Source organism: Mytilus edulis, chromosome 5 (assembly GCF_963676685.1).
Source record: "Mytilus edulis chromosome 5, xbMytEdul2.2, whole genome shotgun sequence".
NCBI lineage: Eukaryota > Metazoa > Mollusca > Bivalvia > Mytilida > Mytilidae > Mytilus > Mytilus edulis.
Genome location: NC_092348.1, coordinates 81462583 through 81523530, shown reverse-complemented (window position 1 = coordinate 81523530; position 60948 = coordinate 81462583). Strand labels below are relative to the sequence as shown.

Here is a 60948-nt window from a genome sequence, read left to right as displayed (position 1 = left end):
TTTTTGGTTTTTAAAACTATTTTTTTCAAATGAGCCACTTAAGGGGAGATAACTCTTTAAGTACAAAATTTATACTGGGCTTATAAGGAAATTTCTAATTTTTACTTGTGGCAAGAAAACAAGTTCGGTGACACCATCTTTTCGTTTTATTTTCTTAAAACATATTATAAAACCTTTCTTTTCACAATTTATTTCAAAATTCTATATCATAGAATTTGTTTTATGCACTCTTATGTGCTTTTTCATGAATAAACTAACCAAATTTAGGCAATTTTTAACGACTCATAGCTTGAAAAATAGCACGGCGACCAACACTTTTTATGATATTTTTTTTAAAAAGCATAGTAAATCTTCATTTTAGCAAAATATAAGAAAATTTTGTCTCAAAAAACATTTACTTATGATCTACCTTAAATCAAACTAGTTTAAATGATAGCACATCTTTTTAGCGGGAACAGCAACTGGACGTCAGAGATCAAACGTTGACGTCATTCGAATTATGACGTCACGCTAGGTATGCGATACGGGTTTTGCTATGCGATACAGGGTATGCGATATGTGTTTAGCTATGCGATACGGGGTATGTGATACAGTGTAGGTGATACAGACTTGAAAAATGAACCTTTATTAGATATACAAAATTATACTAAATATATGATAAATAAAAATAATAATATATCTTTTATATTTTACAGAGTGTGAAAATACTGGTATCCATGGTGATTATATTCGCAGTGGCATGGCTACCCATGGAAGTATTAACCCTGATCGGAGTAACTGACTATGCATTGCTAGACAACAAAGTTTCTTATTTGTTATGGACATTTAGTCAATGGTGGACTTTTATAAACTGTGTTTCCAGCCCCCTGTTGTATTTTTGTTTCATCAAACGTTATAGAAAAACCTTTAAAGAAATATTTGCAAAAGCTAGAGGGATACGACTGTTAGAACTTGTTTGCTGTGTGAGAAAGTCGTCAGTTCATTCAAAAGAGGTCGACATATTTCTATGAAAATAAAATAATGGTGAAAGCAAAGAATGGAAACTGAAGATATCTTTCCTAATTAACATATTTTAAAACCAATTCTATTTATTCTACAAAAGTTACATTAGCATGTATCCAATCTCACCAAAGAAAACATTTTCATAATTTTTGATTTAATTTGAATTTAATATATAATATTTTCTAATAGTTATTGAAAAAGTTATTTATGTGCATTTTTTCAATTGTTTAATGAATTCGACTTGTGACCTGTAAATAACCAGCCTTTAACGAGATATAATGCAAGTAGAGGTATATATATCGCATATTTATGTGTTATTATATACTTAGTAGTAAATACAGATACATTGTATGTGTAATACAATCAATGGCAAGCGTGCTGTATCAGCCACCCGTGTTGATATCGATATCAGCAAGGTTGCAAAAGCTTTATCACACCTTTAATCTGTATGACGTCACGTCATCGATTGCAGTCACTGTTGCAAAGGCTTTATCAAAACCCTGATATGTATGACGTTATGTCAAAACTATAATCTGTATGACGTCATTTCAAACCTTATCTGTATGACGCCATGTCACATAAAAAACATCTACTTGAGGTATATGTATATAATAAAGGGTATATGAGATGGCTTTTTCAATATCACACACCGTATCAACCCGAGACACCAATATAATCCCAAGAGCTCTGCTCGAGGGATTATATTGGTGTTTCGGGTTGATACGGATGCGATATTGAAAATTCCATATGATATTTTCTCTATATTATAGCTTGTCAAACTAAAAACAAACGGTGTCCAAACCCTGAAAAATTTACCACTTGATGCTTAGCAATGATCATTCAAACATTAACAGCCGACAAAACGGTAGAAACTAGTAAAATTATTGTTGGAATGACGAATGCAGTTTTGTTACTTTAAAGTATTAGTAACCTGGTTTCTTTGTATATTATAATATCAAGGGTTATTTAAAACGTTTCAATAACATATTTCTTTTTTCTCAATTCTTCAAGTAATACAATTCATAATATATATTAGTGGCAGAACAGATGAAAAAGTTAATTATTTTTATAGGTTTAAATCCTACTCAATACAAGGGACATAGCTTTCGTATAGGTGCAGCAACTAATGCTGCCAGCCTAGGCTATTCTGAGCAATTAATTCAAAAGTTGGGTCGCTGGAATTCAAATGCTTTGCAAAGATATATTAGAATTGAATCTATTCGCATGTAATGTGCTGATGTTCACTAGTCAAATATTAAGTCAGAAGGTGATGTTAGGATATGCCTAGTCGCCATTTTGATTATTTTCATGATCAGTTATTGTCTAAAGAAACCATTTAAGATAGTATATTGTTAAGAAATGGTATTGACTTTGAGGTCAGGATTTGCCTGCTCGAAATTCTACAAGTAGGTGTATTCATTTTAATGTATTAATAGACCTGTGAGTTATCAATATTTTAATCATGTTCATGTATTGTTATATTTTATTTCATTCATACATGTATGCATTTCGAATCAAACTCATTGAGTGTGTGCTGGCGGCTCGAAAGTGATACTATTAATGTTCAATTCCTCATGTGAACATACATCATGTACATTCAAGGTTTATTAAGCCTAACGTGCAATATAGTATTATATATACAGATATAAGATATATGTCATACAGACTGTTGAGGCCAGAATTTGCCTGCTCATAAAGACTTACAATGGTCAAAGTCATGTTAGTTTGATGTAACATTTCCTTTATTGTTATTTAATAGTTACAAAAACTTATATGTGTAGTATTTTTTATAGTTATTTGTGAAGTATATTGTTAAAGTTATATGTGAGTATATGTGTCAATTGGTTGTGGTCTGATTTCAAAAGTTAAAATAATATTTTAGAACTCAAGACACATCTTGGACGGCGTGGGCTCATTCATCTTTAAGGTAATGCTGAATTCGCTTTGGCCTTTTTTGTACGCCACTTTTTTTGTAGGCTGGCTTTTTATCAGTGGAGTTAAACCAGGGGCATTTAAATGTTTCCATTTGTAAGATTAACTCCCCTGTTGTTGTAAATAATTTTGATCGTCGTTTTTAATAAATGACATTTTGATTGGAATCTTTTTCTTTGTTACTATTGCCTCCAAAAAACCGAGCAAGGTGTGTCCTGATATTAGTGGCTGTCTGTAATTGGTATTCTCAGTTTTGATATACATTTATAACACTGGTCACATTAGACATAAAATCTAATTTATTTTATCAATTCATTTATGTCTATGTGGACAATTTCTATTTGAATTAAACAGTCAATTTGAACTAAGTGTATATTATAGAATTATCTAATTTTTATATTTAGCCAACCAATCAAATAACAGATATGTTATGACGTAAAAATTTATCTGCGACAAGAAAGTTCGCAAAAATTTCTCTGGACAATTTTTGATCCCACCACCTACCCCAATAACTTACCACCTTGTATAAACGAGGTGGGTTTTATAATTTGTTTTAAAATTTATTTTCTTTATTAATATGATATTTTACCACTTTGTTGATCGTGGTTATGTTTTTTTTTATACGCCACCTTTTGTTAGTGGCCTATTTTAATTTATTTGTCTTTTTTGTATGGCCTTTTTTGTACGCCACCTTTTTGTAGGCTGGCTTTTTATTTGTACACGGCCTTTTTTGTACGCCACCTTTTTTGTAGGCTGGCTTTTTATCAGGGGAGTTAAATCAGGGGCATTTAAATGTTACCATTTGTAAGATTAACTCCCCTGTTGTTGTAAATAATTTTGATCGTCGTTTTTAATAAATGACATTTTGATTGGAATCTTTTTCCTTGTTACTATTGCCTCCAAAAAACCGAGCAAGGTGTGTCCTGATATAAGTGGCTGTCTGTATTTGGTATTCTCAGATTTGATATACATTTATAACACTGGTCACATTAGACATAAATATATATTAGTGATACATTTTAACATTTAAATACATAGCATGCATGCAAAATAATAGACCACGAAGGAAGATGCATATCAATATAAGTTCAGCGAAAGAGAAGGATGTTAAATCTTCTCAAAATGTTTATTGCACAATGATATCTTTTAATTGTATCATTATATTTAATGAATAAAAGAATACAAAAATAACAAGATCCTAGTTCAAACAAAATCAAAACAAATAATAGAAGAATACACATACAATTGGCATCCAATTCTATTCAGCGCTGAGTTTCATAGTTGATAATTTTGCTACTTCCGTTTTCATTTCTACATTTGAAAATGCCTGTACCAAGTCAGGAACATGACAGTTGTTATCCATTCGTTTAGTGTCTTTGCTTTGATTTTGAGATTTGATAAGGACCTTTCCGTTTTGAATTTCCCTCGAAGTTCAGTATTTTTGTGATTTTACTTTTTTTCATATAATGCTTTATACAAATCCGGCCTGCCATTGCAATAGGGTATTTTATTGTCTCCGTCGCGGTGCGCTGTATTAAAAAAGATGTTTTTTTTTTTATTAAGAATTACACTATATAACAGGTATTGGAATCATCAAATTATATAGTTACGCGTGAATAGTAAACTTCAGAATAGATAACTATGCGTAAAATACAGGTTGATATAAATTAGCTACAAAAAAATGTAAAATGATCACTCACATTCTTTTTTCTTCGTATTCACATAGTTCAAACAGAAAACCATTGATTATTTGTGAAAAAATTGAGCTGCAATAAAAAAAGAGAAATTCAGAGAGAAAGAAATAGAGGGATAGAGTGGGAGAGACGAAGACTATGCATGTAACCTACTAGTGCGTATTTAAAGTACTGCTATTGTAATTTAAATATTATACTTTGATTAAACAATTGCCACAGACATTTAATCGATGTTGACTATTTTAATTATTTCAATTAACATGTTATCATTAAAATCCATTGGCGCTACATCAAATCTCTATTGTTAAAGAGCATTGTTTTATATTCTATATTATAACATAAAATAATCCTTAGACCATAACTACACTGTAAGGGGAGATGATCTGATGGTATGTTAATTTGTTTATTATTGTTTTCATTAACCTTTTTTCACGAAAAACATATATAGAAATAATAAGTGAATTGGCAATGGTTCATGGATCTTGACTGCACTCAATATATCTTTAAAATACAATTCTATATATATCTCAAACTGTTAAACTGTTAAACTATTGATACCGTCATTTATGTTATTAGATATTATTTTTACCTTCTTGGTTGAAAATATTTCAATTACATATATATACAGCAGTTATATTATGTTTTACTGTGAATAAATGACATAGACAATTATAGGGACCTCCTTTTACTATATGAATTAAACGAGATACGGTACACACCAATAGACAAGCAACCGCAAAAACCCAATTAAACTTATCAACATACGGCATTGTCAATCATGCCACGAATAAATTCAACATACAGTTCGTCCCACTGCAAATTACACCACATACTCATATTTTATACACACTGGAAATTGAAGATTGTCTTTACATTTACTTATTTAGCTTTCAGACTTAATTACTCATATTCAGATTCAAGTTGTATTCATTTCTACGAAGCAACATCACATATAAATAGATACCCCAGGTGACACTATTAAAGGGGCTTTAGACTCCTATCATGCTATCCGTAAAAGTTGGTCAATGCTTTCAAGGAACTATTGACTTATTCCTAACCACTATTGTATATTCTTTGTATTGGTGTAGATCTGTAGTTTTGAGGACTATTAATTTCGTTTGTCGTTGTGTCGTTTTACTTTTGTTGCAGGTGTTATTTAATCTTTTGCCGTCAACTTTATTCCATGCTCACTTTGTATCCTATAACCCTATATTATAAACCAATCAAATGTAAAAGCAACTGTTGTAAATATTGAAAAAAAGATTAATTGTGAATAGTAATTGGTTACGAAAAGAATGTCCTCTCCTTGGATAACTGGTATTTGGTTGAGAATTTGTTCATATGAGTGGTTAACCGAAGTGTAAAAAATTTCAAATGAAATGAATATGAAAGGAGATGCCGACCACCGAATTGAAATTTTATTTGGACAATTCATACATATAGTCTGTACAACACTTACTATACATATAAAAATAAGAGGATGGCGTATGATTGTCTAGAGACATTCATGGGAAATCAAAAATTATAATCTTACTTCTTAAAACTTTAAACCCATAGTTCCATGTAGACTGTGGTCACCACTAGCTTCTGTGTCCGTCCATCTGTCGTTTGTCTGTTTACATTACCGGCTCTTTTGGAACCACTGACTTGACTTAATTTATATAAAAAAACCATTCCTAATTTTCAAAGGGTCCTTCATGAAAACATTTTCATGAAGTTTCTTTATCAGCTGAAATGCATGACTGTCATAAGCAATCTTTGATTTCGCTTTATGAATGTGTTGAAATTGATGATAAGATATCCCTCTACACCAACTTCATCGGATGACCTGATGGCTCTGACGGCATGAAAAAGCAACAATAGGAATTTAATCTTTTGTAAATCTTTATGCCAATATTGATTGCTAGTATACATTAACAAGATCAAGAATTAATGTATGTACTATACACTGGTTCTAAATTGTTTTAAATATCCTTATATTAAAAAAAGTAAGACTGGCAGTGGCAAGCTTGTGTTCTTTTTCTTAAATATTAAAAATAATTAATAAAATATTATTAAATATTAAAAAGAAATATTGAAAATGTGTCACTACAAAATGGTTAACATGTCGAAAGTAATATATATAAATGTATTTATGTTCCAGCCACTTTCTTTGTTTTACTTAAGACTATGGCTTATGCCTTTTTCAGATAATATCTGCGCAAGTTACATATTAATCGTATTGAAGAAATCCATAGACTTCGTCAATATCATCAATATCATCTCTGATGATAACACTCTCATATTTACAAGGATTAACGCGCTCTATTCAATTTTGAATAAAATATTTTTGAAGCTCTTCTCGATGAGTGTAAATTATACAACAGAGAATGGCAAAATGGACATTCAAACTCATTCAACAAAAGTTGTAAATAAACTGACAACGCTATGACTAAAATAGAAAATGAATACCATACAAACAATAATACGCAAAGCACAAAATAGAAAACAAAGCTATAAACTGATCAACACGAACCCAATAAAAAATTCGGATGTAATATGGTGCTCCGGAAGGGTAATCAGATCCTTCTCCAACACTAAAACTATCTAGATTCTGGGGTATAAGTTAGAAGATTAAAAATAGTATTTGTGTTATTAAATGTACAAAATATCTTTACCGATGCAGCTGCTCGGTTGTCTCGATGGACATCTCGCAAATGAAATGAGTCTTTGCCGGAGCAACTGGTTTGTTTCAACGCCAATAAGAATACTCAATGCTTGACCAACTGATATGTTTCAGATGTAGTTGATTTTACGTATAGTATATTACAAACTAAGAACCTCTGGAATCTGGAAGTATGACGATCTTTCACAAAAATATATTAAATATGTAGGTTGCCATTCCCTTCATGCCTCAAAACTTTTAAGCGACAATGCAATACCTGAAATAAGATTACATAGACTATGGTAATTTTTTAATTTCTTGTATATACGTTGAAATATGATTAAAGTTTTTTTCTTTAATATACAGGGTCCTGACCAACACATTCATAAACACTGTATAATGTAGAACTAAACACTGTATCATGTAGAACTAAACACTGTATCATGTAGAACTACACACTGTATCATGTAGAACTAAACACTGTATCATGTAGAACTAAACACTGTATTTTAGGATGTTCGCTTATCTTTTTTCAAAGTTTTGCTAAATATTCAGCATCCTGGGGTTTAATCCATGCAATTCCAGTAATTTGAATTTCCTGCTTACCCCTATTTAAAAAAAAACAGATTTGAAAATATTATCAAATCCTTATTTTTTTATAATGTTTGAGAGAAAAAGAGTGTTTACGTTAAGTGTATGGATAATCTAGAGATATTTATTTCCTGCCAAATTTGCAATGACAAATTCCGAAGACACGCACACGGAGCCTTCATGTTGTTCTACTTTCTCTTTTTGTTCTTTTATTCATATACTATCAATTAATAAATAAAGGCAACAGTACCTGTTCAAAATGTCACCAAATGATTGAGAGAAAACAAATCAGGGTTACAAACTAAAACGGGGAACACATCCACTATGAGTGGAAACAGTCTTTTAAAAGCTTGTCACCTTACAACAGAGTAGCGAACGTTCTTAAACAAGCTTGTCACCTTACAACAGAGTAGCGAACGTCCTTAAAAATCTTGTCACCTTACAACAGAATAGCGAACGTTCTTAAAAGGATACCCCATATTCCACAAAGGATGAAAAGTTGTTGTCAAAGTTTGAAATAATAAAAAAGTACTTTTTTTTTTTTTTTTTTTCAGATGAAAACATGAAAAGCTGAGCTATCTTCCTTTTTAGAAAAAAGAAAAACTACAAAGATGGATTCGTTTACAAAGGGACTGAAATTTTTCATTGTTGCTTTAAATTTCATTTTACTGGTGAGTATTTCAATTTAGTATGAAACATAAAGAAAAACTACATTAATATTATTGATAATACGAAAACTATGGTACCAATTGTATTTGTACGATATATCCGTCAATAGTAAGGAAAAACATTTATAAAAGGTCACATATTGATAAAAAAAAGCCTTTTTTGTTTTCTCTCAATCGATTAATGACTTTTTAACAGATGTATACTACAGCTGTTTTCATTTCTGAGGAGAAAAATTGAACAAATAAAAACTGAAAAAAACTGAAAAAAAAGAACTTGATAACACGTTTTAAATTAAGTGTGCATTAGGTCGTAGAACTCATTCATAAATACTGTTTTTAATATTGACGATAACAGCATGGATATATGTATCTGGTTTTTTTGTAACTCACCATACTAAGAACGAATAGATGTTTGTGAATGATTGTACAAAATGATAAAACAAACACATTGACTTTTGAGAGATCCTTTCAAATTAAAGAAAACCAAACAAGTAGTCTGACAAAATGTCAAGACACTCAATTTGCATTTAAAGATGTGCGGAAAAGGGTTTGTCAAATTAAAGTGCAATAAGGTTACCTTTGGTTAGACATAACTGGAAGTTTCAGGAATCATATGATTCGATTATATGTTATTTAAGGAATAAGAGTTTTATCATATTTGTACTTATACTGATTTCGTTTATGATAACTTAAAACATGACTTAATATGCATAATTACTATACAACTACAAATTTTATTATTATCAGGATAGGTATTATGAATTTTGACATAATTCGTATAGACATTTATATTGACTGTTGACAAAGTGATAAAGGCCTTATGAGGAGAAAAAAACAACCCATACAGAAACAGAAAAAACAAACTTGAAAACGCTCTTTATATTGAGTGTGCATGAGGTCGTGGAACTCATTCATAAAAACCGGTCGAGATTGGTTTTTGCAAATTTACAACAGCATGTATCCTGCTTTTTTGTATAGACTTGTTAAAATCACCATCATTAAAAATATATGTTTGTGAATGATTGTTAAAAATGATTAAACAAACACATTGACCTTTAAGAGCTCTGTTCAACTTAAGAAAAACAAAAACAAGTAAAGTCTGACAAAATGTCTAGACACTCAATTTAAATTTAAAGATGTGCGGAAAAGGGTTTGTCACATTAAAGAGCAATAAGGTTTACCTTTAGTTGGAAATAACTAGAAGTTTCAGGATTTAAATGATTTGATATAATATTTTCTAAGGAGTAAGAGTTTTTCTCATATTGTACCAACGTTGATTTCGTTTTTGAAAAATTATAACATGACTTAAGGAGGCTCGAGAGTATAAAAATTTCAGAAAAAAATTAAACATTTGTTTTTCATTACAAATTTTATTTATTACATGTACCTTTAGTAGTTGTTATTTTATCATATGGTACAAAAATCATTCAAAAAATCAATTCGTGTTGGCCCCAGATAACTTTAAAATGTATGTATCATTGAAAAAGTTCCAAATTATCTCCCTTTGGTTAAAAAATGCCATTTTAACTCATCGGTGACCTATATTTTTTATTATAATTTCCAAATAAGCTGTACTTACACTAAACTATTGTAAAATTTGAGCGATTTCTGTAATAAATTTCTTTTTTTATTTCGATATTACCTTTATTTCTCCTATTAGTTTAACAGAAAAAAGCAACTTTAAAAAAATGTATGCTTCTTTCGAAGGCAGATTGTGAGCGCAAATGAACGGTGACCCCATTTTTTAAATTTTATTTTTCTATTAACTATAAGATAAAGTTCATTTATATAAAAATATAGAGAAATCCTATCTATAATACTAAAATTACGAGGTCCAATTTGTCAGCCGTCATCACGTAAAAACGACGAATCACAGAATTCAACTAATAATGTACAAAGGTGTAGATTAAAAATTACACCACTCCAGGCCCTTTTGTTTTCCACGTAATTAATATTGCCAATAATTAAGAAGTTCCGGGTCGAGTCCGCTACCGATACCAATAGTATATTCACCTGTTACCTATAACCTTATCTGTACGTTCCGCATCTGACAGGCGCACCACCAAACGTTGTATTCAGGATCAATATGCTATATAAACGGGGTTGACACTACTAAATTGTCAAATTGTTACCTATTGTTGTATTTTCTAAGATAACAATACGAATTCTAAAATAAGGCGTATAGGTACAGTTTTCAATTTGTTAGTGGGCATGACGTAAAACAGCGAAGCAAAGAATTCAACTTTATTTATAACTTATATAGACGTTACGCACTTTATTGCCTCAATACTGTGTATTCAACAAGTCCACACTACTAAACAGCTTTTCTATAAAATCATAACAGCTAAGATATATAAAACTTATATCCATAGACTAGACAGGTAAATACTATTTCGAAAAAAGTGCAAATTGTTTTATCATTCTTTACTATAGTCTAAAATAAGGACAACATATTGACAAAACGTCAAAAATATGCGTGTCAGACGTAACAGACTATACCAATAATAACTTTAGCAGGGGTGTTTGTGTTCTTCAAAGCAGTGTTATATCCACGAAAATTCGAATGAATGATATGCTTTATATTTAAAGTATTAAAGTATTACTGAATATGCGTTCCTGTAACGATCAACGCTATTTTTTGGTAAAATGAAATAGTGGTCATTATGGTCAGATTTTGGAAAATGTTAAGTTATCAAAATTTATAGGTTTTAAAATATCAGATTATATGCTATTTCGTTTGTGTAAATTATGCTCACAAAAGGACATACATAGACCATATCAGAATCGAATTTTTGCAGCACTCACACTTCATATAAAAATGCAACGGCTTCTGGCAAATGTCTTGCAAGATGTCCAATGTCGGATTTTGCCGCTTTTTACAAATAAATTGGCATTTGCGACGTTATTCATTGAAAAATTAGATTACTTGAATGCTACATAGTGCTTTCCGTAATTGTGCTTTAACTTTGCAAAACAGCTACATAGTTTTTAATAATTTGCGTAGTCAAAACGACTTCGTTTTCAAAGAAATGAAATGTCTTGCAAGTTTGTCTACTGGACGATTTTCATACGTTTTCAACGTTGTCTATTCGGGGTACGCTATTTATGGTGGATCATCTGTATATATTTCCTCAGACAGAATTTTCTTGATGGGCAAATACTATCAATAAGACCACAAAGTATTAAAAAAAATCCGATGACTGGGGTTGTTCGTTTAGATGAGGTTCTTAAGTTGTAAAAAGGTTAGTATCATGAGAGGATGAAAAAATCCTCTTTTTCAAATTTTCAAATTTTGGAAGCGTAAAACTTCGATTTTTTTTTATTTCTCTGCAATAAGATTCATATGTATAGAACTTAGTAAAAATGAAATTAGGCCTAAATTTGGCTATTTACACCTCTCCACATCATACAAAGCGAGATGAATTATAATTAACCTTTTAACGGGTGTGTTCTAGTATTAAATAAAAAATTGATTTAGACCCGCGAGCCACCATAATATGTATAATTACTGTACAATTATTAGTACTTGCTGGTATCTATCATTAAGACCTTTGATATTTCCACGCTTTACACTTCTATTCCCCATTCTCAATTGAAAGATCGACTTCACCATCTCATCAGACAGAGCTTTTTCTATAAAAATGGGGATACAAAAAAAAAAATTAAAAAATGCTGGACTGAGTTTGGAGGATTGACATTTCAATAGACAGTCGATATTCCCTCGGGTACTAATTATACACACTTGTGGCCAATTAGTTTTTGTACTCGTATGAAACAGAATTCATTCCGAACCTTCCATAGACAAAGACAAAAAGAAAAAGCAACTTGCAAAATTCTTGAATTTGATTTCAGACACTAGCATATATCAATCATGTCCTATCACTGCATAACCCATATCAAAGTCAGTACTTGCATCTCATATATCTCAGTGAACTTGAATTAAGGAAACTTCTGAAACAAGAAGGACTGCCTCATACCTTGATCTTTTTTGCAGTATTGACACAGATGGACGACCTTAATTCAACACTGTGACAAACGGGTTGATTTTTATTTCCAAATTATAAATTTCCAATTTCTTAGCAGTAACATACCCTCTGCTCCGTCGTTTGATGTTTGATGTTTTCACATCATGGGGATTTAACTTTGCGAAGTATCTTATTATAAAAGGACCACGATGATGGACGAAAATATCCGTTTTCCCTGCTATTTGAAAAAAAAACTGCATTTGTAACAACAAAATTAAAAATAGAAGGTATCAACTCTTCATACATAGTAACATTTAATCAACGCCGTTGTTTTTTTTGGTCATTTTACAAATACTTGGCCCTAATGACCAAATGTAATAGGACTGCTTTATTTGATTTCCCTTTATAACATTTGTTTTCTCACAGTTCGGAAGTATTGTTTTACTGGTATTTGGAATCCTGTTCCATACTGGAGCAAAGTTGGACTTTATCGAGGCATTAGAAACCAAGACAAAAGATAATATCCGTGATTTGATAACAACGACTGGCATTGGTGATGTGGACAACATTGATAGATTTAGTTTTACCCAGCTCCTTGGTGGATGGATTGCGCATTCGATGATAGGTGTGGCGCTTTGCATGTTCGTTCTGTCATTCAGTGGTTGTTGTGGGGCTTGGTACAAAATTAGAATTTTCTTGTTAATAGTGAGTATTCCGGTTTAACTCTTTACAATATTAAGATATGCATCGACGGTTAACAAAGCAAGAACCAAATCACTTATCTTATTTTATGAGAAAATATAAATTCGAAAGAAAAGAATCTTTCAAGTTTCAATTTCAATCATTTTTTGTTCTTCAAACTTATAAAATGTAAGTGCAAGATATTATCTGTAAATGCAAACCCGCTATTTGAATTTTTAATAAAAGTGATTTTTTGAATTTCTCACACCAAAAACATTTTTTTTCCAGCTAGATTTGTCGAAGACGGCAGGCAATACACGTCTTCTTCCGAAATCTCACACATTTTAAAATAATTTAGGATCTGCAACAGCATCTTACTAAACTTGTTGTATGTTGTCGTCATAATTTCTATATAATTGAAATAAAATAATTGCACTTTACCAAACTCAATACAATTCTGTTTTAAAGAATAATGTGTTATGAGTTCACGTTTATCGATTGATTCCGATCATCAATCTACCAAACAGCAACCTTCCGATAAAATTGAGAATGGAAATGGGGTATGTATCAAAGAGCAACCCGACCAAAGAGGGGAGAACAGCCAAAGGCCACCAATGGGGCTTAAATGTACGAAAAAGATAAGACTTTCATACATCAATATTAATGTTTTTAGATAATGTGTTATATATTTTTGAAAGATTTAAAATGTTTTGCATTTTAGTGCAAAACTAAAAACATCTTGTCAAGTAACCTGATCTTAAATGTTGCCACTGAAAATACTTGTTTAGGGTTATACTAAATTTATTGTTGTGAAGAACCTTACTGATTTTATCACAAACTATATTGGAGATGATATTAACAAAATGCTGGACTGTTTTTAATCGACAATATATATGTTGAGTTTGGTAGATTAATATTTCAATAGATAGTCGGAATTCCAACTGGTACCCCCTGTGGCCGATTCGTTTTACTCGTATGAATCAGAACTCTAAATCTGACAGATAAGGTATCAATATGTTCATTTTCAATAGAATTAAAAAAAAATAATGCTAAATTGATATTTTGTTATTGGCTTTTACCTTCTTTCCGTCAAAGTTGAAATATGAAATCTTATTTCCAATTTCAGTATATCATAGTGCAGAGTATTATAATGTTTGTGGAAGTTCTTATTCTAGTACTTATGTTTACAGTACCAATTACTGTGAGTATAAACAGTCACTCAGATATTTGAATGCTATATTGTCTGAAACATAGTTATTAAGTCATAATAGAGTAACTTCTGTCTTTGTAGTTTTTTTTCGTATATTGAGAGGTTAATAATTTACATGCTACGAATATGGATAATTTATCAGTCCCAGGCTAAACGTATCCTTCAACTCTCCCCTATTTAAAAATTGTTGCAGAATATAACTTATAAAAAATTAATAATTTGAATTCATGCTTTTCTTTGTATGTTCATTATCTGATACACATATGCAACTCATCAAGTATTAGACTAAGTGTACATGTACATCCTCCGGTTTGAGCAACAAATGACTGAATAATTATTGACATTCATAAATAAAATCTGCACAACCGATAACACCCAGTAAATAATTAAACTTAAACAACAATTATTGTCCTCAATTGATCAAAGGATACAAATGATTAGAATCACGTTGCCATACATTTGTTTTTAAAAATGTAATAAGTCAGGTCATTATGAATTACTATAGCGACCAAATAGCCACATGAGACCTTGCCGCGTGTGAGGACATTGCCATGCTATGGTTACGTTTATGAACCCTTGATTCTTGTTTGAGATTGCGATGACGTACGTATGGTGGCAAATGTGAAGTTTAACTGTCCCCCTGGTATCTTTCGACCCTCATTTATGTCTTGCCTTGGTCATAGAAACAACAGCGTCGTAGATATATAACACATGCATATAATTAACCCGCACTTATTGTGTCAAATTCCAGTCTCAATATCGTATTAGATATAGACATTGTCAAGCAGATAAATCATACCCATTTACTTTCTTATTTATTTTCTACAAATATGAACCTTTTCACCGTCTACCAAGTATCAAAAACAACTCATTATTTCCTCTATATTAACAAACATATGTCTACGACGTTATGGCTTTGAGATAATGAACATCAATAAAAATGACGTTCCTTTGGTTCGTTATATCAATAGAATTTCGATATATTGTGCCATTACCATATCCCATGTTGACGATAATGCTTCAGACAGACTTCTAACATTCACACGAGCACTAGCTGGGTTCCATTGTTTGTATACTTATTTGTAAGAAGCATATTTATTAAGGGGGTACTTATAAGGAAAATTAAATACCTTTTGGTATGCTTGTGGTTTTTTTCTGGTCTAGGTTTGAATTGTGGGTATCAAATATTCTTACTTATTTTATCACTAATACAAAGAATTTAATTTCGCTTGAAAGGCACATAATGACCACTTTTTCGGTATAAAACTATCTATTTTTTGTTTGTTTTCGTGTTGCTCAGTCTGAAGTTTTCTATGATATGTGTTGTACACTGTTGTCCTTTTGTCCTTTTTCTATTTTTAAACTATGACCTTGTCAACTCGTATTTAACCTTTGAATTTGAATTTCCCTTTTGTTTCTTTTGTCTGTCTTTTACAGAAGTTGTAGAAAAGGCGTTCTTTATATCGACGAAACGTCTTTTATAAATTGGCCCCTGGGTTATCTTAAACTTATAAAACTAAAACTTCAATTCACCAAATCATTCTTACTTTAATCTCAGATATTAAATACGTTATTCTAATATATTTCAAACAAGACCAGCCTTGTCCTTTTGATTTATTTCGCATGGCTTAATATCAATTTCACCAAAAGGTTAACACTAAATAAATGTTGTTATATACGTATGTGTTATTACTTTTAGACCTAAATAAAGGTTTCACCAGTACTACACTTTGAAATTCTAATATTAAGATGATATCCAAGGGGTCACTGTCATAGATACATCATGTGTAATACACTTAATATTAAATGTCATGCGTGTTATTATTTTAAAGATTCAAGGTCAAATTAAAAGAGAGATGGACTTTACAATAGCAGACTTCCAAGGATTAGCGGGAAACAATGACAGGACACTAGGGTGGATGTTTCTTATGGACTACGTTTGTATTTTTAGAAAATTAGAAATATCTTATGTTCAAATAAAGCAAGTTTATAAATTAAAAAAATACTTGATTTTGAAATTATAAGGGTAACAATAAATTTAAAAAAAGGGGCATCGTTGACCGGGTGTTATTAGTAGTCACTACTGTAATCACTATCTATTCAACACTGAGATTGTGAGTTCGTACCACGCTCATGCGGGTGCACTTGACTCCAATTTTAATTGATTGGGATTGCCAGTTTACCTTTCAGATGTCGGTGGTTTTCTTTGGACAATCCGGCTTCCTCCACCAATAAAAAATGGCCGTCACGAAAAAGCTCAATAGCGGTGCTTAGAAGTGGCAATTGTTTCCGTATTTAATATGAACATCATTTAGTTTTCACTTCGATATTGATCTCAACAATTGCCGAAGATGTAAAAAGTCTAATCGAATTGACTTTTCAAACATTAAATTTACATTATCATAGAAATAACTTATTTTGCGATACTTGTAAGTTTAATCAACCTAAACTCTAAAATCTTTCAATATCGCTATCAAACGTTATGATTAATTTACAGTATGAATGCTGCGGAACTGAGACATATAAAGATTTCCAGAACGAGGCAACTGTTTGGGATAGGACTCCAGGGTCTATTTCCACCATGATCGATGCTCCTTTAATATGCTGCAAGACTATACCCATAGGTGGAGCAGATAATGATGTTGGTTGTGCAAGAGAGGCTTCAAAAGATATCTATACGGAGGTTATCATTTTCCTAATAAATATTGAAAAAAAATATAATGATCAAGCTAACATATAATTCGTCTAAACATTGACTAATTGTACTAATCAACAAAAGAAACGATTCTAGGTGATGCATTTATAAGTAACAATGATACCCAGCTAAACAAATCCTCAATTGGTTAAATAATCTACAGAGTGTAGATTTCTAAATACAAATATTTAATTAAAGCAAATACGCAAAATTTTTTATTCGTCATTTTATGTTATCAAAACTGAATTGTTCACCCAAAAATTTAGAAACAAGTTTTAGAACTATAAACAAAGATAGAAACATAAATATGACCGAATCACAATTGCCCTTTGGTATATTTTTTTCATTTGATCAGACTTGTTTAAATTCAAACATGCGTATCGTGCATTAATTAAAAGTTAATTTCAATTTGCATTATAATTCGCAACTTAACCTAGTTGTGACTTAAATTGTAAAATACAGATAATTTTTCAATATTGTCGACGAGCAAGGAAAATTATACTCAAAATAAACGAACCCAGAAATGAATAATTTGGAACACTTGCTGGTCGAAACTTTTAGTTCGTAGTAATGATGCAGTTACGATTCAACAAATATATTATGTAACCGCCTTGGAAAAAAGTGAAAACACGATAAATAGAATAAAAAATAAAAATTGAGAACAAGTCTTGAATATGTGATAATAGATCGGGTTACACAAGCATAACGCGTAATCCTACAGCGGCGACTTTGAATTGTTTAAATTTAACGAATTAGTTAACGTATCGTAGCAAAGACGATTTAACCACTGGTTTGGAGTATCGTATTTTGGTGAAAAAAACTCATCAAAAAGAAAAAGGCATCAGTAGTATACCGCTACCACAAAGTCACAAATCGATTGAGATAAAACAAATCCGGATAACAAACTAAAACCGAGTAAACAAAACAGATTTAATGTTCTGAAAGACTTACACATATACCACTGTACTATTGTACTTACAGGGTTGTTTTGATGTTATCTGGAACAAAGTTTTAGAGAAGTCAATGTATACCTATGTCGTGATTGGCAATGTTTTCCTTCTTCAGGTGAGTGCTTTTAGATATCGGTATATCAAATTTTAACAGTATAAACGAAGTCTTTAAGTGTGCAACCAAGAAATATATATATGTATTGGCAAAAAATGTGTATCTTCTCATTGCACTTTCCAGTAACTTTTGATAGATGCATAAGTACTATATCCAGTATTTACATTGCACATTCAAGTGATTGATCTTATTTTAGTATCTTTGATTAGTTTCTTGTCTATACCGAAGGGTTCAAAGTGGTCTGATAACTTGCAATTATCATGATTGGCTTTGGATTGGCACTTTAAAATGTAAATATAAATGTGGAAAACAAGTGTTAAAGGGGATAAATCCTACATTAATCTGAAAAGGTGGTGTAAGAAGGTGAATGATACATCGACGAAAAATACTTATACAAGTAGGTATGGTAGTACGTTACCGCGTATTCATGGAAATTTACACAATAAATAATTGCAAACAGGATCTACTGAATGTTAAACCTGAGTAATTAAAAATAGATACACAAAAAGAAGACAAAATGTGAACGGTACGTTGAAAACTGAGTTTTAATTGTAGAAACGTATTACAAAACAATACCGAAATCAAAAGTCCAAAAACTTTACCAGATAAAACGTCAGACATTATTGCCTTTTTATCTTTTACAAGAAAAATTCGTTCAATGATGCTAGGATTTTAATATTCGTCTGGCAAACTGGTATTTGTGATGATTTATAAAATCCATCTTTTTTGGTGTTTATCCTAATCCCTCAGGTTGTGTTGTTTTTTTGCGACGTGACTTGTATCTTCTTAATTGATTTTATGACTTGAAATTTTGAAAGTGTTATTTTCTTTTACATATATAGTCAAATTAAATATGATATTTTAAAAAAAAAGTGACTTTTGGAACATTAAATAGCAGCACTTTATTGGTTTATTACTCCTGATTTTTATGTGAATTCGTGATTTTCAATATCCATTATAATCGAATAATGAGTAATTGCAATAAGCATGAAATAATCGTACGTATTCAAGTTATTACTAATTTAACTGATGGATAAAATCAGTCCAAATACGGATAATGTAGTATTTAAAATACTAATGACTCACCCTTGATGATTTTAAGAGGGAATTTGATAGTGTCAGGTGATGTCGTTTTATTCTGAAACAATTTCTAAAATTAAAGAATAAAAATTTACGAATTTGATGTCTGGGCCATTAATTGCCGCCTATTGATTCCTTCTTAAAATAGAAAAAAAAGTCATTGTTATCAGACACTTCATTTATAAAATCCAGAATTAATCTTTCATTACAGATTCTATTGCTTCTGTCTTCAATAAAGTTTTATAGAGATGCAAAAGAAAAAAGGAAAGTCAGACCATTGAAGCCTATACTAAAGAAAACAAAGGATAACAATGGATATTAATTCTGTTTTTGGTTGTTTCTTATTCTCACTAGAGCTGTGTGTTAAAACTTATGTCTGCTAAGTTTTCTATACTACAACGGAACAGATACATATATCCATTCTCAATTGTGTAAATGATTCTATTATGTAAAGACATTATGTTTATATCATTGTTATCATTGTTTACTTTTATACCTTGAATCCAGTGAAAAATGAGGTACATAAACTAGTAATAATTTGAATGTAGTTCAGTGTGTCGCATTATTTACCCCTGCCTTTTTGTACTTGTCAATGTTAATATAGCTTTACATGGCATTTTATGTAAACTTAGAAATGTTTTGATCCCTGTTATAGCCCAGTGATCAGAGGGATAAGAGAAAGGATTTTCTAATGCTTAAATAACAAAAAATGAGGATTGAGATCTCACAAAACATGTTAAACCCGCCGCATTTTTGCGCCCGTCCCAATGAGCATCTGGCCCTTGTTAGTCTTGTATGTTTTTTTAATTTTATTTCACTTATATGTTTTGGAGCTTAGTATAAGTTCATAATCACTGAACTTGTACGTATTTTACTAAGAAGCCAGCTAAGATCCTACTCCGGGTGCAGGATTTCTTCACTGCATTGGTGGTCTTCAGCTGCTCTTTGGTGGGGTTGTTCTCTCTTTAAAATATTCCCCATTTTCATTCTCAATGTTATTTAAACATTCCAACAGCGCCTGCATGCGGAGTTTATATCTTCCAATAGATACGATATTCCCGGGCTTGTATTTCATGTCAATGACAGAGGATTGCTGCTTACAAGGAAGCTTTTAAACCAAGAATTCCAAGTGTTGAACAAATCATCCCGTCATTAATTTACGAACGCCAACCATGTGGGTTGATCGTTTTACGAATGATAGCGGATATGTTCCTTATGTCGTAACTACCGAATTAGACTGATTACCGAGTTTGTACTAACATGAACAACACGACAGGTGACACAAATGCAGCAGGATCTGCCTATTCTTTTGGAGCACGTGAGGTAACCCTAAGTTTTGATGGGGTTCGTGTTGCTCAGTATTTCTTTATCTATGTTGTGTTGTGTGAACTATTGTTAGTCTGTTTTTTGTTCATTTTTAATCATGGCGTTGTCAGTTTATGTTTGAATTTTCCTCTGGTATCTTTCGTCTCTCTTTTAAAGAGATTTAGGAAAAATTTACACCGCCTTTTACCTTATTAGAAAATAATGAAAGTTTCTGTTGTTTAATGAAACAAAATAATAAAAAATGCTATGCAGGAACACTTTACATCGTACAAAAAAAAAACCGGTATGATATGATATAGACTTCTTAACTTATCTGGCAAAATGTATGTGTTTGGACATTATTACAAGATCACGTACCTTATCCGTGACATATATGTGTAAAAGCAAGGTTCTACTTAACTAATCACGAAGATAACACCAGATCTAAGGTTTCCAGATATAATGTAGTCGATAAAAAACACTTGGCCATTATGCATTGTAGTAACTAGTATGTTTTTCTAATTACACACTCCTGAAATAATCAACACTTTATTCTACAGTTTTAGACAATAGACTAAATTGACAGATGTTGTGAATTGATTGTGATAATATATTCAAGGAATGAATGTAGTATTTATTTTGAATTTTCCTCGGAGTTCACTATTTTTTTTGTTTTTACTTTTTGCACTCGAAATAACCTGCGTAGCGGTTTGTTTTAATGTGTGCACCACATTTTTATGTTTTTTGAATAGACAGAAAAAATATTACTGTCATTCCTTATAATTTAATTCAAATTCCATTTTAAGCCGAGGTAAATCATGAAAAACAGTAATGACGTCATGGTCGTATGACAAAATTATGTCTATTAGCTGCTAAACAAAACACTGTCAGCCAATCAGAAGACGCTTTACGTCGAAAGATAAATTATTTATTGCTATAATTTTAAAAATTGCCAACTTTCTATATACTAAATGATGTTTCAATACACATATACGTATACATACTAACAAATATAGCAGATGTCTGTTTCAAAAACAGGTTGCTGGAACTGTCAAACATTTATTTATAATCATATGCAACCATAAGTCCTTTTGATACCATGAAAAAAACTAGACATCATAATGGAATATAAATTACGGATATTTAGTTATGTGGGAAAAAAATAAGAATTAGACAAGTATTTTTGGTAAAACTAACATTTTGGTCTAATTCATTAAATAATCATTTTCAAAAAAGGGCAAGCGGTATTGATTTCGAGAAGATTCTCTTAATGTAGGAAGAGGTATATTAATTTACACTTTTATAATTTTCATGTCAATTGAATCAATAAATCAATTATAAAACATATGAATTAATAATTATAAATTTTAAAATCTGAAATTAACACCAGTTTCATTATTATAAATCAAAGATCGGAGACAGTTAAAATATTATAGAACGTCAAATTGAAGAAGGTATGTTTTACTTTTCGATTATATATAACCTCCGTTAATATGTTGTTATCATCATATTGCTTTAAATTTACTTTAATAGTATCTGCTTTGGTGAATTTCGTGCTGGTCATGTCTGTGCCTTTTCTGATGTTGTGGGATGTCAGTGTTGGATATGAATAAACTCATCATAGATGCCAGGATTAAAACTTTATATATGACATATATACGCCAGACGCGCGTTTTGTCTACGAAAGACTCATCAGTGACGCTCGAATCATAAAATGTTTAAAAGGCCAAAAAAAGTACGAAGTTGAAGAGCATTGAGGACCAAAAGTTCTTAAAGTTTTGCCAAATACAGCTAAGGTAATCTATTCCTGAGGTAGAAAAGCCTTAGTTTTTCAAAAATGCAAAGTTTTGTTAACAGTTAATTTATAATTATGAACATATCAATGATAACTCAAGTCAACACAGAAGTGCTGACTACTGTGATGGTTATTGTTCATTTTTTTCTATTGAATATAAAAGTAAGGAAATGAGGTATGATTGCCAATGACACAACTATATATACTATACACCAAAGTTGATTTGTTTTGAATTAAGTGTTGCTAAATTCCATTATGTTTAATATGTTGTAATAGTAATAGTGATATCATTGACTAATTTTTGCTTAATATCAAAACAAACTACTTGTCAAAACTTATATTTCAATACATTAGGGAAGATGACATACTATATTGGGTATTATATCAGGTACTGAAATGAATACTTTAAAATATTGACTTGAAGTCGTATATTTGTTGTTCTCCTTTTCGAGATATTTGAGTTTTAAAAAAATGACTCGGACTTTTACCTTAACATTTACATTGGTATTAATTATATGGGAAAAGATAACAAGAATCTGTTCATATTTGGTTAATGGCATTTTATGAGCCAATAAGTCGTATATGAAAAGAAAATTTGGTGTTATGTTGGGGAAAAATATGTATCGTAGGAGTCTGAACATCTGATAAAAAATTCAAAACCTCACAAAGTACATTCCTTTATGTACATTAGACATTGCTTATAATCGAGTTCAGTTAAAAGCCAGTTGACAAATACAAGGAAGTAAAGTAATAAGTTTTTATATAACATCGATAAGATAACTGGATGCAGTGAAAAAAGAAAATAATAAAGATATAATAAAAAGTATCAAATGGAAGACAGACAGAATAAATCATGTCTAGTAAAAACAAAAAACGACAAAAAAAATTCTAATGCAACTACGTTTGTAACGATCATTTTGATTGGAAAATGTCACTTGTTTTCATGGCGTCAATTGGCAATTGGTGCTAAGGGACGTACGCGCAAGCGCAGACGGTATATGAATTTTGAATACATGTTTTAACGTTGTTTTCTCTCATTTTCATTAGAATAGAGATAACAATATTGGGGGTTTGATGCCGTCCGAAAGAGAAACTCAAAAGGTTAAGCTCCTAATAAAATGACAAAATCAAAAGTTCAAATAGATAAATCGAATGAAGAACAATTTTCGTATTTCTGACTTTGTACATGCATTTGTTTTTGAAGTAAATGGTGGATTAAGCCGGGTTTTTATAGGTAGCTTGTATGAGAGTCACATTGGATACCATTATATTGACAAAACACTGTGTAAGCAAACAAAACAGACATAATAGGTAAACACATAACAAATTGGGGTACAGTAGCAAACATATAAAATACAATCTTAATTGCAATTATAACATATAACGGTTTCAACTGTTAAAAAGGATAATACTGAGTGACGGGGAGTGAAAAACGAGCTACACGGATTATAACAAACAAGATATAATGATTTCAACACAAGACGTGAAAGTATCAGTTATATATTTTTTAACGATTTTATTCTTCATCATATCTGTGCTAAAAGAATTCCTCTTTTTAGGATGAATTTCTAAAATATAGAAAAAAAGGTTCAATATATAAGACTTTTGTATGCTCCATTGAACTTTTCAAATGCCACGGTCATGTTCAGAAAGTTCACTATTAGCAAAGGTTATACAATGTGATATTTAGAATATATTAACATCTTTGCAACTTATTGGTCTTTTATAAAATGTAAAAGTGCCCATAAGATGTTAAAAGGTAGTATACCAATATATTTTACTAGCCATTTTGAATTGCACTTGAAATTGTTTAATTATAATCTTAACTACATATACAAAAGAAGATGCGGTATGGTTGCCAATGAGACAACCGTCAACAAGACACCAAAATGACACAGAAATTAACAACTATACTCTTGTTTACTGATTTGTACTCTACCATATATACTATGAACAATACTTTCAAGTCAGAAGTAATACAATTCCATTCTCTCACAGTCTTTAAAAGATGAGAAAATGTAGTATGATTGCCAAATTTACATGTATCCACCAAAGTTCAAATAAAGTCGATGTGAAAATTTTAGGCAAGCGAATAGTCTTCCATCATGAGAAAATCCATACCGTATAATCGGCGATAGAAAGCCTCCCCATAATTAGTCAGGAATATGGCCATTGTTATATTATAGTTCGTTTCTGTGTGTGTTACAATTTAACGTTGCGTCGTTTGTTTTCTCTTATTTTTGAGTGTAAATTGACATTGCGATAAGACGTGTCACGGTACTTGTCTATCCAAAATTCATGTATTTGGTTTTGATGTTATATTTGTTATTCTCGTGGGATTTTGTCTGATGCTTGGTCCGTTTCTGTGTGTGTTAGTTACATTGTAGTGTTGTGTCGTTGTTCTCCTCTTATATTTATGCGTTTCCCTCAGTTTTAGTTTGTTACCCCGATGTTGTGTTTTTCCATCGATTTATGAGTTTGAACAGCGGTATACTACTGTTGCCTTTTTTTATGACTGATTGTCTTTTTTTCTTTTTAGTTTAAAACAAAAATGTAATTCATACTGAAATGATTTTTTTTATGACTACAAGAATAACAACAGATCTAATCCACAATTTTATACATAGGGAAAGACTTATACCTTGTAAAAAATATATCAATTTGTTAACTAAAAGGGACTTTCCGTTTTGAATTTTCCTTATAGTTATTTTATCTTTATAATTTAACATTAGCAACTCCTTTGAAAACAAGATATAAAAGTGCAAAATATAAACGATTTTATTTTCCAACTAATAACATCCCTGTCCCTGCAGAATTCAGCTACTGATACTTTTGAATGCAGAATTGAAATATTTAAAGCATGATTGAAGCACGTACGAAAATCGGATTATAAAAACATGAAAGTCTTGTATGAAATCAAATTCAGGTAAATTTATCTATTTCAAGGCCTACTATAACATTTTCGTCCTCTCTTTTTCTCATAAAACTAAAAGGTACGATAAAACTGTCGCCATTTGGTCTTGAGAAAAAAAAGCAAAATAACATTTATCATGATATTGTCGTCACCTCTTGATCTTTAAGAGAACGACAGAGATGCCATAGATTACTGCAATTTCTTAATTTTTTAGATGAAGTGTAAGGTAGTATCCCAATGTCAATACCGTTTAAATGATTCCGAAGACCAATCATGTTTGGTTTAATTTGATTTCACACTAACAATATAGCAAACAAATACAAACATATATTTATAATTTTCCGCGTTTCGCAGTATAGAGGAAAATTATTGTACTAACGTTCCGTCTGATTAATCATGTGATTATCACATGTTTACATGTACATGTAATAAATGAGCGGAAAATAATCCCGTGGAGTAATCACTCTCTACCCAACACTGATACAGTCAAGTTTCTTAACGATATTTGTATATATCGTTTCTCATTAATATTTCATATCTAGATCTTAATTGGGTTTTTATAATGTTTTTGCAATGTATTATTACGGTTTTTTTTTTGCTGAATGTACTGATGCACGTAGGGTTATTTTAAAGTTTCGTGTTCCACTTTATATCGATTTTTTGTTTTTGTTATATGTCATATCTTTAAGTATACTGTCCAAGTATGACTCCGGAAACGGTCTTTCGAGCAAATTAGCTTTCGACTAATTTAGGGTTTGGACACAGGTTTCCGACGCCGTCTATCGACATAGTTGGTTTTTCCTGACCGGCGGGATCGTTAAGGATGGAGAAATTTTGATGATTTATAATTATTAATTACAACTCAGTATGTTATGCTGTATGGTTATATCACACATGCTGTTATATTTCACATGTCATGTTTATTTATTTGTAATAAATTCGGTGTCCTCTAGATTACGTTGGGCAGTCGGCAAATATATATTTGGTTATTGTATTAATATTATGTATTATAGTGAGATTTATGGTATAAATTGCAATGAGATTACACCAGTAAAGTGTGTACCTCATATAAACTACAAAATAGTAATCATCTGAAATGAAAAGTACTGGTACCCGAATGTGCTTATTCTTACACGATCATTTTGAAAAGTCTGAATTATACTGGAAATAACGTGATCAAAATATTATTTTTCCTCGACTTTACTAATCTGCACTCGACCATAATCTGAAAAATACCCAACCAAAGGTGTGAATTGTAATCTGTAGTATTTTCATTTGACTACTAGCAGTATATTTCTTTTCTTTAAATCTTGATTTTATACAGTTTCAATTATACATATTAACATGCAGTTAGAAAAATCTTTTACTGATTTAGAAATTGAATTAAAATTAGATAAATCGTCTTAATCAGGATTTAAAACATTGAAAACCAATAACATTTTCTAACTATTAATTCTTTAAGAGAACAACCCAAAGTGAATAAATCAAAAGTACAGGTAGCATAATGGTAGACTCAACTCAAAATTCCAAACGGTCAGTTTAGATGTCTCAATTGTATAGTCAATTTTACAGTCTGGTTGAACAAAATGTAGCGCATATAATCAAGTCACAGTAAAGTAATACGTGAAAAGCATATATAATTTTTATAGTTCGTTCTTATGTTGTACTGTTACACCACTGTCCCAGGGGAGGGTTGGGACCCCGCTTACATGTTTAAATGTGCCTGTCCCAAGTCAGGAGCCTGAACTTCAGTGGTTGTCGTTTGTTGTGTGTTATATATTTGTTTCTCAGATTTTTTTTTTGTACAGAAATAAGGCCTATAGTTTTCTCGCTTGAATTGTTTTACATTGTCATTTCCGGGCCTTTAATAGCTGACTATATGGTATGGGCTTATCACATTGTTGAAGGCCGTACGGTGACCTTTAGTTGTTAATTTCTGTGTCATTTGGTCTTTTTTTTTTAAATGTTTTTTATTTTCAGCAAACATGCGTCATAACATGATTGTCACATATTGGTGTCTTCAACAAAATGAAAAAGGTATCATAACATTTTGACCTTTACAAAAGTTAAAGGTACAACAACAGTGTCGTCCTTCTTGGTCTTTAGAAAAAGCAAACTTCATCATTGACTTGTCGGCAGCCATCTTGATCTTTAAAAAAACGTTGGAGATACCATACCATTGCCGCCCGTTCTTTTAGGCGGTTTTTGAAATATTTCATGTCTGTTTTAATTAATCTTCACACATTTAAGAAATACTGCAAAATACAAGAAACAAAAAGAAAAAAAACCTAGCAGCATCTAGTTAATCATATAAACTACAAACAAGTAAACATCTAGAATGAGCAGTAGTGGTACTCGAATGAATCGATTTTGTTCTATAGCATTTTGAAAAAGGTTGAATTATACTGCAAATAAATAGTCCCAACACCTTTCGGTACTTGGCTTGACTGATCTGTACTCGATCACTATTTGTTCCATACTTTAGTTTCTGAATTTAAACTCGACTAGTCTTTAAAGCTAGATTCACACTGCCGATCAGATCAACTTGAAGATCCCGATTGTCCAAATTTCAACGACCAAACGTGACCAAACTCTTGATCGGTCCTGTTTACGACCTCTATCCGACTGCTATCCGACTGTACATGAACTTAATTCGACCATTCACGACTCATTGATGACTCCATCACGACTCCAACCCTACCACTAATTAAATACGTATTCGATAATTCCGACCAAATCAACTATACTCGATCTCAGCCTAACCTCGACCAGACCAGACCGACTTGATCGTACAGTAGTCGTAGGGATAGTCGGGCATTGGTCGGGTATGTACAATTTCAGTATAGAAATATTTAAAAAAAAATGTATCACCCGCTGCAACGGAGGAGGCATTAAGAGTTATCCTTGTACGTCCGTAAGTACGTATACGTACGTCCCAACAATTAGTTTCTGTATGTTCTCTAATTTTATTCTGCCTCAACCTAATTTTATAAAACATAATACCATAAAACACAGATCAAGTGCGTATTTGGGTGGTGTCACTTATACCGTTCTTATGTAATGACTCTTAATAACGGTATATGCAAACAGAGGCATTATCTGTGCCCAAAGACACGTTACCCGTTTATTTTGTTAGATTCATAGTTCACCGAAGGTCTGAGTAAAATTATACATTTAAAATATCTATGGAAATAAAGCAGTTGGATTGTATGGCAAGGTGGTTAGAGCTCAGATAGACAGGTTAATAGCTGTGACGGAGCTTGCAGATAGCATAGAAGATTAACACAAAGGGTATACAGCAAAGGGTGCCGAGAAATTTAGATAATGTAGAGGCTGACAATGCGACCACTGTGTGGGCGATATAAATTTTAATCACAAAAATACTGAACTCTGAGGAAAATTCAAAACGAAAAGTCCCTAATCAAATGATAAAATCAAATTATAAAACACACCAAACGAATGGACAACAACTGTCATATTCCTGACTTGGTACAGGCATTTTCAAATGTCGAATATTCTTCGGAGTTCAGTATTTTTGTGATTTTACCTTGAACATTCTAATTGAGAAAGTTTGTTATTTATCTAACATAAATAGATAAAAGAAACTTCTGGAATGAAAGGGTAAATAAAAATAGTAGAGTAAGTGTTGATTATATGTATATGTATAACAAAAGATCAAATTGCTATTCTGTCAATTTCAACAACAAACATCTTTCTACAAACAATTGTTTATAAATATATCGTTAAATATAACTATACCGGGATATTTCAAATTGAACAATTCTTGAAGTTTCCAAATGTCAAGCTATTAATGTTTCTTATCATGCAAATACATGCATTCAAACTTTATAATTAAATAGATACTTGATTTAAGAACAGTAAAAATAAGTTTGTGTTGTACACATATTCCTTTTTTTATGTGTAACAAATATGCATCGCAAAGATAAAGGTGCAAATATGAAATACCAATGTCCAAAGCTCAAGGTGAATTGTATGGTCGCTTGGTTGATCACTTGTTAGTAACCCGACATGTAGCATTATTAAACTCACCCAACGTTATGCATTCATGGAGTTTAATCTTCAGTACATATGGGTTGCAATATTGTGTTTATAAATACATACATAACAAACATTCAATTAGTAAATGTGACACACATGGTGTGACTGTATACACTACCAATAATTTACCCATACTTTTTTGGTACATTTCTACCCTCGTGCATATCAGTACTGTTAGGAAAGACTGAAAACTTATAATGTTATACTTTCAATGAAATCAGTACTGATTTTGTCAGTACTGTTTCAGTACTGATTTTGACAGTACTGTTTTAGTACTGATTTTGACAGTACTGATTTTGACAGTACTGTTTTAGTACTGATTTTGACAGTACTGTTTCAGTACTGATTTTGTCAGTACTGTTTTAGTACTGATTTTGACAGTACTGTTTCAGTACTGATTTTGTCAGTACTGTTTCAGTACTGATGTTGACAGTACTATTTCGGTATTGTTATTTTCAGTACTGTTTCAGTAGATTTGGTGTTGTTAATCTTTTTAACTTGAATGTGTATTGTTTCAAAAAATATTTGGAACTGAAAACTTTTAAACTCGGTAAGTATAGTATGCTATATAATAATTTGTGGCATATTTTGTATCTTTTGTAGATATCTCTGATTAAGTGTTAATCATCAGAGAAGTTTTTACAATGTGCATCTCAGTACAATTGGTATCCAAATATAGGTTTGATAATTCTGTAACAATATTATTATTATCCTTTTTTAGCTGGTTACGTTTTTCTCTTTGACTATATCACCTTGCTGCGCAGATTTTTTTTAGCGACGTGAACATGACCAAGGAAAATTATCAAGCTTACTCTCGTCTATCGAAAAACTATTGAAGCGAAGGAGAAAACAACAGAAATGAAGCAAGATAAGCAGTTTATCGGATTTTACCCATTAGGAGCACCTGAATTCACTACCAGTTTTTAATGGAGTTCGTGTTGTCTTTTATGTATTTTTCAAAGTGTTGTTGTAAATGCCCTTTTGTTTTGTGATTCTTTGCTTACTTCTTGATTTTGGTTGTGACTGTCTTTCAGTGTTTATAAAAATAATACGCATTAGGAGCACCTGAATTCACTCCCGGTTTTAATGGAGTTCGTGTTGTTTTTATATATGTATTTTTCAATGTGTTGTTGTAAATGCCCTTTCGTTTTGTAATTCTTTGCTTACTTCTTGATTTTGATTGTGACTGTCTTTCAGTGTTTATAAAAATAATACGCACTCGACATCAGGAAGATTCAAACTGTGGTTCGAGGCTGATATTTTACAGTATCAATTGTATAATAGCGCATAATTTATATATATATCAAACAAGATTAGAATCTTCAATACTGTTCATTTTTTGGTATTTTGCTATTGCTTAAAATATGTTGTAATTAATGCAGTCATATGTTACTATGTTAGGCAACGCATTATAATCAACACAAAACAATGTCTCGATTACCTTATTTTTAATCATAACTGGAATTTCTTTTCATAACCATTTTTTAATATATAATAAAACATTCAATGTCATACCAACATGTGAAGTTTGTGGCAAAAATCTCTGTCATTTTCATGCCCCTTGGTTATTTTATTACCCTTTAAAGCTCATAAATAAAACAACCAAGAAACAATTAATTTTGCATGTATCATGTTTCATTGCTCTCCCCCTATGCCATCTTTTCTTTGGAATGCTTTGTTGAATGTCAGTTTCCTGGCTCTTTTCCTCAATTCAGTCCCGGATATGATGTGTCTTTTTACATGTACAGTGGTAATTCAAGAGGACACTTTAGTTCTAATATGAGCTCATTATAAGCATCCACCTTTAATGTTTTGGTAATTGTACGAAACTCAGGATTCAATGGTTCATGATTAAATGTTGGTTTTTTTTTTCTGATGAGTGCCATATTGATACATCATTTTGTTTATAGGTCTTCAATTTTCACATCGAACATTCCCATGTTTGCTCCTGTCTCCATTGCTGTTAATCATTCTGAGGAAAGAAAATGTAATGAATTTATAAATTATAAAATTGAGAATGGATATGGGGAATGTGTCAAAGAGACAACAACCCGACCAAATAAAAAACAACAGCAGAAGGTCACCAACAGGTCTAGGCTACAATAAATTTTCTTATGTTAAAACTTTCCTCATTTCTGTTTTATGTAAAAATAAAAAGAATGCACAATTATGGAAGGGAATGGTATGACATCAAAATTTACTTATTACTTTATATACTACCATAAGTCCAGTAATCACTAATGGACTGGACTTCTGATACTACATGTATATATTATAATCAATCAAAGTTGAAATTTGTTTCTAAATAAAAAAAAAAAGGAAAATATGATAATTTAATTCATCATCATCAAAGTATTGGTGTTTGCCAGTGGCAAGTATTTCATACACGTGTAGCTTTAACCATCGGTCTATTTATGTGCTCTTTATAATAAGATCCGTGAAACAACGACGAAAGACATTTATATATACTAACTACTTTATACAAAAGTACATTAATGTTTAATAGATTGAAGTGGAAATTTAATTTAATTGAAAATTTATCGTACATAGTCATATATGTAGCACCTAGCCAGAGATGTTATACATCTATCCATGGTAGCACACAGAAACGTGTCCGATTCCTCCAAAACGCGTCAATGATTTGATAAACATGTCAAATTGCACTGGCGAAACCACTTCTGCGGGACGCCGGTCGAGCAGTACCCTCATATACATACATTTTGTAAAAAGACATTTATAGGCATCACCGTATAATATAAAACAATAGAATTTACTTTCTATTTATAAACGATGATTTAAACTTTACAAAACTTATTAAATGCAATGTTAATGGGTTTTTTTTTCTAAATACGCATGACATATTTGCCACTGGACATTAAGTAATCAAAAGTAAATTATGTGTTGTAAACTTAGCCTGCAGTTGTGCTTGTTATGAATTACCTATGCTGAACAAACTAATGTTTATCAATGACATACAGTAAACGTGGTCAAGCACCGGGAAGATAATACAATATAAAATATACATGATGTATTAGTTTTCTAAATTGTGAAGTACCTCTGTCTGAACTTTATAATGATAATAATCATATTGATAAAGAAAATCATAAATTAAAGCGCTTCAAATAAAAATAACTTTTTATTGTGCAATTTTTTTTTTAAACCAGACCTGTAGTCTGTGTCTGCAAGCAGAAGAAAGCGTGCACAGTGTAGCATGCCTTGGACATTTGTCTGTACGGATTACTAAACCTTTCCTCCAGATTTTTTTTTGGCACCTGCTTCGACTTTTTTTTCTAATCATTTACAATACGGGTTCTATCGTATCCCACACCATTAATATTGAATTGCGTTTTTACTTTACAGAGTATCATTGGGGGTATATGAGTTTTGAAATATTCTGGTTTTTTTAACCGGACACATTCTTAAATTATCGGACACGTTTTTTGAGATTGTAACAATACAAAAAGGTTATTGTCTTACGTCAGGAGTTTGGTATTCAGTAGTTGGTTTTCAAGTTTGAATGGTTTTAAACTAGTCACTTTTGGGGCCCTTTACACCTTGCTGTTCGGTGAGAGCCCATGCAGGCACGGTATTGAAGACCGTACTTTGACCTATAATGGTTTACTTCTACAAATTACGACTTATATGAACAGGAGACTTTTCTCATTGGCAGTTATACCACATCTTCTTATATATTTATACAACACTGAGCCACCCAACCCATCGACCCCAATTACTCGTTTGTGAGGGCTGCCTAGAGTCAGAGGTGGATTTAGGGGGGGCAAAATTTGGTTGCTTATATAGGGGAATTATTGAAGCGTGACTGGAGCCGGTCCCCTCTTAAGTCAGTCAGTGGGCCCCCCACTCATGTAAATTTATGGATCCGCCACTGAGAGTGGTTACACCGGGCCAAAAATGCATCGGACTGAAACAACATACTGGTTGTGTGTACACTGACAATCAAATTAGAATTAAAAAAATGTATAAAATATTGTAAAAAATAATTTTTCATTTGAGTGCATTTACGTAACAATAACACAATGTAACCGTAGACATAAATATCATTGTTACACTCGTAAGTATTCTATGTAGTTCCTTAGTCAACCCTAGGTCTGCATTCCGGCGATATAGCTTAAACTTCATTGTAACAATAACTTTTTTACGACTTTTACATTTCAATGTAACCATAGCCAGTACCAAAATAAAATAGAAATTTAAATATTTCACAGACATCTTTATTTACAATATAAAAATAGGAAGACTGTTGAATGATTTTCAGTGGCGGATTCAGAGGGGGGCGTAGAGGGCGTACGCCCCCCCCCCCCCCCCTTTTGCTCGGACTTTTTTTTTTTTTTTTTTTTTTTTGTAAAATGATTAATCAGACTAAACTTCGTGAACTTTGCCATTTCCCGAGTATTTAATTTTTATACGACAATTCTCTACTTATAAAGACATTTTTCGCTGGCCGGTATTTACTGATTGTCAAAGTCATGTGATTTGCTATATATATGGTGGAGTTGACCAGTGCGTTGAAAAAACGGCACTCGGTCATTTTGAAATTCAAATTACAGTTATACACATTGCTTAGGCTGAGGTTGTCATGACAATCAGGAAACCTTCAAAGCGACACAGGATTGAGCAAGAACGTATATTGACTTCTATTTCACTATTCCACTAAACAGAAAGTAATGGTAAATACTCTATAGACTTTAACACTCTCATGAAAAAAAAGTTCCACAATATTATTTACCTACGAAAACATGTTTAACATATTGAATAATGATCCCCAGTCAGTATAAGCTCTAGAAAAATTTCAAGTCTCAGGTACGAACCATTTGATTTGAGGAGGCAGTCTGAGATATTTGAGAGAAAAAAAAATGACTTTGATTCTTGCCTTAAACAAAAATTTTGGCCGTATCTGGATTGAAAACAATAGTCTTGTCCACTTTTTTGCTATTAAAAACTAAAATTTCCAACAAAAATATTTAGCATGAAATGAACATGATGAATAAAAACGGGCGTATATTTTTGTGGCCGGGGTTTGCATGTCTGACTGGAATGTCTGTTTTGCCGGACTTATATGTGGCGAGATGAAATAATTTTGTAGGCACTTAGGACTTATATATTAAAATGTTTCCCAAACTAAATGAAGCATTGTGCCCTATAAAAAAAATCCTGTCAAAATAGGAAACACATTTTTAAAAGGGGGTTCCAAATCTGGAGATAGGGTTTCCAAATAGATTTCCCTTTTCAAATTTATGATGCATTTATCGTTAAAAAGGGGTCAAACCTTCGGACCCCTCCCCCTTCTTACGCCGAGGGGTGTACCGCACCTCCCTTTATCCAATCATATGTTTAGAAAGTCAGGCTGATCATTTCACAAATATCAATTTGACAAATATTAGTACTATAATCTATTTAATAAGGTTTGGCGAAGAAGTAATAATATGTATATATCCAAAACAACCCGCGATTTTATACCTATTTTGACATTTACAGAAAGTTCTGTAACCAGAGGCGGATCCACCCATTGTTTTCAGGCGCGTAGCTACGTTTACATCAAAACGCCCGGGCGTACACTTGAATTTTGGTAAAAAAAATTAATCTAAATAAAGGAGTAGGTTCAGTAAGACCCCTTTTTGGCCCCAAAATATAGCAGTTTTACAAAATTGTGAAAATGTAATCTTTTAGCTATTTACTGGAAAGTAAAAAGCTTCTGCTACATAAATATGGTCTGTTTTTGACAATACAATGCACATTTACCGGGTACTAGCATCATTAAGTCATGCTAAATTACAGAAATCTTCACAGTCCCTTCACAATTTTAGCATTTAGTTCAATTTTAGACGGTTTCCGTCTTAAATGAAAGTGGCCGCATTCGTGTTCATTCATAATGTGAAATGTAAGTTGTATTTGATGATAATACATTACATATATAAAGGTTGAGGATGAACACGGATGCGGCCACTTTCGTTTTTGACAAAAACCATCTGAAAAGTGACGTTTTTTGGCATATTTGAAAAAATTGTCATATTTAAGCTTGAATCGGAGCGTTTTTAAAAACTAAATCAGTTAAAATCTTTCACATAAACTAATTGAATCCATTGGAATAGGCACTTAAGTGTTAAAAAACTGTCCAAAATCTTTCGTTAGATGAACCTCAAATTTGAGGCCAAAATCTGCCCTTACCGGATCTACTCCTTTAAAAAAAAAATGGTTCTTGTAAATCTTTCTTCAGACTGTTAATGAATCAAATGGTAGCGTGTAATATTTTTGTTCATTTTCTGTCAAAGTCTGAATCTACTGTGCACTTATTTTCCCTTGGTTTAAAGCAGATTCAGAGATTTTCATAAAACATGGATAGAAGTCAATATTACGGGTCACGAAAAAATATCTAAAGAAAATGTTTGATTTTTGAAGAAAAAAAAATAATTTCTGTAATCCTTTTATACATATTTTAAAGTAACTGGTTTGGACATTTTCTTTTAACCCAATGACCATTAGATTCCAAATCAACACACTATGAATAAATTAGACTTAAGAGATAAATAAATTAGACTCTAAATTATGTGGCTATTGATGAGGTTTTAATGACAGAAATGGTTTTTATTTCTCCATAACTCGTTTGCTTCAGGGGGCTTCACACCCTCGAACCCGCTACCAGCTGGACCCGATTGGGAATTTAGACACCTCGCTAAGCTTTTGGGCGTACACTTGAAAATAGCCTAGCTACGCCACTGGTTTTAAAAGAGTGCCTGTGGTTCCAAACACTCGGGATAAAAGGAAGAAGGGGGGTTCCAACTCAGTCGCCTAAAGATTTCATAATTATAGCGAAAAAATGGGGGAAATAAAATATTTTAAGTAGTATTATATAGAATAATGCATTGAACGTCCAAAATAATTTGGTGTTCCCACCCCCGGAACCCCAGGGGTCCGCCACTGTGTAACGCGCATTCTGCTTTTGTAACTAACGTAATATGTTTTGAATTAGCTATGCTACACTTTTCTCAGTTTTAAAATATTCAATGTACTACTATACCTTGATCTACCTTCAATCCCATTGTGGTATTCAATCCAGAAGAAGTTTGAACTGTTGAACTGTTGAAATGTCAGTGCGAGTGCAAAAATAACGTTTGTAAACAATGAATGACGTCATGTGTAAATCCAATCACATAAACGTTTTACAATAGGCAATTGTATGTTCCATATTGACGCGCTTTTGTGATTACGATAATAACATCAACGGCAAAATTTGAGACAACAGCAGATCAGCCGGGAAGGATAGGATACAGAAATACAGTAGAGAAAATATCGGTTTACCAGCCACTTGCAGAAAGTCTTAAAGTTACAGAAAGAGACGATTGTAACGACAAGTCAGAGATGGCGGATCCTTTTCGAATCATCTACGGATTGCTATTGTTCATGTATGTTTTACAAATGTATGTGTTCTTCCATCACAAGTTTTATTCCGTGAGCATCCTGTCAGATCATATATTTTGCCGGAATCAACATACTGTATACTGTGTCAACAGAATACAGAATGTTGATTTTGTATTCTGTTGACACAAAATTCTATATTCTGTTGACATTTATACAAAACAATGTCTTTCCCTTCAAGAATTTAGTTAAAATTGATGTGGTTCATAAGGGAACAGAACATTCGATTTTCATATATATATATATATTTGTTTATAAAAAAAGATACCGTATTATTGCCAACGACACAACAACAACAGCAACAACATACATTTTATTTGCCAATCATGGCACCCAAAATGAGCGGAATAATCACAACTCTCCACAACAGATCAGATGACCAGAAATTAACAAATATACGTCACCATACGGCCATCAATAATGAGCAAAGCCATATCGCATAGTCAGCTAAAAATGGCACCAAAATGACAAATGTCAACGAATTCAAACAAGAAAACTAACGTTCTTATTCATGTACAAAAATGAAAGAACAATGAATGAATATGTAACACACCAACAAACAACAACCACTGAATTACAGGCTCCTGACTTCAGACAGGAACATATATACAGAATGTGGTGAGGTTAAACATGCTAGGGTCTTCCCCCTAAACCTGGAACAGAGTTGTAATAGTACTACATAACAACAAACTATAAAATTCAGTTGAAAAAGGCTTATTTAACTTTAAATAACAGATGAATGCAAATAGAAATGCATCTCAGTAACAAAAACATAATGGACGTTACCGTTACTCAACAAAAAAGTCACTAAATACAGATCTGAGAGTACTTGTAGTTACTGACAGCTAGTTCAAAGCCACTAACAACTAATAACAAAAATCATGCATCTAACTTCAAAGGCTTAGTTCATAGTTTTTTATACTTCTGTTGATTATATTTAATCTTAGTTTTTTCCTTCTGTTAAAAAGAGATTAAATAACAGACGCAATGTTCAGCAAATTTGTTTTAAGATGGCAAATTTGTGTTACATTCGTTTAATTTATTATAATGCACACAAACTAAAGAGACAGAAAGACAAAGTTTGCCTCCAACGACAAGCAAGAATAAACCAAGAAACAGAAAACAGACAATTTTTCAATGTCCTATTTGGCTGGCTTTCATATTATTCCCATTGTTGTTATAAAGTAGACAGAAGCAATGAAGAATCGATAATAGTGTGGTGCTTGAATATGAAGAAAAGAGAATAACAGGCAAAATTAATAATAAAAAGTGAAAAATGATATAGAATATTACAGAATACAGAAATGAAGAAACCACTTCCAGACCAGACCCTTTTATAAGTTGCACATTTTTTTAATTTTTTTTTGCCTTTTAAATCTTTCTGTTCGGACACCATATTGGTCCGACACCCCAATAGCCTGACGCCCTATTAGTCCGACGACCAATTGGACCGACACATGAATACTAGTAATCCGACACATAATTATTGAGCAATACTTTGTATGAATAATATTTATATTTCAAGAGGATAATCCCCATAGTTTAAAATTATCCTACTGAGATTCCTCAAAATAATAACATAATAGAGTACATGTATTAAAAATTTGCTTAATGTCCAGTGGCAAATATTACATGCATGTTCAAAACAATTGTTAAATAAGTACAATAGGTAAGTCCTGTAAAAGATGTCATCTGGGGTGAAAGAAGGTCAATAAAACTTGGACTGCCATTGGACAACGAAAGCATATGGAAGGTGGACAGGAATTTGCCCTGCTGCATATTCAGACAAAAGGCCACCGACGGCCTCTCAAAGAGTTGTTGCAATAGTTATTAACCCGCAGAGATCATGGCACTCTCTTTCTATACATGCTATATGAGGCATCCGATTAAAGGTGACCAATCTTACATTTGTTGAAAATTAAACATCCCGCACAATTTTACTACCAATGGTTTTACTGTTTTTACTGTATCACATGAACATTATCCGTTGTGATGACAGACTTGCACTTCTGGTGACATTTTCTTAGTGAGAATGTGTTCACATATGGAACATATCTTGTCCTTATGTCCCACGTAAGTGTCATCAATAACTCCTGAACCACTTTACAGAATTTTGTAAATCATCGATACAATCTTTATCTCATGGTGTATTTTTTCAAAGGATAATTTACAAAGTGTTACGTCCATAATTAATACCATAACATGCATGTTGGGAAAAACAACTTTTTATAAATGCATGCAAAGTATTTGATGCAGTATGATCTATTGTTATAGGTATCTAAAAATGGATCCCACCAGAACACAAAGACTAAGTCTATGAGGAAAATAAAGTTTTAGATCAACGACTAAAAATTGTCATGAACAGATAAAATATGAGATAGAGATAGAACTGGTATGAAAGGTGACAGTAGAACATTGAAATAATTTGAAAAGGTAGGTATATATATAGTTTTACACTCAATTATGATTTTTTTAAAGTAAGTATTTGCAGTTATTCCTATAATTTTATTTCAATATCATGAAATGTTGTAGTGTGTTCATATGACAACAAACCAACAACGAGCAAGTTCAAAAAAATAAAGAGTAGAAATACATTCTTCAACAATTGAAAGATATCATTAAAGTTAACAAAGAAGTCTACGACAAGTACATATCCGTACACACAACTTCTCATTTAACTGTTTCACAGATTGCATTGATATTGTGCTCGAATAATCAGATTATATTAATACATATGTGTTTTGTTGCCGATCCAAAGATGTCAGAGTGTTACAGCAGGACATAGTTGAACTTAGGAACCTAAAGGAAATATAAACAAAGATCTCCTTCTCTGTAACCGAATAACAGATTTAAAAGATAGTAATTTATTATAATGAGAATTGCCACTGGTACTAATAATGAAAAATATCACAAAAATAAAATTGAGAAAGGAAATGGTGAATATGTCAAAGCGACAACCACCCGACCATAGAGCAAACAACAGCCGAAGGCAACCAATGGGTCTTCAATGTAGCGAGAATTCCCGCACCCGTAGGTGTCCTTCAGCTGGCCCCTAAAATAAGCATAATAGTACAGTGATAATGGACGTCATACTAAACTCCGAATTATACACAAGAAACTAAAATTTAAAATCATACAAGACTAAAAAAGATTACTTTTATTTAATTTTTGAACTATTGCATATGTATAAAATGATAAAAAGTTGTAGGATTGTCACTGAGACAACTATCCACCAAATTTGAGACGATGTGAATGTGAACAATAATATACAACTGTGCAGACTTCAACAATGAGAAAACCCATACCGTATTGTAAAAAGTGCAGCCCGTATTGAAAACATGGACATTTGCCATGAACCCAGACTTGGGACACTAAAATTCTTCTCCAAATCGTATAAGATCAGGCCCTGAAGTCATACAAAATTTTCTCAGTGCCCGGAGAAAAAAAATCGTGGTCAAAAATTGAAATCCAGCATTTTGATTGGTTGATTTGTTGATTTTGGAGTTTGAGTAAATAACTGACTCGAAAGTTTAATGACTTCAAGGCCAGTTTTCAAGTAGGTAAATCAAACATTGTTCCATTCTTTTCTTTCATTTTTCTCCCTGTATAATATAAACCTTGTATAATTAACGTTATACCACCTTTAGTAATGCATGTACACTGATTCACATTATGTCATGGTTGACCTATGTTTAATCTTTAATTGGACTTTAACAAAATGATAAATGTTATAATCCACTTTTTCCTTTCCAGAAACAAGTTGGCAAAGATATATATCACATGCATAGGAAGAGCAATGGAAAATAACATTGAAGCAGAATTATGAAACAGTTATTAAAAAAAACCCATTAAATTGATAGAGAGAAAAACACATTTTTTTTTAACTTTTTAATGCTGTTCATTCTTAAGATTACTGTTTATTGTATTTCGATGGAAGTTATTGCAGTTGATAAGAAGATAGAACAAAAAATTGAGTTCTTCATCTTGTTTTATTCAGTCAATAAAAATTAATTTTTAAAAGCAAACAATATATGTTCAAAAATCAAAAAGGTTAATTATGTACCAAATGACCTCCGTCAGACATTAATCAGTCTGTTGGAAATCTTTCTTTAAATTTTTATGCTTATTTTACAAAATGTTCCTCTGTTTGTATGTCTGTAAGATTCAAATCAATCAGAGATTTCTGAGGAACTACAAACCAAGAGTTTCTGAAAGTCATCAGTCCTCATGTGAACATGCTATACTGAGTAATGTAGTTCTCACCCTTTCAACTCCTCGTTAACGGGATGCCTAAATATTGTAACACCAAATTTCATATATTATTTTCGTAAAATACGCTGTGCAGTTTTATAGGAAAGAGTACAAGAGTTATGCATACATGTATTTAAGTTACTATTCACAATACACTCATTACAACTGAAGTGAATGAAATTGCAGCATGATTAATGTATACAAAAAAAAAAGAAATCTGTCAATAAATGTATTTAACCATTAAAAATCTTACAATGAGCATATGATTGGAAATTTATTTATGAGAACTTAGACTAAAAAAAGTGGTCGTATTCTGAATATTCGCTCAGCTCACAGTAAAAGGAGAAAAACATACACTGTTCAGTCTGAAGGTACCTGTTCATGTAGGGGGACATGTCTTATAGCAGATTCTCTCCTTGTGGTGAACTAGCATGTTAAAAAGGAGCTCAGTGCATTATTGGTCTAGTTCTGTACAAAATATGTTAATTACATTGTATTTATATCTGAGTATCATGTCCTCTTCCTGCACTTAACTTGCCACTGGATCACATAACATCAATCCATCCACCCATCTTCTCAAAAGTAATATATCGAGTTCCAATGTTCAATATGTTCTGATTTGACTCAAGCAAGATATAAATACATGTAATATGGTATTGTCAAATAGAAGTATTAATAAGTATTAAAAACATGAACCTTGTAGACCACACAAGATGAAATTCTGACAATAAATATGACATAAAGCCAGAATATTTAAAAAAAAAAAGCTAAAGTAACTCGAAGAGCTGAATCTAAAGCTGAACCACTTCAGGACAACAAAAATCAGGGAAATAAAAAAATACATAACGAAAACATTAACATGTCACGATATAGAAAATGAATGGAAATGGGGTAAGTGTCAAAGAGAACTATTAACCCACCCTAAATATACAAAACAACTAGGCATCACTATAAAGATACAGTCTGATTTAAAAAGTGTTATAATAAAACAGTACTGAAGAAATTAGTAACGAAACACTACTTACGAAATCAGTACTGAATCATTACTGACGAAATCAGTACTGAAACAGTACTGACAAAATCAGTACTAAAACAGTACTGTCAAAATCAGTACTAAAACAGTACTGTCAAAATCAGTACTAAAACAGTACTGTCAAAATCAGTACTGAAACAGTACTGTCAAAATCAGTACTAAAACAGTACTGTCAAAATCAGTACTAAAACAGTACTGTCAAAATCAGTACTGAAACAGTACTGTCAAAATCAGTACTGAAACAGTACTGACAAAATCAGTACTGATTTCATTGAAAGTATAACATTATAAGTTTCAGTCTTTCCTAACAGTGCTGATATGCACGAGGGTAGAAATGTACCAAAAAAGTATGGGTGAATTATTGGTAGTGTAGGTAATAAAAAAAAATGTTAACTCAGATTATATTTGAATATTTACTTGACACTGATTCCAAAAATATCTGGTTCTATATACTTTTATACTAATAAATTACAAAAAATAGCTACTTGCGGTTTACACAAGGTCACTTCCGGTTATTTTTTTCAATGTTAAATGGTTTGATACCTATTGCCAAAAGTCTCATGTCTTTATCATTTATACATATGAGGTAAAAGCAAAGGTCAAAATCTAGAACATCAAATTAAGCTATGACCTTGAGATCAATTTAAAGGTCATAAACCAAGGACCTTAAATCAAAAGACCGTAGGTCTTAATTATATTTGGTTAATGAGTTATATCACCATACGTGTATCTTTAAAAACAAGAAGGGAGAAAACTCCCTTTTACGTTCAGCGTACCCTTGAATCAAAATTTACATGTTACGACATGTCGTAACTACGATTCAGTAAAAATAATTTGTTGATGTCTTATACGGTTTTTGGAAATAAGTGAAAATAAGCCAAATTCAAATTTGGAATATGACCTTGACCTTTGACCTTCCCCTATTTTTTATTTTTTTGTAACAAAGACTTCAAATCAAAATATCCTAGGTCTCTATCACCTATGTTTTATAAGATAGAAATGCATATCACTTATATCCAATGCATAAGGGGAAATAACTTTCATATGAAGCGTTCATATAGCTTCGGTCAAAATAGGACAAATCATGCGAGGGATATAACGAGCATTTTTATGAAATAAATTTGTCGCTTTCTTTTACGTTTAAGGAGGAGATGTAGGCACAAGGAAAACAGTGTTCGGGGAGATAACTCTTACAAAGAAAATTGTTCGTCTTAGCAGGGTGAAATTTAAAAGCGCATGAACTATACGATACCATATGAGAAATATCTAAGCGACATATTGCGAAACAAAAATTTCAGAATGTGGCGGGGAAAAAAAATAATAATCAAAAGAAATACAATAGGTCTTTCCACAGAAAAGTGGAAAGACCTAATTAATAAACTTGGGCTGCAGGTGGAAAAATATATTAATAAAGTTGTTGTTGTAAAAGATACTTTTGCATAGTCAAAATAAATTTCAGGAAACAGTAAAGTTCAGGTGATAATTTCATTGTTTTAACAGACTTAAAGATACATTTTGTTTATTGTCAACCCTGTATATATTTATGTTGCATATTATTTTTTTTTATTAAACTTCTTATTAAGTTTCAATGTGAGGAAAAATATTTGATGCAGTATCAAACATTGCGCTATATCAAAAACTGCTGTTATGTTGAATGAAATGACCATAGTATATGTTTATTTTTTGTATGTACAGAAATCATATACAATTTTATACATGTTTGTTTGACTTCTATATGTAAAAGTGTATAATTATTGTATTCATTATTATCATAAATCACTGCTAGTCTTAATTTTATTTTGTTTAAAACTGAAAAGAATAAAGAAAGAAGTAATGCATAGTTTTCGATAAGTCTTAAAATCAAGATTAATATTAAATTAAAATATACTGGTCGAGCACTGTTGAGACCTTTGGTCGAATATTGTTAAGGCATTGTAAAGAGGTAAGTATTTTTTTATATAGATTAGACCGTTGTTTTTCCCGTTTGAAAGGTTGTACACTAGTAATTTTTTGGGCCCTTTATAGCTTGTTGTTCGACCTTACATTGACCTATAATGGTTTAATTTTATAAATTGTTATTTGGTTGGAGAGTTGTCTCATTGGCACTCACACCACATCTTCCTATATCTAAGTAATTGGTTGAGTACTGGTCACGAATGGATTTACAGTTTATTGATATGGTTCATAAGGGTTTTTCGTGATTCGTTTTAATTTAGCAGACAAAATTGGTTTTTCTGTTTGAATTTTTCTAACAAGTCATTTCGGGGGCTTTAAGTTCCGTGTTGAAGGCTGCACTATGATTTATAATTGTTTACCTTTTACACATTGTGGCTAATATGGAAAGTTGTCTGAATGGCACTCACACCACATCTTATTATTTCTATAATACTATTTAAAACTTGGGGTGTATTAAATCAAACTTTTAAGTATGGTCAAGATTGCGTTCGATTTAAATAATTGCCTATTACAGATTATTTCTGGTCTGTCGTGATAAAAAAGGCTTTCTAATAAACACTTTCAAAGCTGTTAAAAATCAACAAGGTCAATTTACGTTTTTTTTATACGACACTGCATCTGGTACGTAACTTGCAGTTTTGGTATTGCATCACTACTTCAGGCCCGGTTAGAAAGAAAACTAAGAAGAACGTATGACATGTTTAATCAAAATAGTTTCTACAAGCAAAGCTGTATCTTAGTCAATAGATGACAAATTTAAGTATTGTGGTATCAAATGAAGCTTGGATATTTGGGATCACTCTAGAACCCTTGATGAAAGTTTCTTTTGAAGAATAAATAGAAGATGAACAAGTTAATAGGAGGGCATATTTACTCTGTTGTTTAAAACAGAAGTACCAGTATTTAAATATAAAACTGCCGGGAATCAGTTATTTTGTAGTGCATATCTTTAAGACAATAACTTCAAATTAAAAACAAAAATGCACCTGCTCTATCTCAAAACGATTTTACAGTGTAGTGAACTACTTTTTTGACTAACAATATCAAAATTATAGAAATGTCTACCGGCTCTAACTTAAAATATGTACAATTCTATGTAAAGGGAGTCTAGAATTCAGTTTTACAGTTTCAGACATACTTTTTTTTTAACCTTTTTTCAACAAGGCAAAATAACTACTTAACATAAAAATTCAGCACCCATTTTCTTTGACATGTAGTTTCACTCCCTTACTTAATATTTCATGCATGAAATCTTAAGAAAGAAAGAAATCCGGAAAGTGTATGAACAACTTTTGCAACTTATACACTGTTTACACTAGGGACGATACACTGTTTACACTAGGAAGAATACACTGTTTACACTAGGAACTATATTCGTAGACAACGAAAACCAAAGGACGATAACTGTGTCCTTATATGCAATTAAAGGTATGTTGAATGTGTTTTTGCAAGTCAGAATAAGGTATAGTTTTGACATTAAATGACTGCCACTTTATTTGCACTTTAGCCAAAGTAGCCATCAATACTTGGTATTTCAAAATTCAATATTTAAAAGCATGGGAACTTTAGTTTGGTGTTTTTATACCTTTAAGATAACAACTACAATTTTCATACTTTTAAATAGGATGAGATTTGGAAGCACATAGATATAAAAGACATGATCTCCAGTAAAGGTATTTTAGAAGGGTTCATGTTCATTGACAGTCAACAAAATAGAACTAGAGATACTGACATTTACCTTGTTGTTTATTAATATAACGAAATAGTTATTGGTTATTATTCATAAAAACTTGTAGTCTTAAATTATGTTGATTTCAAATACTAGGATTTTGGTTTTAACAAAGGCGTTATTTTCTCAGACTATTTAACATTTACTATTTGTTGATGTGTACCGAATGGTAGTAAAGTCTTATATATTTATTTATTACCTATTTATCCTGATCTAGCTTTCTGGAATGTTGTGAATGATCTGCTTTCCCTTTTGGTTCATAAAGGTTTCAACTCCTTCAGGAAAAGTTAACTTTGGCTATTTTTAGGCATCAATCAACATAGGATTTGTAATTGAATACTCTTAGATGGATTGGTACTGTGAATTTTATTAGGAATGTCAGCTAGTTAAAGATTTACCAATCGATTAATCGGTAGATTTACCAAGCGATACTCGAGAAATCGCTCGTAAAATATTTGCAAAATGAAAACACAAAATTCTACTCTTTTATGTACATGTAAAGTGGGTCGTTGTATTTTGATCGTAAAACCCTCAACATTATAACCAAGGACTAGATAAAAGTCAAAGGAATTTTTACCACAACTAATAGCTCATTTACTGCATGTACTAATTATGTAAATTGGTAATAATCTAATCAAGTAATCAATTATTCTCTAAAGAAAAATTATTACTCAAACAACAGTATGTGTGAACCTCAGAAAAACACATTTAACGATCAACAAAGGGATGATGATTAGAACTTACTGATACCATTAATATTTTTTTTGAGGGTCAACACAGTTTGCAATTAACAAATTTGTTTTTATTTCAAAAATATTATTCTGTAAACCTTTTCTGGGGCGTAGCAATTTCTCAAATTTGTTAGGTAACTAACAGTCCTGCTGATGAAAATATATTCTCTGACGGTACAAAGATGGGAGAGTGACTAAGATAAGCTGAAACGTAAGCTTTGAAAAAGTGCTCTGGTTCATATATCCTACATGTACCTTTTTTGGGAGGAATTTTAAATGACAGTTAAACGCAAACGTTCGCATAGTATTTTAATTTTTATTAATTTTGATTAATGATCAATAATTTCCATGGAGGCTGTCTCAATCAAAATGTATTTTTGTTAATAAACTTAAGAAAGCAACTACATTCTAACAAGGGACCGATTAGTCGAGTATCATTTTGGTAATCGATACTCGGTACTACCGAGCGATAACCGAATACTCGAGTACTCGTTGACGTCCCCAGGTCTTTATATATTTTTTATTTGAATTTTCTCACGTTTAATCACACCGAGTTGTGAAAATTTGGATTTGATAAAAGTTATCAAAGGTACACAGATTATAATTTAATACGTCAGACGCGCGTTTCGTCAACATGTGACTCATCAGTGACGTGTCATTGGACTATATATTAATTTCAGGTTTCAGCATTCCTTTTTTGATTCTGTTTGAATTTAAGAAATATCAAATGTAGAAAAAATAAAACAAGAAAAGCGCAAGACCTCTAAGCAATGCAGTACCGTTGACAAGAATAATGTCCCCTAAAACAGAAATATCAGTACGATCAAAATGCTCATACTGAACAGCACTTCAAACTTTTCTTATTCTGTTAAGATTAAAAAGGCCGTTATGAACCTAAAACCACTTACACAATTGCATCTTCTTACTTAGAAAAGCTCAGACAATTAGAAAAGGGCACATATCAGTTATTAGTAAGTAATATTGGTGATATACTGGAAGCAAGATCTTCTACCCCTCCCGGAGCACCTTAGATTTCTCTCGTTTATTAGGTGGGAATTAATGTTGCTCAGTCTTCAGTTTTCTTTGTTGTGTTTCAATGAATAATGTTTATCTACATCGTGTTTTCTATGTCATAGTCATTTTAAATCTCTCTTTCATAGATTATTATTATATAGTAAAAATTTGATAAATCCTAGAGTTAAACTGAACCCAAAAGGGGTAGGCTGGTTAGCGGTAAATTTTACTTTTAAGACAATTATGAATTGATATCAAATTTTTAAGTGTTTACATTTAAATCGTCTTGGCAAGGTCGAGGTTTTAAGAAAATCAAATCAGACACACAATATCAATATTTGTTTATTGAATTTACAAAGATCATGTTCATTTGATTAGAACTACGTTTAAAGTAATTTGTCTGCCCATTTCCATGAATATAATATATTCGCAACAATTGGCTATCATATTGTTTTAATTTTGCTTTTATCAAACAGGTGTGAATGTAGACAGAATGACATATACTAAGCAGCTATCATTCAAGTGGGAGGTATAGCTAGAAATAAATCTTGGTTTAATCCACCATTTTCTCTTGAAAATTTCTGTATCAAGTCAGGAATATGACAATAGTTTTCAACCGTTTCCATCAGTTATCAACGTAATCATAACAACTACAGCTTTATATATGTTAATATATAACGTAAGGTAAAATGTACCAATCTTTTTTATTGGATATATTAGTTTTTTTGTAAATACTTTTTTTCACTGCTCGTGTTTAACGCCACTTTCTGCAATATTAGCTTAATTTGTATTAAAGATTTTATTTTCCAATTGATATCATTTTTATACTCGAGGATTTCTATCAAAGATATTTGTGGTTGCAGTATTGAAATATAAATACAGTACCGAAAAAGGATATAATAGCTGAACTTATTTTACTACAAGACATTCATTTGAATATTTATTTTTTTGTAAGGCAATGATGGTAAAATCACAATCAACAGTATCCATTTGGTTAGGCATTTATTATTAATATGTCTCTTTCATAAGGCACAACCAATGTATCTAATTTCTGAAATGGTAGAACTGATCAGAACTGGGTATGAACGACAACGCATACAAATATATTGAAAATCATTCGTGCGTTTTAACCTTTCAGTGACCGAATATTTATGTTGTTCCCATTTGTCTATACAAAATAATGCTGGAGCGTACAAGAAACTCAATCAAATTTGAATCCAATTTTTTTTTTATTAGATTATAGCCTGGAAAAGTATAAAATACATATTCAAGCATGAAATGATTGTAAAAAACTTTGTATTGTTATTTTTTTTTTAAAGAATTTTGACATATCTTATAAATGTTTGTAAATCATTAAACTTGAATAAAATGGATTATAGAATCAGTTTAATAAAATTTACGGTACCAATTTTCTTGCACCAGATGCGCATTTCGACAATACATGTCTCTTCAGTGATGCTCGTGGCCAAAATATTTGAAATCCAAAGCTTATATAAAAGATGGAGAACTATAATCCAAAAGGTCCAAAAAGTATAGCCAAATCCGTGAAAGGAATCAGAGCTTTGCACGAGGGAGATACATTCCTTAATTTATAATAATTTCTATCATTTTGTAACAGTAAATTTTAATAACACAAAAAATCCGTAACATTTAAATGTTGAAGTGCTAATCAAAAGTCCCAGATTTTTGTGTTCACTTATATGTCAAATTGTTTAGAGTCAGTAAATTTGAAGAGGTCAATTATCCCCATAAAAGTGTGTTATTTCAATGTTCATAAACCAATGCCTTAGATAATGAATATCTTATAAAAAGACAGGAGAATGAGATTTGTATCAGAAATTATACCAAAAACATGGGATGGTCCTGTACTTGTACAAAGATAATTCAAAGAAAACAAATCAACAAAGTCACTACAGATATTAGTAGCTTAAAATACAACCGTAAATTGAATACGATTGTTAAAATACTTGCACTATAACCATGTTATCACCTTGTGGCTATTTAGGAAAAGAAGATTGTACATTAACGCTGCTGTAACCTTGGCCTTTCAAGAAACGTAAAATGTTCTTAGTTTCCTGAAAAATTCCATAAAGATTACTTTGAAACAACAATTAAATTCAAGATCATCAAACAGTTATTACTTTCTTATATGTTAAATGTTAAACAGTGCAATTTACTTCAAACTAAGTTTGGTGGAGATGTGTGAAAAAGAATGAGAGATTTCTAAACTCATATGCACTGGGGTAAAGCTGATGACCGTAACGGCATTCACGGTCATCCCAAGATGTCGGATGAAAAATTAGGTCAGTATTTTTATTGTCTGTTAAGGTGTTTCTACATCATTTTCTTTACAAAGCATACTTTGATACGATGTAAATATATAAAAGATTCACACGGAAGTCACAAATCTCTACCGAGGAACGTGTATAAAACGGGAATTTGGATTTGAAAAATTCGCGAGGATGACCGTAAATCGTAATCGAGATGACCGTAACAGGATTAGCGATTCATAACAAGGCTGACCGTAATTGGTTAAAAGATGACCGTAAATTGTTAAGGATGACCGTAATTTATAAAGAATGACTAAATTTAAAAGGATGACCGTCAATTGAAAAAAATATCCATATTTGTATGCATTGTTTTAGTTGATTTGTCGCAATAGGGGCTCGGTTAGTTCTTTTTAACTATTTGGCTTGTAGTTGGATGCTACATATTTCGAACCATGTATTTGAAGCACGTCTTATTTTTGTCTACCTTTAGGATAATGTTGTCTTCAAAAATTACACCTTTGTTAAGCCAATTTAGTCTTACTCAAATGATAGATGAACCTACTCATTTTACTGAATCGTCGTCATCATTGTTAGACCTTTTTATAACAAATGATGCTCACATAATAAATTACTGTGGAGTCGGGCCACCTTTATTAGACCAAATACGTTTTCACTGTCCTATAATTAGTCTTTTGAACTTTCTAAAATGTCATGAAACTTTTAAGCGGGAAATTTGGCTATATGATCGAGGAGAATATGGCAGATATCGTAACATTTTATCTGAAAAAAAATTGGGATTCCGTAATTAACTTAAATAACGTTGAACAATTTACAACCGAAATTACAAAAACTATCATAGAAGCTGCTGAAAATTGTATTCCAAATAAAATAATAACTGTTCGCAAAAATTAACCTCCATGGCTAACAAATGATGTTAAAAAAAAGATAAAGGAAAAAAATAAAATCCACAGAAAGGCTAAAAAATATAATAACCCATCGGAGTGGTCAAAATTAAAGAAAATACGAAATGAAGTTTCTAGTTTAATAAGAAAATCGAAGGATGATTATAACAACAATTTAATTAAAAAAATCACGAACATGCAGTAACCCGTCCACTACTAACTGGTGGAAAACGGTTAAACAAATATCCGGATTAAGAACAAAGGACGCAAGTGTACCCCCATTAATGGTTAATAACAACTTAATATTTGATGAAATCGAAAAGGCAAATGAATTTAATCGATTTTTTTCTTCCCAGTCAAATATTGATGATTCAAGTGCTGTGTTACCTGAAGAACTTCATAATATTAGTGATGACTTAACTTATATAGAACTTACTGTTACTGAAGTTGAAGATATATTGAAAATTGTTAATCCCACAAAAGCTTCTGGCCCAGACCGCATAAGTCCCAGATTGTTAAAAGAAGCATCTTCTGTTTTAAAGTATCCACTATGTAAACTATTTAACTTATCCTTAAGTACGTCTACTTTTCCAAATCAATGGAAAAGAGCAAATGTTACCCCAGTTTATAAAAATAGTAAACCGAATGACGTTAAAAACTATTATAGACTTATTTCCTTGTTGAGTGTAATATCAAAGTGTATGGAACGATGTGTATATAAACATGTTTACAATCACTTTATGCGCAATAATATTTTAACGAAAAATCAGTCGGGCTTTACACGGGGGGATTCAACAGTTAATCAATTAATCAACATTTCGAATGATTTTGGGAAGGCTTTAGATAGCGGTAAAAAAATAAGGGCAGTATTCTGTGATATAAGTATTAAGCGTTTGATCGAGTCTGGCATAAGGGACTGCTATTTAAACTTCAACAAGCGGGCATACCGGGTTCTTTACTAAGGTGGTTTGAAAATTATCTTACAAATAGAGTCCAGCGGTTGGTTATTAACGATTGAAGTTCCGAATGGTTACCTGTAAATGCAGGCGTCCCACAAGGGTCCATTCTATGCCCTCTCCTTTTTTTGATATTTATAAACGATATTGTAGAAGACATTCAAGCTCAAATTAAGCTATTCGCAGATGACACTTCATTATATATTATGGTTGACAATCCAACAGAAACAGCTAAAATTTTAAATGACGATCTAGATAAGATTTATAACTGGTAAAAAAATGGCTTGTTAATTTTAATGCCCAAAAAACTGAAAGTATGATAATTTCAAAAAAAATAAATAGACCCTTTCATCCTCCATTAAATATGAACACCCAAGAGCTACAAACAGTAAGTAAACACAAACATCTAGGTGTCTTTTTTTTTCTAACAACGGATCCTGGAACGACCATATTGAATATATAGTTTCTAAATCTTACAAAAGAATAAATTTAATGAGAAAAATGAAAAATGTTCTTGATAGATTTTGACTTGAAAAAATTTCGCCCGATTCTTGAATATGCCGATGTCGTTTGGGACTCTCAAAATCAGAATTTGATTGCTAAACTTGAAAGTATTCAGCTTGAAGCAGCGCGTATCGTCACGGGGGTGGGGGTTGGGGGGGGGGGGGGTACTAAACTTACCAGTATAAACAATGTATATGTTGAAACTCGATGGGAAAAAAAATATCTGAAAGACGACGCAATCACAGACTAACTCATTATCACAAAATTTTGAATAATAAAACTCCAGAGTATTTAAAAAACTTATTGCCTGATTCAGTAGGCAGTCGGCATGATCATAATACAAGACAGAGAAATAATATTTCACAAGTCAACACACGGACCCGTTTATATTCTGAATATTTCATCCCTGCAACAACAAAACTATAAGACACTCTTAACTTAAACCAGAGACATATAATACAATGTAGTATATGTCTCTGCTTAAACATAAGAAAATGTGAATCGTTATCATTATTCAAAAAACAAATTATTACCCAAAATAGTAAGATCCCAGCGTATTAGACATCGTTTTGGTCAAATTCTTTATGCTCGCTTAAGAATGGATTCAAGCTCAATGAATTCTCACCTTTTCCTTCGTAACTTAGTAGACTCTCCAAATTGTCGTTGTGGTGATGTAGAAACAAATTCTCACTTCCTGTTATCTTGTCCTATATATACTAATTTAAGAAAAGAACTATTGGATTCTGTTTCAGTTCTTTCTGTCCAAGTTAACACAAAAACTTTGCTTTTTGGATCAACGGTACTCTCAGATGAGCAAAATAGTCTTTTATTTAGTTTGGTGCAGAAATATATTATTAAAGTAAACGTTTTAACCCTTGATTTTAATGCTTCATCACTCAATAGGAACCAAAGCATTTCACACTGTATACATTACAACAATTCATGTTTATTTTTTTTATTTTGTTTTCTCATTAAATTTTTTCTTCTTTTTCTTCTTTCTTCTTTCACCTTTTTCATATTCATATATTTATTACAGAGCATGCCAGTATTTATATTTATGTATTGTTCAATAAGTGTTTTATTTTTGTAAAGGAGACAGATTTGTAAAAGCAAATTGCTTGTTTCTGAATCCTGAATATTATTTCCTTTGTATAATATCGTATCATGATGAATTATCTCAATAAAAATTGTTTAAACTAAGGTTGTCTTATAAATACGTCCTTCACCAACACGATTAATTATTTGATACAAAAAAGGTAATACAAATACGGATATTTCTTAGAAATGACGGTTATACTATGAAAGGTACGGTCATCCTTATATAAATTACGGTCATCCTTTCGAAATTACGGTCATCATTTTACCAATCACGGTCATCCTTATTATATGTTACGGTCATCTTGAAAATATTTTAAAGATGATTTACGGTCATCTTGAAAATATTTTAAAGATGATTTACGGTCATCTTAGCGAATTTTTCAAATCCAATTTCCCGTTCTATACACGTTCCTCGGTAGAGATTTGTGACTTTCGTGTGAATCTTTTATAAATTTACATCGTACCAATGTATGCTTTGTAAAGAAAATGATGTAGAAACACCTTAACAGACAATAAAAATACTGACCTAATTTTTCGTCCGACATCTTGGGATGACCGTGAATGCAGTTACGGTCATCAGCTTTACCCCAGTGATATGTGTAGGCTTTAAGTAATTTTGTTTAGAATCATATTAGTTTTATGGGGATATTGTATACTGTAAATTTATAATAGTTCGAGTAATACCATTTTTGTTTTAGCATAATGTTCGTTGGCATAAATAAACTTCGATTGTAAATGTCCAGCGAAGAACACATTTGCTGGTGCCTTTTGGAATATCAATAAAAATGCAATATTTCCATGATTCACCAGAATTTGTTTAATGAAAAATAAGTAAAAAGTAAAATCACAAAAATACTGAACTTAGAGGAAAATCAATTCGGAAAGTCCATAATCACATGGCAAAATCAAATAACAAACGTATCAAAAACGAATGGACAAGAACTGTCATACTTGGTACAGGCATTTTCAAATGTAGAAAATGGTGGATTAAACCTGGTTCTATAGCGCTAACCCTCTCACTTTAATGACCATCTCATCAAATTCCGTTATATTTACATTGATGCGTTTAAATCCACATTAGTTATCAACTATGAATCCACATTATTCCAAATGTTCAAATTAAACGGCGCATCCACGTTTGGTAAAACACAAAACAATACCTACAATAACAGCCTTAGGGAAGGGGTATATCAAATTTCCAAAATTTACTATTCAAACTTATATAGCCGTCACAATTATATAATATCGAACAAATATTAGGCCATAAATAATAGGACACTGGGCGGTACAACGTTTCGAGATTATCGGACTGAAGTAATTATCCAAAGAAATTCACACCACATGATCTTTTTTTAGCCAATAGATTTATTCAATTATACTGCAAGGTAAAAAGTGAAATCACAAAAATACTGAACTTAGAGGAAAATCTAATCGGAAAGTCCATAATCACATGGCAAAATCGAATAACAAAACACATCTTCATAAAATGGACAAGAACTGTCATATTCCTGACTTGGTAAAGGCATTTTCAAATGTAGAAAATGGTGGATTAAACCTGGTTTTATAGCGCTATGACTATGAATTTGTTTAGATAAGGTAGCACAGCAATGTTACAACAACCGTGTATCACAATAACCAATAAGGTATTTTAAAGACAACAAACGGTCAATATGTTTATTCAAATATCTGAATAAAATTTCAACTTTTAATTCCGACCAATTCTATGTTGTTTTTTTTTTTCTGTTATATTTGATTTGTTCAACTAAAACATTAGTATATTCTGTTTCTTTACCCAAGAATCTGTTTCCTAATTTCTTTAAGGGAATGGCGTGTTAATATGGCAAACAGCGTATCAGGAATTTTCTAGCAATACCATGATGAACGGTTTCACGTTTAAACGAACACCATCAATAATAGTTATCAATAATGAATCATAATTCCTCTCGATATAAAAGTAAAAAGATATCATGATATCGACGAATCAACCAAAAACCGATGGATAACTTTGTATAAATAAAGGCGATAGTACACGGTGGGTATGGTTGTCCTGCGAGAGAACGTACTGTGCTGGTGATTTGGTCCTGTCAGGTGCTGGTGGGTCCTGATTCTGTGCTGGTGGGTTTGTTTACATTGTATCAGAACGGCAATAAAACGACTGTTTTGTTGCTTAATTTTTCTCTGATGCGTCATAAGTACTATGCAAAGTATATTTCAACAATATTATATTGCAAAAGTCGTACAAGTTCGTTAAACGGAATTGTCCTGACGCTGTGCTGGTGATAAGAAAAACGGTCCTGGTACTGTGCTCCAATGTCCTGGTTCTGTGCCTTTATATTTTAGTTAAAACAAGCATATATTCAAGATCATTGATGCTGCATTGTTATTGACTAATTAACTGTTGTCTGCTTTCTTGAAATTGACATTGTTGTGAATCTGTTTACTGTTATTATGAGAGAAAAAATACACCTATTTTTTTTTTTTTTTAAATTAACTGTAATTTTATTTATTGGCCTGTTGATGGAACCCTTCTTGCCCCTTTTAAGATAAGAAAATATGTTAACGATTTTCGGGATTACGATCATTTTGCAAGATTACCAAAATACGTTGTAATTTATACAATACTTTTATAATGCAGATGATGTGGTATGTTTGTTGTCAATGGAAAAATTTCCATGAGAAACCAAAGAAAGTATGTGTTAACAACCATACGTCATCGTACGACCTTCAACAATAATCGATAAAATAAAAATGTAAAAGGTTTTGCATAAAAATGGAGAGCAAAAATATCGAACAAAGGACTTACTGAGCGTTTGAATCATATGTCTTTAGCAGCTTTAAACACATTTGTTTGTGAACAATTGAGTGCTGACTATAAGAATGACAATAGTATTGCGGGTTTGCTGGTTTTGGTTTTTTTTCGGGGGAGGGGGAGGGGGAGGGGGGATAAGTTAATGCGAAGTTACAGTGAAAGTTTTAAGCTTGGAATAGTTTCCCGTAAGATTTAAAAGTTGTATTTTAAAAGAAAAATGTATCTTATAGCTATTAAGAATCACTAGCTGTATCTGTAAGATATTTTCAACATTTTTTTTTGTCTGAAGGGTTATTTTTTTCGAAAACCTAGTACACACTAACAAAACTAAGATTTCTTAGCTTTTTCATTTCAAAATTCCAAAATAGCTTGTTAGCTAAACCGTGAGGTCATTGTTAGGTAAGGTAAAGTACCCTTCTTTCGAAGTAGCCTGGTCCTACAGACAGAAAGATGTGTCATTTGTCGGACTAGTCTACTCTTAAAGTAGGGTAGTTTACATAACTTACAATGACTTTTCTGTTCAGCAAGCAAGATAACCAAAGTAATCCCTTTGTCTACACACTCATTGAAATTGGCTGTAATATTGCAAAAGTTCAAGCGATTGGGGCAAACTTACCGAGTAAAAAAAATCAAAATGTCTATCTTCCTTGCACATTTTAGAAAATTCAGATCAGATAACGAAACTGGGTCCAGCAACATTTATAAGCAATTTAAGATTTTGACCCTCACAGTTTCCATTCACCACAAATATTCTCGTTACAACGAATCATTTAAATATAAAAATACGAGTCGCAGCCTTTGGTTATCTATTTTAAAATAATTGTATACGAATAAAGTTATGAAAGGCAGCAGGGTCACCTGGGTGAGGAGTCCATGTCATCTGAAATAAATGCTAAGCATATATCTAGATAGCGACAGATAACCATGACATTAAAAAACTCTCTTCTTTTCGATTTTTTTCGAACAAATTGACACATAAAATGAATTATATAGTATTGTGGAATTTTTAACTTGTGTTCAATTCATTGGTTACACCTTTTACTAGAATAACAATCCTGTCAAGTATGAGCTGGGTAAAATATTTCAGAAAAGAAGATGGAAATGTGAAAGTTTCAGTGCGTCAGGTGCAACAGCATACGAACAGCTAACATGCCTCGTCAGGGTGGAAGCTAAAAAGTCCACGGAAATTTGATTTAAAACCTTTATTCGTTCCAACAAAGTTAACATTATTTTGTTGAGGATTTAACCATCTACGACAACAAGATTTATTTTTTTTTAGAATTTACAGCTCTTCTATAAATACATGCAAAGCAAACCTTGCTTAAATTGCTTGCTATGATTGTTTGGATGGTTGTAAACAACAGGTAAGTACTATGTTTACTATATACTAGAATTTGTTTGGACAATAAACATTAACTTCAATTCCTGTCAGTTTGTATTTGTCCAATCAAATCCCATTATGTATTGAAACTCCGCCTACCTATTGTTTGAAAATATCCTTGTAGCAAACATAGCAAGCAAGTCAATCAAAGTTATTTTTTGCATGCTTTTAAAGAAGAGTTTTACTATATAATGCAAAGAAGCGTTTAAGTCTTCCGCCAAAAAATACTATCAATTTTTTTTTGTCCTTTGTAAACTTCCGTACCATTTCCTTCCATTCATGATCATTAAATTGAACTGTAAAATATTTCTTGGTACCTTCTTAATTCCTTTATAAGTCGTATGTAAACATGATTATGACAATAACTATTGTGAGCACAAGATTCACTGCCCACTTTTAATTATAGTTCTGCTTAATCAAACATTAAAATGTGAACTTAAGTTTTGAGACTTTTTTAATCGACACGATTGGGATTTTTGCATATATATGAGAACATGGTTTATCTATTAGTTGAAAATGCGGCTTTGAACTAGCTTTCAGTACCTGTGAGCATTTGTTGTTCAATAATGTGTGTCTTTGTGTTATTATTTTTGTGATAAATTGTTGTGTTGCTACACCACTGTAACAATGAAGGAGGAAATGGGGGGGGGGGGGGGTGGGAGGTTGAGTAAGTGGGGAGGGGTATGCGGAGCGCTAACAAACATGTCTATGCAGCATGGGCTTTGATCATTGTTGAAGCATCAATGTAAGGGGCATTTAATATCTTAATAAAACTATTTTTATTTCAGATAGTATATATTGTTATCTGATATTGGACGAAAGAGGTTGCCCTGTTATGTAATTGTGTAATATAAGTAACGATCATTTGAAAACACATATTAAACAGCCAAATGGATGCACAAGAGCTAAAATAGGAGTCATAGATCCTATTGACAATAATTATCTGCCCAATTTTATTGATTTTGTAACATTTGTTTCAAATATGATCAACTTCTTATCCAAAATCACCAGCACCGTATCAGGACCCACCAGCCCAATGACAGGACCCACCAGCACAGTATCAGGACATGAATAAATTGAAAAAATGCTAAATTTTAATAAATTGCAATGTTTTTTCCCAAAATAGTTTTGTCGTGTGGATTGCGGTATAGAAAGCGGACTCTATGAGCATTTTTGTTTTATTTTTTCAGTTCGAGATTTTCTGAAAATGAGCATTTTTGTGTTACGCTTACTGAAACAGTTTAGAGGGTCAACTTTTTAATGGTTTACATATGAACCCATAAGAAGCAAAATTGAAAAATCTCAACTGTTTTCTTCTATTTTTTATGAGTGAAAACGTCAAAAATCATCATTTTCGTCTTTGTTTACATTTTTTCATTGATCACCAGCACCCGTCAGGACCGAATCACCAGCACAGAACATTCTCTCGCAGGACAACCATACCCACCGTGTAGTAGTTTACCGCTGTAATAAATTCATTAATCGATTGAGAAAAAAAAACAAATCCGGGTTACCAACTAAAACTGAGGGAAACACATCAAATATTAGAGGAGAACTACGACGCAACAGAAACACAACACTGAAATTTAACACACACAGAAACGAACTATAATAGACCAATGGCCATTTTCCTGACTTGGTGTAGGATATTTTAAGAAATAAATGGTGGGTTGAACCTGGTGTTGCGGCTAGTCAACCTCGCACTTTCATGGCAATGTCAAATATAATACTAAAATGACACCATTGAATGACAGGAATACCGTACAAATAAATGAACATTTAGGACGGAGAATTACACAAATAAACAATGCAATATAATAAAACTATTAATGTTTAAGAAATGTTTTCACATAATCTATCCTTTCTTATTGATTTTTTATCATCAGCAGGAAGATAGTTATTCTTAAAATAATAAGCAAAGTGCTATTTGAGCAATTTGAGGTGCAAGTATGGAATTTTAGAAAACACATTCATCCTCTTTTGAATAATGTTGTATTCCACATTAAAATTAACAGAACTGAAGGGGTAAGAACAAAAAAAAAAAGATTTAAAAAACCATTATACGTTTAAACGTTGATATTTTGACACAATTGATCGCTAACCGTTTCCTCGTTTTTGACAAAAAATGGAGTTTGAATGGCGTGTTTTTATAATCCTGGTACTTTTGATAACTATTTTACTTTCAAAGATTTAACCAATTATCAAAAGTGAAAGTGTATAGTAATGAAGGGTATTTGCAGAGTCAAAATGTTCATAGACTCCATTCAAAAACATCTTAGTCAAGGGTAAAGGGTATCATCAGCTAAGTAGTAAGTAGTAAGTACTTTGGAACTGACATCATTTATAACAAAGTTGTACTTCATCGAACTTTGATTTCTATTTGTTTGATGTGTTTGAGTTTTGGATTTTGCCATTTGATTAGAAACTATTCGATTTGAATTTTCCTTCGAGCTCATTATATTTGCTATTCTAGTTTTAATGTATCTTTTCAGAATCAGAATACATTTCATACAGAAAGGTATCACAATAAATTGATTTTTTTTATAAAGATTAAGAAACATCAATGTATACGAAAGCAACATAAACGTTTTACACCATCAAAGGTCTGTCGTTAATATTAAGACCTAGAATCAAGGATTTTTTTTCTCAAGAACGCCTTCTCTAGAGATGATTTAAAAAAAAAACACTTTTGAATTACCATTACATGGAATAATAAAATTGAGAATGGAAATGGGGAATGTGTCAAAGAGACAACAACCCGACCATAAAGAAGACAACAGCAGAAGGTCACCAACAGGTCTTCAATGCAGCGAGATATTCCCGCACCCGGAGGCGTCCTTCAGCTGGTCCCTAAGCAAATCTATATATATATACTAGTTCAGTGATAATGAACGTCATACTACACTCCAAATTGTACACAAGAAACTAAAATAAATAAAATACAAGACTAACAAAGGCCAGAGGCTCCTGACTTGAGACAGGCGCAAAAACATATTTTTAAGAACTAATCTGAAGAAGTATCGTTAATGTTAACATCGATGAACTACAGTTGCCTTAATTTTTATATATAAATATGTATATTTGAAAGTAACTTAAGTCTAAACTCTTCAATACTGTAATATACACGCCTTTTATCAACCTCGTCGAATTCTTTTGAACCTGCCCTAAGAAAGCCTGTTATCCAGCGGTTGTCGTTGATTCGTGTTATATGTTTTTTTCGTAAATTGTTTTGTAATAAATAAGGCCGTTTGAAAATAATCACGCTGAAATGCAATGGTCTCCTCCTATGTGCAATGGTACTCTAACAGATGTGCGATGTATTGAATACTAGTTTAAAATTTACAGATGTACAATTTTATGGATTAGTTAGTATATATATATATGTCGTGTACATTTTATTATTTGTACAGGTTATTACTTGTACAAAAACGTTATGAGTAATTACTTGTATGATGCCTTCATACAAGTCATTTTCTGTACAAATACAATTGTAACAGTAATTACTTGTACAATTTTTGTTGAGAAAAAGATAATAACTTGTGCAACACAATATATATTTGAGTTGTATGTACTTCTACTT

At 31.8% G+C, this 60948-nt stretch overlaps 1 protein-coding gene and 2 long non-coding RNA genes across 3 annotated transcripts; 2 read left to right on the top strand and 1 right to left on the bottom strand.

Annotated features, from left to right (window-relative positions):
* The first annotated feature begins 8410 nt into the window (after positions 1–8410).
* On the top strand, positions 8411–19848 carry LOC139524572 (tetraspanin-36-like). Its single transcript, XM_071319426.1, has 7 exons — positions 8411–8534; positions 12923–13201; positions 14304–14378; positions 16220–16324; positions 16885–17070; positions 18064–18147; positions 19439–19848. Exons 1-7 carry the CDS (start codon positions 8475–8477, stop codon positions 19547–19549), a joined length of 900 nt encoding a protein of 299 aa, XP_071175527.1. The 5' UTR covers positions 8411–8474; the 3' UTR covers positions 19550–19848.
* An 11065-nt stretch (positions 19849–30913) lies between these two features.
* Positions 30914–36445, bottom strand: LOC139524571 (uncharacterized). Its single transcript, XR_011664818.1, has 2 exons — positions 36337–36445; positions 30914–31272 (listed from the first exon to the last, which is right to left on the bottom strand). It is a non-coding gene; the product is annotated as an uncharacterized lncRNA (long non-coding RNA).
* A 162-nt stretch (positions 36446–36607) lies between these two features.
* Positions 36608–40991, top strand: LOC139524570 (uncharacterized). The gene is made up of 3 exons (XR_011664817.1): positions 36608–36721; positions 39009–39167; positions 40488–40991. It is a non-coding gene; the product is annotated as an uncharacterized lncRNA (long non-coding RNA).
* Positions 40992–60948: the final 19957 nt, after the last annotated feature.

Bases quoted from the DNA above. Each gene is read 5' to 3' on its own strand.
- LOC139524572 (XM_071319426.1), top strand. From the start codon at position 8,475: ATGGATTCGTTTACAAAGGGACTGAAATTTTTCATTGTTGCTTTAAAT. The intron at 13,202-14,303 runs GTGAGTATTCCG...TTCCAATTTCAG, and splicing joins TTAGAATTTTCTTGTTAATA to TATATCATAGTGCAGAGTAT. The intron at 14,379-16,219 runs GTGAGTATAAAC...ATTATTTTAAAG, and splicing joins TGTTTACAGTACCAATTACT to ATTCAAGGTCAAATTAAAAG.